Source organism: Ictidomys tridecemlineatus, unplaced genomic scaffold (genome assembly GCF_052094955.1).
Source record: "Ictidomys tridecemlineatus isolate mIctTri1 unplaced genomic scaffold, mIctTri1.hap1 Scaffold_80, whole genome shotgun sequence".
Classification (NCBI taxonomy): Eukaryota; Metazoa; Chordata; class Mammalia; order Rodentia; family Sciuridae; genus Ictidomys; species Ictidomys tridecemlineatus.
This window is the reverse complement of record NW_027525947.1, coordinates 415,627-474,859: the sequence shown is the minus strand read 5'-3', so window position 1 is coordinate 474,859 and position 59,233 is coordinate 415,627. Positions and strand designations below refer to the sequence as shown.

The window sequence follows — 59,233 nt, the reverse complement described above, 5'->3', positions numbered from 1 at the left end:
GCGAGGCTCCGGAGAGGCGAGGCTCCGGCGAGGCTCCGGAGAGGCGAGGCTCCGGCGAGGCTCCGGAGAGGCGAGGCTCCGGAGAGGCGAGGCTCCGGAGAGGCGAGGCTCCGGCGAGGCTCCGGAGAGGCGAGGCTCCGGCGAGGCTGAGGCGAGGCTCCGGCGACGTGAGGCTCCGGCGAGGCTCCGGAGAGGCTCCGGAGAGGCGAGGCGACGTGAGGCTCCGGCGAGGCTGAGGCGAGGCTCCGGCGAGGCTGAGGCGAGGCTCCGGCGAGGCTGAGGCGAGGCTCCGGCGAGGCGAGGCTCCGGCGAGGCGAGGCTCCGGAGAGGCGAGGCTCCGGAGAGGCGAGGCTCCGGAGAGGCGAGGCTCCGGAGAGGCTCCGGCGAGGCTCCGGAGAGGCTCCGGCGAGGCTCCGGAGAGGCGAGGCTCCGGCGAGGCTCCGGAGAGGCGAGGCTCCGGCCAGGCGAGGCGACGTGAGGCTCCGGCGAGGCTGAGGCGAGGCTCCGGCGAGGCTGAGGCGAGGCTCCGGCGAGGCTGAGGCGAGGCTCCGGCGACGTGAGGCTCCGGCGAGGCTCCGGAGAGGCTCCGGAGAGGCGAGGCGACGTGAGGCTCCGGCGAGGCTGAGGCGAGGCTCCGGCGAGGCTGAGGCGAGGCTCCGGCGAGGCTGAGGCGAGGCTGAGGCGAGGCTCCGGCGAGGCGAGGCTCCGGCGAGGCGAGGCTCCGGAGAGGCGAGGCTCCGGAGAGGCGAGGCTCCGGAGAGGCGAGGCTCCGGAGAGGCGAGGCTCCGGAGAGGCTCCGGCGAGGCTCCGGAGAGGCGAGGCTCCGGCGAGGCTCCGGAGAGGCGAGGCTCCGGCGAGGCTCCGGAGAGGCGAGGCTCCGGCCAGGCGAGGCGACGTGAGGCTCCGGCGAGGCTGAGGCGAGGCTCCGGCGAGGCTGAGGCGAGGCTCCGGCGAGGCTGAGGCGAGGCTCCGGCGAGGCTGAGGCGAGGCTCCGGTGACGTGAGGCTCCGGCGAGGCTCCGGAGAGGCTCCGGAGAGGCGAGGCGACGTGAGGCTCCGGCGAGGCTGAGGCGAGGCTCCGGCGAGGCTGAGGCGAGGCTCCGGCGAGGCTGAGGCGAGGCTGAGGCGAGGCTCCGGCGAGGCGAGGCTCCGGCGAGGCGAGGCTCCGGAGAGGCGAGGCTCCGGAGAGGCGAGGCTCCGGAGAGGCGAGGCTCCGGAGAGGCGAGGCTCCGGAGAGGCTCCGGCGAGGCTCCGGAGAGGCGAGGCTCCGGCGAGGCTCCGGAGAGGCGAGGCTCCGGCCAGGCGAGGCGACGTGAGGCTCCGGCGAGGCTGAGGCGAGGCTCCGGCGAGGCTGAGGCGAGGCTCCGGCGAGGCTGAGGCGAGGCTCCGGCGAGGCTGAGGCGAGGCTCCGGCGAGGCGACGCGAGGCGAGGCTCCGGCGAGGCGACGCGAGGCGAGGCTCCGGCGAGGCGACGCGAGGCGAGGCTCCGGCGAGGCGACGCGAGGCGAGGCTCCGGCGAGGCGACGCGAGGCGAGGCTCCGGCGAGGCGACGCGAGGCGAGGCTCCGGCGAGGCTCCGGCGAGGCGAGGCTCCGGCGAGGCGACGCTCCGGCGAGGCGACGCTCCGGCGAGGCGACGCTCCGGCGAGGCGACGCTCCGGCGAGGCTCCGGCGAGGCGAGGCTCCGGCGAGGCGAGGCAAGGCTCCAGCGAGGCGAGGCTCCAGCGAGGCTCCAGCGAGGCGAGGCTCCAGCGAGGCGAGGCTCCGACGAAGCAATCTGGATGGCCTGGCAGCTTCTCTTCGCAGAACAGCCTCCAAGGGGTTTATATAGCACTTGGTCCAATGCTATTGGTCCAAACTTATGCTAATTAGGACTTGAAGGAAGTACCACTGCTATTGGTCCAAACTTATGCTAATTAGGACTTGAAAAAAGTACCAATGCTATTGGTCCAAAGTTATGCTGATTGGGTCGGACACATACTAATGCCATTGGTCAGTCTCTTTTTAATATTCATAGTAGATTCATTCATAGAATCAGCCCCAAATTCCCACGCTGACAATGAATGAATGGCCTGGGAAGCGATCAATGGCAAAGCCGCAAAGTGCTTGCCTCTCATTCCCAAAGCCTTGGGTTGGATCCCTGTTCCAAAAAGAAAAATGAAAAACAAATTACAGATAAATCAACATCAGCAAAAAGGAAATAAACAAACTATCAATACATAAATCTTATTCAAAAACATACCTGCTCTAAATTCTGCAGATCTCTGTCAAGTGTCGCCTTACCCTTTACCTCTTCAAAGCAATTTTTCCCAAAACTTGAGAGTCATGGACCATGTCTTAGTTATCTCTCTTTCGCACCTATGCCAGAGGCGATATGGATGTGTGGGATGTAATCCTGCTGAGGATCAAGGTCTGATTTGGGGTCAGCTTGGGAAGCATTGCTGGTGATATCAAATAATAGCTATTTATTAAAATTCAAATTCATGCATGAAAAAAATGATATAGAACAAAAATATGGTATGATTAAAGGTCAACAAGAAGCAAATAGGGCTGAGGTTGTGACTCAGTGATAGAACCTTTGTCTCCCACGTGTGAGGCACTGGGTTTGACTCTCAGTACCTTCTATGAACAAATGAATAAAATAAAGGTCCAGAGATACCCACCGGAGCTCAGGCCCTTCCCAGATGCACTGGAGCTGCAGTGGGATGGTCAGGCCCAGCCCAGAATGCTTCTACTCACCTGCAGACACCAACCAGAGCTCATGTACAGTCCAGATCTGCCCCCGCTGACCTGGGCAGGAGGCCAGACACAGGGTAGGCCAGTGTCCATCCCTCAACTGGGAGACCTGCACCGAGCTCAAGTCTGGCCCAGGACCACGTCCCCACACTGGAAGACACCTGTTGGAACTCAGGCTCTGCCCAGATCAGCCTCACAAACCTGTATGGAGCCCAGGAAAGGGTAGGTCCAGGTCCATCCCAACACTGGCTGACCCCCCCCAGAGCTGAGCCTTGGGCCGTGACTGCCTCTGCCCACCAGCAGACCACTGCAGGAGCTCAGATCCAGTCCAGAGTCACCATGAGGACCTGTGAGGACAAAACCAGTGTCCAGGGTTGCCCTGTCCTTCCAGTCATCAAGAGGCTTGCATTGGAATTCAGGCTCTGCCCAGGACCTACTCTGCCCACTGACAGACAGCTGCAGAACTTCAGCCCCAACCAAGATCAGCCTCACTGACAGGCACGGGAGCATAGTCCAAGGTAGACCTGGTACCAGCTGAAATAAGCAGGCCCCAAGAAGAGCTCAGACCAGACACGGGACCACCTCCGATCAACAAGTTGAGCTCAAATTCGGCCAAGATTGGCCCGGCTGACCTGCTTGAAGGCAGAGGCAAAGATAGGCCCAATGTCATCTCGCCATATGCAAAACCCCACCAGACCTCCAGCTCTACCCAGATCCAACTCCATGATATGGCAGGAGATGAAGTCCTAGCCCAGGGTAGCCCAAGGCAATACAGTAACCATGAGACTAGCAGTCTCTACCCAAAGGCCTACCATACCAAAAGTCATTTTGGCAGCCACCCAGATCAGCCTTGCTGACAGGTGCAGGAACTTGGCCCAAGGTAGGCCTGGATCCAACTGCCACAAGCAGGCTCTGAGCAGAGATCAGGCCAGAAACAAGACAGTCTCTGCCCAAAGGCCCACCTGTGCCAGAGCTCATCTGTGCCCCAATCCACCTTGCTGATCCACTGAGAAGTCCTGACAGGGTAGATCCTGTTCCCTCCTGCCTGCCAAGGTCTCAGCTTGGCACCAGAATCACGAGCCACCACACACCTTTGTAGGTTCAAACAGCGATTCTTTATTCCCGATCTCACACTGCCTCCACACCGGTACAGGGGCAATCCCCATCTCCCGCACAATTCAAGTCCTAAATACTTTCTCTCCAGGAGAACTCAGCGGGAACTCAGGCAGCAGGCACGCCCTACCCTCAGCAGGAATAATCTTCAACCTCCAACTTCCCTAAAACTCCTATTGTCACGCCCTAAACCCAAGGACAGGGATACTTCCTGCAAAATACACCCTAATCTTGGATCCACCCTGGTGATTGAGCAGGGTCACCTTTCTCAAACACACAAGCAAAGTCGCAGCAAATTTCCAAGGCAAGTCCATTTAACATGGGGTACGCTGGCAAGGATTTCGATGCGTCATTCCTACTTGGTAATGGCCCTCAGCACCTGCCAACAGCTGACACCCTGCTGTATCTTAGCATTCAACCAGTTAACCCTTGCAGATGTGCACAGGAGCCCTGGCACAGGGTAACACTGGGAACATATGGCCATCACCAGACCTCCACCTCTGCTCAGGCTTGGTCCAGGACCGACTCTGCCCACAGGCAAGACACTCTCCAGAGCTCATTCCCAGCCCAGGTCTAGCTGGAGCATCTGCACCAGAGCCAGGGAAAGGTTAGGAATGTTCCATTCCTCTACTTTCTGAGCCCTGCTGGAGCTCAGGCTTGGCCCAGGACCACCACTACCCTCATGCAGTCCCCTGCTGCTCATAAATAGCCCATATTTTCCTTTCTGACCTGCACAAGAGCCCAGGCAAGGGGAGGCTGAGCTCCATCCTGACAGCTGCAGACCCCCACCAAGCTCCAGCTCTGGCCAGATCCAACTCGACAACATGGTAGGAGACAGAGGTAGAGCCTAGGGTAGCCCAAGTCCATCAAGTCACCTTCAGACTGGTACCTGAGCTCAGGCTCCTCCCAGAAATGACTGTCCACTGTCAGACAGTCACCAAAGTTCAGCCCCAGTCCAGATGTCCCTCTGACAGGCAAGCAAGCCTGCCCCAAGTTAGGCCTTAAACCAACTGCCACAAGCAGGCCCCAAGCAGCCCTAAGGCCAGACACAGGACCGTCTCTGCCCACAGGCAGAGCTCAAACATGGCCAAGATTGGCCTTGCTGACCTGTGCAGGATCCTGTGCAAGGGAGGCCCAGTTCCATCCCGCCACTTGCAGAATCCCACCAGAGCTCCAGCTCTAACCAGATCCAACTCAGTGTCCTGGCAGGACACAAAGCCAGAGCCCAGGGTAGCCCAAGTCGATCCAGTCATCATGAGACTGGCACCAAAGCTCAGGCTCTGCTCATGAATGACTCTACCCACTGACAATCAATCACCCAAGTTCAACCCCACCCAGATCAGCAGTGCTGACAGATGTGGGAGCCTAGTCCAAGGTAGGCCTGGGATCAACTGCCACAAGTAGGCCCGTGGTAGAGCTCAGGCCACAAGCTCAACAGCCTCACCCCAAAGGCAGACACTTTCTGGACTCTGGTTCTTCTCCGATCAGCCTAGTCCACCTACTTGGGAGCCTACACATGGATAGACATAGTGCCATCCCACCAGTGTCTGATCCCCGCTGGAGCTTAGACTCGGCCCAATACCACCTCTATCTATGGTCAGATGCACACCAGACTCAGGCCCGGGCCAGGACTGCCTCTGCTCACTTGCTGACTCCTGCTGGAGCTTGGGCTCAGCGCACACTATCCTAGTACACCTGTGGGAGTCCAGTAGTAGGCCTGAGTTCATTTCTCCACTGCTAGATAGCAGGTGGAGCTTAGGCTTGGCTCAGGATTGCCTCTCCAACCTGCACGGGAACCTTGGCAAGTGTAGGACTGGTTCCATCCCACCACCTGCACACCTCACCTGGACCTCAAGCTCTGCCCAGGAGCCAGGCCCCAGGGAAAGCCCTGGTTCTACCTGCCACCACCTGACATCTGTGGTTCTTAGGCTCAGCCCAGGACTTCCTCCACTCATTGCCACACATCTTTGGGAGCTCAGGATCACCCCAGATCTGTGAGGACGACCTGCAGTGGAAGCCTGGGCACAGAATGGCCACAGGTCCATTCCCCCACCAGCCAACCACTGCAGGAGCTTATGCCTAGATCTGATCTGCCTGGCCAAACGAAAAGACAAATGTAGGCTGTTTATAAAATATCACATACCATACACTTGAGATGGCATTTCATGTCAATATAGTAATCCAAAGAATATATAAAGTACATTTGTGTGTGTGCATATCACATAAAAAGAATAAAGAGAATGAGAAAACCTAATGTTGACAGTGTTGGAAAATGGAATTGTCATGCTCTGATAATTGCAATGAAAAATTGTCATAACCCTTCTGCAGAGAAGTTTAAAATATATATCAAAATTTGAAGTGCACACTTTCCTTTAACCCAAGAATTCCAACTCAAATAACTTATGTATAGTTATTATGGCAAATTTTTAAATTTTACCATGAAATTTATCATTGTAATCAAGGTCCCCATTGGCTAGGGATCAGACCTCAGGTCCCTGGGGAAAGTCATTGGGCACCATTGCATTGTTCACACCCATGCCTTTCCTGGGGGTTGCTTACAATCATAAATAGCCCTCCTTCCAGAGATGTCTCTCTCAGCTCTTGGGCCATAGTTTCACTAGATTGGTAACATTTTTTCCCATTAAACTCTAGGACATTCTTATATATTTTGGAAATTCAGACTCAAGTGTTTCCTCACATCTACAGGTTGTCTCCTGCGCTGATTTTTGTCCCCTTCTGTAGTATGGGCAGATGTTGTTCATTATCTATTCTTGCTTTTGTTGTCTGTGCTATAGATGTTGTATCAAGAAAGATAGAAAGAAAGAAAGAAAGAGAGAGAGAGAGAGAGAGAGAGAGAGAGAGAGAAAGGATGGAAGGAAGGAAGGAAGGAAGGAAGGAAGGAAGTAAAAAAGAAAAAAGAAAGAAATCATTGCCAAGACTAATGAGAATGACTGGACAATGAAGGGTTTTTTTCTCCTGTTTTTTTTCTAGGAAATTTGTAGCCATAGGTCTCACACAGGTCCGCCTTGCCGACCTGCACAGGAGATGGTGCCCAGGGTAACACAGGGTCCATTCCTCCACCAACTGACCCCTGCTGGATCTAAGGTTCTGCCTAGATCTACATTGCCAACATGCCCAAGAGCCAGGGGACAGGGTAGCCCGGGTCCATAAAACCTCTGTGAGACCTCCACCAGAGCTCAGGTTTGGTCTGGACAACCTGCACCCACCAGCCAACCATGCTGGAGCTCAGGAACGCCTTCGCCCACTGGAACTCTCTCCAGAACTCAGGCATGGCCCAGGATCTCCTCTGGCCACAGACAGACACCAGCTGGGGCTCAGTACTGGCCCACATCAGCTTCTATGACCTGAATGGGAGCAGGAGCACAGGGTAAGCCCTGGTCTTTCACACTACCTGCAGACCCCAGCAGGAGCTCAGTCTCTGCCCAGATTGACCATGCAGATTTGCAAGGGAGCCTCAGCACAGGTTAGGCCCAAGTTCATCCTGCCAACAGGATACACTGCCTGGAGCTTAGCATCCACCCAGGATCGCCTCTGCCAACAGGAAGACATGTTCTGGAGCTCATACACAGCCCAGGTCCTCCTCAACGACCTGTGCAGGAGCAAGAGTTCAGGGTAGGCCCAGGGTTATCCCACCACCTGCAGAACCCCGCAGGAGCTCTTGCTCCTCCAAGATCTGCCTTGCTGACATGCATGGGAGCCCATTGCACAGGATAGCCCTGGATTTATCCCGCCACCAGGAGATCCCCTATAGGAGCTCAGGACTGGCCCAAATCTTCTTTGCCAACCTGCATGGCTGCCAGGGCTCAGATAAAGTGCAAGTCAATCCCTCCACCAGGAAAGTCCCCAGGAGCTCAACAAGAAACAAATAGCCCAGATAGATAGATAGATAGATAGATAGATAGATGAATCTAGATTATGCATATTCCTGATTTTTTGCATTTCCTGTCAGTAGGACTTCATGGATTGACTCTATTCATTAATTCAAGAGATTTATAGAACCTAATCCTGAATTGGGTGGGCCAAATGTTGTCCATGTAAAAATAAATCATGATTGTGAAATATTGAAATTATCTTCTCTTACTTGTCAACAATATCAACCATATTCACCAGAATATCTTATCTGAAATACTTGATTTCACTCTGGAAACTTATAAGAAGAACCAGAATTTCCAAGCTGGCAAAGAGCTCTATACATGAGGCAAAACTGTTGACAGTTGCTTGAAAACAGTATTTTGGTGATGTTCATGTGGGTGTCTGCACAGCTAACTCACCAGAGGTTAATCATACACTGAGCTCCTATAATTCAAGAAAAAGTAACAAACAGCCTATTAAAAATGGGAAAAGACAAATGTAGGTCATTTATAAAATATGACATACTATAAACTTGAGATGACATTTCATGTTAATATAGCTATCCAAAAAATATATAAAGTATGTGTATGTTCCTACCTAATAAAAGAATAAAGAGAATGAGAAAAATCTGATATTGACAGGGTTGGAAAATGGAATTTTCATGCTCTGATAATTGCAATGCAAAATTGTCAGAGAAGTTTTAGAACATATACCAAAATTTGAAGTGCATGCTTACCTTTTGGCCAAGAATTTCAATTTAAGTAACATATTTATTGTCATTGTGGTAATTCTTAAATTGATCATTGTAACCAAGGTCCGAACCAGCTGGGAATCAGACCTCGAGTTCCTGGGGAAAGTCACTGGACACCATTTCTCTGCTCACACCCATACCTTTCCCAGGGAGGTTGCTTAGGTTAATAAAGACAGGTCCCTTTGCAGAAATGTCTCTTCCAGTCCTTAGCCATGATTTCATTGGATTGGTAACTTTTTTGGCTATTAAACCCTAGGACATTCTTATATATTTTTGAAATCCACAATGTGAAAGCATTTCCTCCCTACTGCAGGTTGTTTTCTGCCCTGACTTTGTTTGTCCCCTTCTGCAGTATGGGAAGATGTTGTCCAATATCTATTCTTTTTTTTTAAAGAGAGAGTGAGAGAGTGAGAGAGGAGAGAGAGAGAGAGATAATTTTTAATATTTATTTTTTAGTTCTCGGCGGACACAACATCTTTGTTGGTATGTGGTGCTGAGGATCGAACCCGGGCCGCACCCATGCCAGACGAGCGTGCTACCGCTTGAGCCACATCCCCAGCCCAATATCTATTCTTGTTTTGTTGTCTGTGCTATAAATGTTGTAACAAAAAACAAAACAAAAAAGAAACAAAAAAGAAATCATTGCTGAGACTAATGAGAATGACTAGACAATGAAGGGTTGTTTTCTCCTGTTTTTTTTTTTTCTAGGAAGTTTACAGCCATAGATCTCACATTTAAGCCTTCCACTCACTTTAAAGTGATTTGCATGTGGCATAAGATAAGCATCTTGTTTCATCTTTTGGCATGCAGGCATATTATTTCTCACTAATTTTTTTTATGGAATTGTTATGGTTTTATATCCATAAGATCACTATATGCAAATAGAGACATTTTTTACTTCTTTTCTGATTGGGGTGTATTTTCTTTCTTTTTCATTCCTAGCTACTCTGGTTAGGGCTTCTAGTACTCTGCTGAACAGAAGTGGTGAGCTTGGGCATTCTTGCCTTGTTCCTGATCATACATAAACAGCTCCCACCGCCACTGAGGATTATATTATGAGGTTTTCATATATGGCCTTTATGGGGTTGAGTTAACTTCTGGCTCTTTCTAGTTTATTGTGTATATTTGTTATGAAGGTGTTGAATTTGATAACCATGTGATCTTCATCCTTGTTTCAGTTGATTTGGTGTGTGACAGATGACTGTTATGAGGTGCTCAGGGAAATGAAAATCAGAACCTCAATTAGACATCACACCACATGCTACAGCTCTGTGTTTTCTTATCAAAAACCCACAAAAGACATCAAGTGCTAGTGGAGACTAGGGGGATTGGAACCCCTCTATTGGTGGGAGTGAAACATGGTGTGGCTGCTATGGAAACTAGTATGGCAGTTCCTCAAAAAAATTGAACTAGAACTCTCAGAAACTGGCCACACCATTTCTGTGTATTTATTTTAAAAAAACTGAAATTGAGTTTTGAAAAAGGTATTAGCACTTCCACCTTCATTCTAGCATTAGTCACAGGAGTTGGGATGTGGAAACAATTCTAGATGTCTATCAAAAGATGTATAGGTTTACAGATTATGGCTGATCACACATGAAGCTTCAAATAAAGAAATAATACCTTCAGTCCAGGACAACACAAGGGAGTCACAGATGACCAAAAGAAGTGGGCCAGTTCCACAACAAACACTGCGGGACTCCACACACATGATGTCTGTAAGATGGTCCAACTCATATACACAGAGAGTAGAAGGGGAGTTGCCAAAGGTGGGGCATAAGGACATGTTAATCACCAGAGATAAAATTTCAGGGATGCAGAGGATGCAAATCTAGAGAGCTGGGCTTGTAGATATCCAGGCCGCACTGTTGTGACCTGGAAGTTAGTGAAGGAGGCTGCTTCCCTCTTCAATATTCTTACCAAATTCTAACAATAAATAAATAAATTGAAGTACATTCACTTCCACAGAGGCCTTGGAATATTTTCTAAAAAGAACCCACTATCTCCTTCAGAAATTAAGTTCCTTCGTGTATCCATTGGTGTCTACATACTTTCCCCAAATTTAACAAAGATGTTTGGTTATAAAAGATTGTTTTTACAAAAGTCACACTATGCATAATTGTAACTGGGACACACATCAGGCTGGGCAAAGCTTTCAACAATGAGAAGATACCCAAGTCTGAGTATTCAGAGTTCAAGGGCTACAGGGAGGGCAAAGATTTGTTTGTGACCTTCCTGCCACACACACCATTGAGGCCATTATGTTCCCAGCCAGGGGAACCAAGGCATGGGACACATAGGAATCTAATTTGGCCTGATTGGCTCAAGTGTCCATATGCAGAGGTTTCTAGAATTTTCTTAATTATTTTCAGTCAGAACCAACATGGACCTGGGATTGGTTATGGCCAGATCCACCCCATCCATCAAGGCATAGGATGTGTCATCATTGTTGGTCACCCAGAATCCAGCAGATCCTCAAGCACAATGTCTCCCATGTGGAGCCACCATGAACAATGGCAGATGTGCATGCCTTTACCATTTTGCATGTTGTTTCCTCCCTGTTTGCTGCTTTTGTGAAAGCAGGGATTGAGTTCAATTCATCTCAAAATCTAAGAGCCTAGAAAATGACCAGCCTGTAAGTGTGGATAAATAGCATTTTTGTTGATTTCTTCCTGAGCAAGACTTCATCAAAGCTCATTCTGAAGAGAAAATATTGTAACATTTGGATGTGCTTTGCTGCAGTTATAGAACATCCAACAAACGGTGTTAGGATTTACAAGATATCTTTTTGTCCTTTATGAACAAGACTCCTGAAGCCCTGAGTTCCTAGGGATGGGGTGGCATCAGTGTGATATCACTGTAGATTCAGGGTCTTTCAGCATTCTGCTCTTGTCTTCATCTCTTGCCTGCATCCTCACGGTCACAACATAGATGCCAAGCTCTCACTCTTCAGTTCCTAGATGGGAGAGTGAGGCCTCCTTAACTCAGCTCAACATGCAGACTGGTCTCAGTAACTTCACCAGTGGAGACCAATCACCTTTCCCATCTGAAAGCACCCCTCATTCACCTGCCACCCTGTTACTATCTACCACAACTCCTGATTATGTCCTTCACCACATAAATCTATCCCAATGTGAAGTTAATCTTTTCAATGTGAAAGAGGTTACTAACCCAAAGGGATCCTCTGTGAAGGTGAGTCTTCAGCCTGTGACCTTTTCATGGAGAGGTGGGTGATCAGAGAGGCCATTGTGCCATATCTTCACAGGCAGAAGTGGAAGGCTGGTGGAAACCAGGCCATACCAGTCCACAAAGTGAAACTATCATCATGAACAAATTTGAACACAGATCTTTGATCCAATTTTAGAAATTCTGAAGTTTGACCATGTTTAGTCCACATACCTGTGCATGGTGGCAATCAGCTGGAGCAGAGTAGCAGATCTGTGTGCTCTCCAGTTTGCCACAGTCCCCACCTGCCTGCTGCCCTGTGTGCCATCTCATCCCTCTGCTCATTCATGTTCCTGGTCTGGCCCTGAAGGTGACTGGGCTTATGTTCCTATTTTGGTGTACAAAGAATGTTTTTCAAATTAATTTTCCTTTACTCTTTTGATCTGGGCATAGTAAGTAGATATAGTTTTCTGATGGGAGCTATGAGGTTAGAGAGGTAGAAACATCCCCAAGGTCAAACAGGTCACTCCCCATCTGCAGGGGTCCTAAGCATGTACTTAAGTTTCCTGAAATTGCAGGCTCCTTCCACCATGTGCAGAGAGACAAGAGTCAGAGCCCAGGTGGAAGACTATTTGGTTTTGCAAAAGGGGCCCAGTGGAAAGGAGCAAGGGACTCACAGGGAAAGATCATGGTCAAAGACAACCAGGAGCAACCAAGGTCAAAGCCAACTTTACCCAACTTCAACAATTCCAAGCAGCTTCTGCTCCAGCTCCTAACACAACTGATCCCTGTTTGTGGCAGTATGTGGGGCCCAGAAAAGTACAGAAACAAGACACATGAAAAGAGAGTGACAGAGACAGAGAGAAGTGCGCAAAGGAAGACAGGCTGAAAGGGACAGAAAAAGAGACTGAGGGTGGGAGGGAAGAGAACACCAAAGAGCAGGGGGAGAGAGATGGAGGTTGGCATGGGACAGAGTTAAAGAGCTTCAGAGAGCTAGGTGAAATTATGCTATTGGGACCGATACTCCAAGACAAGAAGCTGCTTCCATCTCCCAGGAACTCATGGACCTTTTTCCTGGGTTCCCAACCGCTGACTCACAGGACTGAGAGTTTTGTGCACATTGGATACCACAGGCCTATGTCTTCCAAGGGTCCCGTCTGCCCATCCCATCTTTGGCCTCATCTCCAAGGCTGTCAGGGATTCCCTTGCTGTATAGAACAGAAATCCCTTTCTCCTGCACTCTCCCATGGGTAGAGGGAATTCCATGGGCGGTGCTCCCCACAACCCGCGACCATTACACAGGCTCTGGGTCCTGCATTGTGGATTCAGAGCAGATGCTCTGCCTAGGAAATGCAAGGGAACATATGTGCATCTGTGGTCTCCATGGAGAATTGTGAGCAGGGCAACCTCCTGGGTACCTGGGCAGTAAAGCCTTTTTTCTCCTTTTGTAGTAGGGCCTGAAATCAGGGAAACTCAACCATTGAACCACATGCCTAGCCCTGTTTCATATTTTATTTAGAGACAGCTTCTCATTGAGTTTCTCAGCACCTTGCCTTTGCCTAGGGTGGATTTGTATTTGCTATCCTCCTGCCTCAGCCTCCTGAGCCACTGGAATTATAGGTGTGTGCAACAGCAACCAGCTAAGATTTTGTCTTTGCCAAGTCACTTGTTGAATGCAAACACTATAAGTAAATCTGCAGGTGTCCTGAGGGAAAGAAGCTGCCCTCCTGGCCCCATGGAGCCTAATGAGCCAGAACACCCTTTTGGAGCCCTTGATGAAATCTCTGGGAACATTAGGCACAGAATTTGGTTGACTGAGGCTCAGCTCCCGCTGCTGTTTTTAAAATAGGCGAACACCAGCTAGGGTTCTACTATGAAGGCACCACATTTGCCCTGAAGAAAGGAAACAGTCCTGGGTGGCTTGGACAAGAATCAGATAGCATGTTAGGGAGGCAGAGGCAGGAGACTAGGCTGTGGGAGCTTGTTTGTTTATCCAGGAAAACCCAGAGCCTTGCTATGAATCAGCAGTGAACTTCCCACACTGCCTCTCCTCTCACAGCATTCACTGGGCCCTCAGCATGTTATCAAGTAAACAATATGCTTCCAGCCTGGGAGACAAGCCTGTACACTGAGCTCAAGATTCGAAAGGGTATGTGCCATTGGAGCATGCAGAGAGCAAAGATAAAGGCGTGGGGAGCTGAAGACAAGGATGACCAAATTACAGCACAGGGAAGAGTGGCCCAGGAGGGAACAATCAGGGCAAAGGTTCAGATTCCACCTTATGAAGAGTCTAAGGCCTTCAGGATGGTTCCCAACCTCTCAGGATGCTTCTTGGCTTCCAGAAGTTGGAGGACAGCATGAGGTGACCTTGTAACATCTGCTTCCTCTTCCAAAAGCAGGGTGGGTGAGGGGTGCAGAGAACTCCTAAAGGCCCCCCTTGAGATAACTTGTCCACAGCCTGATGACTAGGATCTTTGTGCTTTAAAGCCACAGAGCAGAAGGCTCCATGAAGGTCACTTAGGCCAGTATTTCCCACACATGGGCATCCACCTCTTCCCACAGTTTGTGGTGCTGCTTCCTCCCAGGGCACATCACCTACATTCTCAGCCTTAGGCCTCCTCTCTAGTTAACCTGATCATGACCTTGTTGCCAGTTCTTTTGTTCTGATAGTTAATAAAATAAATGCTGTTGGACAACCCCATGAAACATTCCTGTTTTAGTCAAATCTTTGTTGTTGTGACCAAAATATAGGGCAAGAACAACTTAGAGGAGCAAAAGTTAATTTTGTCTCATGGTTTCAGAAGTTCAGTCTATGGTTAGCCAACTCCATTGCTCTAGGACTTAGGAGAGGCAGAATGTCATGGTGGAAAGATGTGATGGAGGAAAGCCACTCTGGACATGGCAAAAAGGGACATGCATGTCCCTCCATGCACCAGGGACAAAATATGATTGCCAAAGGCACACTCGCATTAACCCACTTCCTCCAGCCACACCATAGCTGCTCAGAGTTAAGGCCCAGTTAATCCATATCAGTGAATTAATTAGTCCACAACTTATAATCCAATCACTTTCCTCTGACAATTCTTGCATTGCTTTACACATGTCCTTTGGGGGAACACCTCATACATAAACTATAACAGTGTCCAGAATGGACCCTTGAAAAACTCTGCCCTGGACCAGTCCCTGAGTTTATGCACAACTGAGGCCCAGAAACAGGAAAGGATTTACACAAACCACATGATTAGTGAGCCACACACTGTCCCAACTTCCCTCTGTCCTCTGGGCTGTATCATTCCATAGGCACTTGACCCTGAGGGTATCCAGTCTTTGTTCTTCAATTCCTCTGTGAAGCTTTCTCCTCCCCTTCATCTCTCCTCTCTGTCCCTCTCTTCCTATAGTCCCCCTCTTCATCCCCCTACCTCTGCCTTGTTCACAGCTTTAAAGTCAAATTGGTTTGGAAGCTTGGTTCTTTCTTATTTCAAACCACTTCCCAGGTCAAAGAACAGCAATCTCACCTTCTGCTTATGAAGGGGAAGAAGATCCTACCTGCTCATGAATGGTTTTAAGCAGCTCATCATGTCAGAAGCCAGGAACTTCACAACCCTCAGAGCCCAAGGCAGGCTGTGTAGGCACTTAAGGACTCTGCAGTTACTCACTAAGGGAGTATATATCAGACCTTATTCAAGTCCCTAGAGAAGAAGTTTGAAGATAACAAACTCGTGTTTGGGTGAGCTGGGATTCCCCTGGAGCAAAAGGATAATTCACAAACAAGCAAATGAAGGCATCACTTACAGCAAAATGAATAGACAAATACTCTTCACAGCTGTTCATGAATGGATTTCTTGTCATGCTTCAGGTCTGGTTTCCCTCTGCTTTCTCCCCGCAGCCCTCCTCAGCTCCTGAACCTGTGATGCTGCATGCTCTGGCCAGTCACTGAGAGCTGCCATGCATGGGTCACCAGCACCTCAGATTCTCCATGGATGAAAACATATGTTTATGTTCAGAAAGAAGCACACTGTGTATGTGTTTCCTGCACTGCTGAGAAGCCAGTGTGTCCTGTGCATGCTGCTGATGGGATATGTGTGTGGTGAAGTGTGTGGTGAAGGACATTGATTTGGGAGTTGAAATTATGTTTTCTTCTCCAGGATAAAGTAGTGATTGAGTGGCACTTTTGTGTGCCTATGCTTCTTGTATGTGTTATGCACGCATTGAAGATGAACATATGTATGCGTTGAAGGGTGTGTATGTGTGGTTTTCTTTTTTTTTTTTTTGCTATGCATGTGTACAAGTCTGTGTGAGCAAGAGAGTATGATTGTGTTGACATTTTTGTAATTAAAGAGGGTTCAGGCTTCTTCTGGCCACACATACCCAGTGTGCCCCCCACCTGGGACCAAGAATGCAGAGCCCCCAGGTCTGGGGTTCCACACGCCTTCACATCTCTTTGCCTTCTTGGTTCGACATCACTGGTGATCTCCTCCTCCTCTTTCACCATAAGATTCCCTAAACCAAAAGAAAAAAAGGAACCAAGTCCATTCCATGCACATCCATCTTCTGCCTCTGCCTTAGTGATGCATGCTCACATGACACTCTGGCAAATCTACTACTATAGCCCTAGTCCCTGCATCCAGCATGGTGTGTGAACATCTTCCTTGCACTCCCCAGGCCTGGATAAACTCCCTGATTCATCCCCTTAACCAGCAGCCTACTAAAAACTAACACAATTTATGTATTATAGGCATAGGGCATCATGCCCAACACATACGTATCATTTTGGAAAAAAAAAGTCAGGGATTTAGCATCAAGAGTAATCTTCACACAGTGAATTGTAAACTCAAAGATGGCAACTGGGAACAGAGTGACAGAACTCAAAAGAGAGATAAGGAAAGACTTGCATAGATAAAACACTTGATAACATCACAAAGGTCACATTTCTATTTTTTGGAGAAAGACATATGATTCCGTAAAAGTTAGTGGGAACATCATGAAGATGCTTAATGATGTAGTTAACAACATGAAATCAAATCCCTATCTCAATATTTCCATCCAAAAAAACTCCAGATGCTCTGATACACTAAATGTATAAATCATCAAAGTCCAGGAACAAAATAAATGAATGTTTACACAATGGAGGAGGATTTCTAAACCTCAATGTGGAAAGCAAGAAGGCAAAGTTGCTTACTAATGCGAGTTTTGTATGTATATGGAGGTGTAGTGTGTGTGGACATGTACAAACATACACCAGCACACATTGCTCTTGTACTTTGGTGGTGTTAAAATAAATATTTGAAATAATCCAATTCATACAGACAGGAAGTAGAACGGTGCTTACAGGGATGAATTACAGGGAAAAGTGGCAAGAGAGTATTTAATGAGGACAGGTTGAATTTGTGAGTAGAAAAGTCCTGGGGATGGACAAATGATAGTGATGGCTGTATCTTAATGACATTCTCTTTGGTGCCATAGAACCATACTCCTTTTTAAAAAGTTAACATGTTAAATATCTCATATTGTGAACATGTATAACTGCAACTGTGTTAATTTTGTTTTCAAAATACCAGGTACAATCTTTTTCTAAAGATTTTTTTTCTTAGCTGTTGTTAGATCTTTATTTTATTTATTTATCAAAAGTGCTCAGAAAGGAAGACAGGGCCTTGGACCTGCCAGGCAAATGTGCTTCAGCTGAGCTCCAGTCCCAGCCCAAGTGGTAACTTACTAAAAAATAGAGTCTGAGATATAATCACACAGGAATATGTTTAAAGATATGTAAAAGTATTTTTAAGAAATAAAACACCAGAGGGGATAGGGTTGTAGCTCAGTGGTAGAGTGCTTGGCTAGCATAGGAGGGGCTCTGGGTCTGATCCTCAGCACCACATCAAAATAAATAAATAAAATAAAGGCATTGGGTCCAAATACATCCCCCACTGTCCCCCACACCCCAAAAAAACCTTTTAAAATATATAAAAATCATATAAAATGATTACAATGGACCACATCAGGGTATAATAAAAAACTTTGCCACAATCACAATGAATGACTTGTTTAAACTGAAATTCTTGGGCTAAAGATAGGCATGCACTTTAAATTTTGGCATATTTTCTGAAACTTCTCTACAGAAGTGTTATGGCAACTTTGCATTTCAGTTCTCAGAAGTTGACAATCCATTTTCCAACACTGTTGAGATTCGATTTTCTCCCTCTCTTTATTCTTTGTATTTGACAGGCAAAAACACACATGTACTTTGTGTTTCCTTTGGATTACTAGATTGTGACGTGGAAAGACCTCTGGATCTTTGGTATGTCATCTTAAAAACAGTCAATATTGGGTGTTCCCATTTTTCTCAGTTATTTGTTTCTCCTCATTGACTTGTATGAGCTAGGTATGTGATGAAGCTCTGGTGAGCTGTGCAGACACCCCAAGGAACATCACCAAAATACTGTTTTCTAGCAACTGGCAACAGTTTTGCCTCTTGCATGGAGCCCTTTGGCAGAGTGAGAATTCTGGTTCTTCTTATCCATTTGCAATGTAAGCCAAGAGTTTTCCAAGGCTCCAGCGGGTGTCTGTCCATGGGCAGAAGTGGTCGTGGGTAGAGCATGGACTCAGGCTGGGTTCCAATGTGGCAGGATGAACCCAGGCCTATACTGGGCCCTGGCTGCATTACAGGTTGGCAAGGCGGATCTTGGCCAAGCCTGAGCTCCTGCAGAGGTGGGCCGGTGGCGGTAGGGACCTGTGGTATCCTGTGCCAGGTTCGTTGTGGAAGATCTGGAAGGGATCCTGAGTTCCTGAGGTTGTCTGGTGATGAGTGGAGGTAGTCCTGGGCCGATCGTAAGGACCTACAGACTTCAGCAGGTGGCAGGTAGAACCTAGGCCTTCCCTGGGGCCCAGCTCTTGGGCAGAGTTTCAGTTGCAGCAGGGGTCGGACAGTGGCTGGATGGAAGGTGGTGTACCCTGGGCATGGTTGCCAGGCAGGTCGGCGAGGCCTTCCTGAGCCAAGCGGAAGCTACAGCGGCAATCTGGCGGGGGCAGGATGAACTCTGACCTACCCTGTGCCCAGGCTCCCTTGCAATTCTGGCAAAGTGAATCTGGCTGGAGTCTCAGCTCTGGCAGGGGTCAGCAGGTGGCTGCATGGATCAAGGCCCCTCTAGAACTCCCGCGCAGGTGGAAGAGGCTGATCAGGGCAGAGCGGTGAGCTGCAGAAGAGGTCAGCCAGTGGTGGGATGGACCCGGGCTTACCCTGAGAACGAGCTCCCTGCAGTTCAGCTGGGCGGATCAGGCCTGGGCCTGACCTGTGCAAGGGTCTGCAGGTGGCCGGATGGAACTTGGCTTACCCTTGCCCAGGCTCCTGAGCAGCTGGCTTGGCTGATCTGGCAGGAGCCTGAGCTCCGGAAGGTATTCCCTGTGGGCAGAGGTGGTCGTGGGTCTGGCTTGATATCATAGTGGGAAAACCAAGTAGAAGCCTCTGAAGCTGCCCTTACCCACCCCAGTCATGTCAGGAAATTAAAAACAGTATCCTATCCCAAAGGGAATGGCAGAAGGTTCCCAGAGAGTTGTGTCCCTTTGCACCACACGGCAATTAGAGGCATGGCCAGTGCTCAGAGATCTTAGAAGAAGCAACTCTCTAACCATTGCCTCTTTGCTTAGAAACCATTGCCAACTGCAAATCTACTTGAAATACTCCAGCACTGTCGTTTTAGAAAGGATAGAATTAGATACAACTACTACAATGCTATCTGTAGGAAATGCGATGTGTAAAACAGTGAACATTAATATATACAGTAATCAGTTTTTTTATCACTGTGAAGAACAATTTAGAGGAGGAAAAGTTTATTTTGGCTCATGGTTTCTGAGGTTCAGTCCACGGTCAGTCAACTCCACAGTTCTTGGAACGAGGTGAGGCAGAACATCGGGGCAGCAGGGTGTGGTGGAGGAAAGCATCTCAGGACTGGGCAACTAGGAAGCAGAGAGTGAGCTTCACTCACCAGGGACAAAATATAAACCCCAAAGCATGCCCACAGTTACCTGCTTCCTCTGGCCACACCTTACCTGCCTACAGTTTCCACCCAGTTAATCCACATCAGTGGATTAATCCACCAATTAGGTTATATGTCTCAAATCTATTTATTTCACCTCTGAAAATTCTTGCATTGCCTCACACAATATACAAATTGGTCTATAATTTTTTTTCTACTCAAAGTCCTAACCATATAGGTAATAATTATGAGCATGATAATTTTGGGTGAGAAAGGTCTAGTTTCAAGTTCAGTTTCTATGGCATGTCAACTTGGGATGCTGGGCATATTTCCTAACCTCTGTGAGCCTCGGTTTCCTCTTCTGGATAAGGGGATCTCACAATGAGTGATAATCTATGTAAATTACTCAACATAGCTTGCCATCCAATGCCCAATCGCTGTCAGTTATGCCCACAAAATATGTAATGTTTATGAAGTAAATGGTGGCTGTTGGAAACTGACAGATCCCACTTAAGAAGTTACTTCTGATTAGTGTGGGCTTTATTCCAGGCAGTATTTCCAACAATGTCGACACAGAAGTTCTTGAAGTGTGAGCTCCCCGCCTTCTCGATTTCTCTGTGTACTGGGAACTTGAACTCAAAGTCTAATGTAGGGACTGCTGACTCCTATGAAGTTTAGGCTCATTACCAATGCTATTATCTAAATTTTTCTGGGGGGAAAAAAGGTGGTGAAATAATAAAACTTCACATTTTTGGCATGTGGAAAACTTAAGGGGCTAGAGGATGTTTTTAGTTCTGAGGATAGAAATCAGAACTCTTTCAAGAGGTTGGTCAGTCTAGCCGATGTAACCAAAAGCTGGGCCTCCTAGTACGTGGACACTGAGATTCCAAAGTCAGGTTGTCCAGGACTGGCCAGGATGGAAATCAGGGGTAACCCATGGGTACAACGGGTTCTGAGGCTCAGAGAGATGGCCTTAGCCAGGGGTGGGGCTCTGGAACATAATGGGAAGGAAGTGGAACACGTTTCCAGCTCCACTACCTGCTAGCTGTATGGTGTTGGGCAAGTCACTCAACTCCTCCGAGTTTCAGTTTTCTTGGTGATAAAATGTGAATTTCTTAACTACATGCCTGGCCCAGAGCAAGCGCATAACAAATATAAATCATTATTATGATTAAGAGGTAACATGGTGAGGCCTGCAGAGAAAAGCTCCAACAAACTAAGGGTCCTCGGATCAACTGGGCTTGGCACAGACAGGTCCTGCGTCCTGAACCAGCACCCAGGGTCCCCATTTTCTTGGTCCCCAAGTCCCAGCCATTCACCACGACTCCTGCCTGATTTTTGAGGTCTCATCATTTCACGCTGGGATCTCCACAGTTTGCTGGCCTTCAACACTCATCCTGCTCTGTTCTGACGCTCCCAGGAGGTATTTCCTACCATGCAAACCTGACCAAGTTGCCAATTTGCTGAAAAACCCTTCAATAAGGTTTTCCTTTCCTTTTTTAATTTTAATTTTAATTTTGCTGGTTCTTTTCAGTTCTGCATGACAGTTGAATCCATTTTGATATGATCATAGAAGCATGGAAGATATCTTATTCTAATTAAGACCCCAGTGTCTCTCCTTCCCATTCCTATTCCCTTCTCTCTATTGATCTTTCTGCCATTTACCCATAGTTCATTTTATTTATTTATTTAAATAATTTCTCGTGGATGTACCCAGTGGTGAGCTTCACTGTGGTGTATTCATGGATACACAGCGAGCTCTAGGCCTGGATCCCCTTGGCATGGCCCATGTGCCTTCTGGGATTGGCAAGTGCTCCTTTCTCTCAGCTCACTGGAACCCACCGTACTCAGGACAGTCCTAGAAGACAAAGAATGGCCAGCTTTACTTTTATTTCCCTGCTTGGGAACAGAGAAAGTACAATGACCTGAGCCTTTATCTCAGATCAGTCATCACCTTTCATTGCACATTGGAACAACCCAGGGGATTTATAAAAACCCACCCAAACCCCACCCCAGACCACCAGTATTGTCACTGGCCGCCGTATTTTGAAGCTGTTGTGGTCATAATGAGATACACTCAGGGTTCTGGATCCCAGCCATACCCTCCTCCTTCATGTCTTTTCAAGAAGGAAAAGAAAAGAATCTCACTTGAAGCCCCAAAGACATCAGCCCCGAGTTGAGTTCTAACATCAACCACCTGCTAATGGTCGCTGGCTTCAGAGGGACGCTGATCAGTTTCAGGAAGAGGGTGGATGTCAGGGAAGTCAGACGCATGATCAATTCAGGAAGTGGGATGTCAGGGAAGTCAGATGCATGATCAATTCAGGAAGTGGGATGTCAGGGAAGTCAGACGCATGATCAATTCAGGAAGTGGGAAGTCAGAGAAGTCAGACAAATGATCAATTCAGGAAGTGGGAGCTCAGCCCAGTCTCCTGCAAAGCCGGCGGTTTCACGAAAACCCTCGTGAATGTCAATGAACACAAGCCCCAGTGGCGTGGACAGCTCCCTGGAGTAGCCTGGCCCCCATTCAGCTCAGCACAGAAGGACCAGCCCAGGGAGGGAGGATGTGACTCAGGGCTGCTCTCTCCCCGACAACAGGACAGAGCTGTAACCTTTTGTAAAAGGACAGGTAAAAATAGCCCCAGTACTTTAGGAAGAACTGGGCATTTTTAGATTCTGAACCATCTGATGATATGACTGGGGGTAAGTGGTCCGGGGAAGGGCCAGGAAGCATTATTTACTGTCTTTCAGTGTTCTGGTCTTCTCCCTTAATCCTCCCAAGGACCCCGTGAGGTTGGCGTCATTATCTCCTTTTTCTACACTGGGAGCCTGCAGCCATGGGGGACATGTGTGCTTGAGTCATCCGCCAAGCAAAGGGCACAACGGGACCCTCCCTGGTGCCTGTGTGACCCACTGCTCACGCTCTGGCCAGAGCCCCTGGATTCACCCCAACAATGACACGGAGGTGGGTGGACATGAACTTCTCCCGGAGCCAGGTATGCGGGGTTGTGTCCCAGTGTTCCCTTGAAGCTGCAGAGAGAGCCAAGAACAGGGCCAGGCATGGGACGCCTTCGCTTCCAGGCTGACAGGACAGGCTCGTATCCTGCTGACAGCAAAAGTTCACTGGAAGTTTCTTAACCGTGGCCCAGCATTTACCACCTGCATTTTGGGAAGATTCACCTGGCAAGGCTACCTCTGATGATCCATGAGGGGCAGGTGCCATCTAGAAAACAAGTTAGAAAGCTCCACAATCTCTAACCACAATACTCACCATCTGTGAATTGTAGTCTCCATCTTTTGCCACCAAAAGGAATCAGACCTCCATAGAAATCATCTATATATACACACACACATACATACACTGGAGGTTGAATTCAGGAGCACTTTACCACTGAGCTCCACCCCCAGCTCCTTGGTTAAATACCTTTGATAGTTACTTAGGTATTAATGTATTATTCTGGAGAATTAACCAATAAAGGAAAAGAATACAGACTGTTCTGTTTTACCTGTACTAACTTTTTCAGGATTAAAAATAGCTGATGAGAAAAAGTTCTTCTTTATAGAGAAATCACAATCAATAATTCATGGAGGAGGAATGTTAGAGTCACCAATTTGAATCGTTATTGAAATAACAGGCGAGGTGTGTCCCTCCAGACCTGGCCAAACCACCTCCCACCAGCTCAATGAATGCGAGTCTACTACTTCTGCCCTACTCTTCACATAGCAGAAAAAGTGGTCGTTGTATATATGCATAAAAGTTTAAGATGTGCAGCATGATATTCTGCTATACAGATCCATGGTGGAATTGTCACTACACATAGCAATTGAACATGACGGCATCTTCCACAGGGTTTTTCATATGGAAAGTGCACGTAAAATCAATCTACTCTCCTAGCGGACTTCCAGTGTACAGTGCAATACAATAGTATTAACGTAGGTTCTCCTGCTGTGCACTCTGACCCTTTCAAAGCACATGTCAGATCACATCACTCCTAAACACTGCCCAAGCCTCCCATTTCCCACCTGTAGAAGCCAGAGTCTTTCCAATGACCACAGGGCTGCTATGATTGGCAGCTCTGACCACGTGGTCTCTCCTCACTCTCTCACCCAACACGGTGGTCGCTCTGGCCCTGTTGCCAACACAGTGGTTGCTCTCACATCTTCCCCTTTATCCACTTGTTTCCCCTGCCTGAAATTTCTTACAATGAGTTCCCTTACCACCTTCAAATCTTTGCCATGAGGTCTACTTTGATTATCCCATTAGAAATCCCAACCCCTGACCCCAGCTCTCCCAATTTTCTTATTTCTGCCCTAGTTTTCCTTTCCTGTCTCAGAGTGCACCACCTTTTATTCCATCTAAAGTTCATTCAGCTTGTTGTCTTCCTCGGTCATTGCTCTCAAAGTCCTAGAATGGAGATTCAGAGAGATCAGAAAATCTGTGTCTTTCATTGTTTTATTGTGATGTATCCCAAGCACTTAGAAGAACACGTAGCACATAGTAGGTGTTTTAATGAATATTTTAAAACTAAACTGATTGATCTCATTATCGAATAGGGTAATTTATAATGATGATATTATATATATCCTTTATAGACTTATTTTTCAAGTTACTTTGTATGTTTGGTATCATGGGGAAACAATGAAAAGAGCTCTTTCCAATAAAACAACAACAACAATAAAACTATCTGTTTTCTCACTTCCAATAAATGCTCTGACCCACTCCAATCTAATTCCTTCCCCATCATGAACTGAACTATCAAGGTCACCAGTGACCTTCGGATTGCTAAATATAATAAGCATCTTAAAGTTATCATCCTAATTAGGCATATTGTTTATAAATACATGGGAGGTACCCGGGATTGAACCCAGGGGTGGTTATCCACTGAGCCACATACCCTGGTCTATTTTATTTTTAATTATGAGTCAGGTTCCTCCAGTGTGAGTGTCCCACCGTCTGGCCCATGCTCTGAGACCAAGGAGGGAGTTTGACACACACACACTACTCCCTCATCTCCATTCCTACCCCAACAGGCCCCTTTTCCCCACTCAACCCAGAATTGCCTCCCCATTCTAATTTTTGCATCTATAAGATTTAAAAACAAAAATAAAACAAAACAAAAAAACCACTTCAACATCTGACCCTATTTTTTTGATTTAAAAGTCTTCAAGGTCTCCCCTTTGGTTTTTGGATTGAGATCGAGATCCCTGATTGGGCCTATAAGGCCTGTGGACTTGGGTCCTAGCGACTCACATCCCCACTCTCACATAGGCCGCCTCTCGCTCACTCCCTGCCCGCCAGGACTCTCGGAGAGCTCCTGGTATTCTGTGCTCCCTGCCTCCTCAGGACTGTGCACCAGCTGTTCCTGCCTCATTCACAGAGTAGCTTCAGGGAGGTTTTTTGGCCAGGAAGAGGTGTTCCACACCCCTACTGTGTGCCCTAACACACACTTATGTCTGGGTGTACTTAGACACATTGGGGCTGTTATTAATGTCCTGCTTGACTTTTTGGCTTCTAAGCCCCCTTCGGACATGAGCCATACATGTTTTGCTGATCACTGTGTTATAGGGCTGGGGCTTTCTGGGAAACTGAGGCAGTGAAAAGACCTTCCCCTTCAAACTCTGATCTTTGCAATCAACATCAATTTATTCTCCCTGGTCCCTTACGTCAGAAGACCAACCATCTTCTTTGGTCTTTGTGATCTTTGCAATTGTGTTAGGAAGATTCCAGACATGTTGCTCAGAAGAATTGGCATGAGTTTATTAGAAGGGATAGGAAAGTGGAAAAAGGGTTCTTTTAGAGAGAACACTCCTGCCCTCCAGTTTTACTAGGATGGGGGGGGATGTCAGGGAAGCTTCCAGAGAGTCCTACAGGACTGCAGGTAAATTGCTTTTAAAAAGTGAAAGCACATGGTGGTCAGCACAGGGGCCCGTTTATAGAATTATCCCCTTAACCTCATGTTCCCACCTCTCAGGTCTACCTGCCCAATTCATTGCATTGCTGGCACTAACCTAGTACATGACCATGTGGGGATGAATAGATATCTCTAAAATAAATAAAGAGAAAGGAAATAAGAAAGGCAGCTGGAGGGCCAGGTACCCTGGCACATGCTGTGATCCCAGAGGCTCAGGAGGCTGAGGCAGGAGGATCGATAATGCAAAGCCAACCTCGGCAAAAGAGAGGCTCTAAGCAACTCAGTGAGAGCCTGTCTCTAAATAAAATTCATAACAGGACTGGGGATGTGGATCAGGGGTTGAGTGCCCCTGAGTTCAATCCCCAGTACAGAAAGAAAGAAAGAAAGAAAGAAAGAAAGAAAGAAAGAAAGAAAGAAAGAAAGAAAGAAAGAAAGAAAGAAAGAAAAGTGGAAAAAGAAGCTGATAATCTCAACCAGTTACTGCGGTGAGTCAGGAGGGGCACAGCAGTATTTCCTTACATCAAATCTTGGGCACTTGATTATCATACTAAATCTAAGTTGTAGGAGTGCAGGACTGACCAGCAGCTGTAGAACGAGATGTGCACACACAGCACGGGAATGATTTAGGCATGGATTTGCTTGAGAAACTGTAACATCCTATTTAGAATTAACTCTATCCTATCCTCCAATGTGTAACAAATGTGCAAATCAAAATATTTAGAGATGCAGCTACCGATTGCTGAATTTAGATAATTTAATCCATCCTAAGCAGAACACTCAAGAATGCAAGAAAAGATCAGCAGTCAAGAAAGACAAAAACGGGGCTGGGGATGTGGCTCAAGCGGTAGCGCGCTCGCCTGGTATGCGTGTGGCCCGGGTTCGATCCTCAGCACCACATACCAACAAAGATGTTGTGTCTGCCGAGAACTAAAAAATAAATAAATATTAAAAATTCTCTCTCTCTCTCTCTCTCTCTCTCTCTCTCTCTCTCTCTCTCTCTCTCCTCTCTCACTCCCTCTTTAAAAAAAAAAAGAAAGACAAAAACTGAGCTTTCCAGAATTCATGTTCTTCCTTTCATCCCACAAAAGAAAATGGTTACACACGTTGATCAGGAGGCGGCTGGGGAGTACACAGGTAGAGCCATGACGTCCATGCTGCAGACTAAATGGGATTCTATTTTCGGGAGAGCTTCCATTTAAAAATTTAAAAATGTAGTCTCCCCACCCAAAAGAAGTAGAATATAATCTCTGTGTGGGCAGGAGGCGAGATGCAGGAACATCTGGTGGAGGAACATTCAGATGAGATTGCTCCCCTAAGTCAGAAGACCAACACGGGTCTCCCTGGCTGGAAACCAAGGTGTCAGCTGGTGGGTCCCTCTTGGTGGCTCTAGGGGAAGTTCCATTTACTGATAATTCAGGTTGCTGGCAGGATCCACGGGCCTGGCACTGGTCAGCTGAGGGCCCTTCCCAGCTTTGAGTGGCCATTTCATCCCGTGGCCGGTGGTCCTTTCCATCACCAAAGCCTACAATGGTGGGTGGAGTCCCTCTCAAGTTCTGAACCTCCCTTCTTCTCTCACATCTTTCTAGCAGCAGCTGAGAAAGATTTTCTACCATTTATGGACATGTGTGATTAGATCGGTCTGCCTGAATAATCTCCCTGTCTCGAGGTCCTTAAACCATCAACAAGTGGTCCCTTTGTCACGTAAGGTATCATATTCCAGGGGTTAGAAGTAGCCACCTGTTATGGTTTAGATATTAGCTGTCCCCAAACGCTCATATGTGAGACAATGCAAGAGCATTCAGTGGTGTGATGATTGGGTTAGAAGAGCGTTAGCCCAATCAGTGAATTAATCCACTGATGGCAATAACTGAGTGGTATCTGAAGGTGTGGCCGGAGGAGGTGGGTCATTGGGGACATGCCTGTGGCAAGTGGAGTCTCTATCCCTGCTGCATGATCATCATGTGAGGTGCCTTCCTACACCGCCACACTCTTCTGCCATGATGTTCTGCCTCACCTCCAGCCCTGAGGAATGAAGCCAGCTGCCTATGGACTGAGACCTCTGAAACTGTGAGCCTTCAAATAAATTTTTCCTCCTCTACAATGGTTCTGATCAGGTCTGTTAGTCACAGCAGTGAAAAAGCTGACTAAAATAGCACCTTTGGGGTGCCATTAATCTGCCTACCCTAAAAATTTCCATTTGATTTAGGTGGGGTGAGGGCTGAAAAGATTTTCTTTAGAATGTTGAATAAGCTCCTCTGTGAACCAAAAAGATGCAAACTATAAAATAAGTCTCTGGATCTGCCGACTTCTGGTATGTCAGAGCTTCAGCGACTGGCATTTCTTGGAGAACTCCTGTAGGTTTTAGTCAACTCTCAGAGACCATTCCCCATTGAGCTTTATGCAGCTCCTCAGTATATTTATCATATTCTTTGTGCTCACTCTCTCTTTTTGTCCTTAGAGTCAATTATAGTGTAGTTTTCACCCCCACTGTCTCTGGACATGCTTGTGTGTGTCCATAATGTCCAAACTTACTGAACAATAGTAAATTCACAAGTTTCATCACTTTCATCAACTTTGATTGACCTAGTGCTTTAGTTTACTTGAAAGCTGTGAGCAGGGCAACCTTAAGTTTTGTTTTTTTAAAAAATTTCATTCCAATCTTAATTATTAATATACATAACTCTCAAGTCACACACATGACTTTAGGTGATGGAATGTCTAAGAAAGGTGATGGAATGTCTAAGAAAGGGTTAACAATGACCATGGGGTTTAAAAAGCCAAATTGAAAACGAAAGCAGAGAGTTGATAGAGAGGCTGAAGAGTCACCACTGGTGGTCAGATTAGATTTACTAACTAACCACAGGGCTTGTTGGGGGCCTGGAACTGTTCAGGGATGGAGCTGTTTAAGGGTCCAGATTGCTGACTTGGCCATTTTCCAACTTGGCCAGTCAAGCAGGGAGATCATGTTGAGCTGAAACTCTGGGGACAAAGTGGCGGGGGGAGTCAGTGCCTGTTATTGCCCATGGACCTCATGAGTCCTGCACCAGATGATCTGAGAAGATGACAGGTCAGCATGTGGTGCCGTATCGCCCTCCCAAGTACCTTTGTGTGTTTCAGGTTTGATGGGGGGGCATCATTTGGTGGTCTGATGTGTCTGATAACCTCACGGGCCTACTTTCCCTGATATGGATTTAATATACCCATACATTCATGTGCATCTGATTAATTTGACGAGTTTAAAGATGGTCATTTTTATTAGCACAGTTCGTTTATTCTGTGCCTAGTGATTTTGTTGTGCATCTGAAAGTTCTTTTTTGGGTGGGTGAGCGAGGGTACTGGGGATTGAACTCAGGGGCTCTCAACCACTGAGCTGCATCGCCAGCCCCATTTTGTATTTTATTTAGGGACAGGGTCTCACAAAGTTGCTTAGCACCTTACTGTTGCTGAGGCTGGCATTGAATCCGTGATCCTCCTACCTTAGCCTCCAGAGCCTCTGGGATTACAGGCATGCACCACTGCCCCCAGCCCTGAATGTTCTTTTTGATGGTTTTTTTTTCAGTAAGTTCGGTATGTCCAACATTTGATGGTTATATATTTGCCCAGAGAAGTCACTAAGTCATTCCACCTTAGCTCTTGTCCTCAAAATGGCACTGCTCATGGTAAACTCCTGCTTTATAACCGGGAGAGGCTCAGAGCAGGGCACAGCCTGCTGTCCACACCTGCCTTTCATTTCACCTGCTTTCTATTTCATTCTGTTTGTATATAGTCCTTGCAATTTCTTCTATGTTGTATTATAAGTATAGCCATCAATTTAGAAAATACCGACCTAGAATAAATGTTTGCCTCTCTACTTCTGGATTCTTGCAGAGTTGAAACAACTAGATCTCTCAAAAAACTGAAGCCACAGGACTTCAAAAGGACTTCATTAACAAACGTAACAATAACCTGATACATTTTTTGGTTGAGTAAGATCCATGTTTTAGGATCTGGCATTAAAAAAATATGATAAATGTATTAATTTAGACAATTAACAAACCTATTTCAGATCATGTGCTCAATTTATCCATATAAATGTACTTTACATTTTAAAAATTCAATAAAGTCTTTCTTTAGAAAGGTCTTTTGAGTATAATTTCTAGTGAAATGCAGTCTACATACAATACAATTATAAATGTGTGTATATATATATATATATATATATATATATATATATATATATATATCCCACAATATCATTTTTATATTGCCAAGTGTAAAATATAAAACGTGTATATACATATATATGCTTATATAGTTTGCATATATGAATGATACTGGATCGAGATGTCAGACTGAACACAATCTGCCACCTTCCCTCTGATTCTGAATCTATTAACATAGAAAAACTATATTTAAAAAATAAATTTAAACAACCAAGGAAAATATGAAACAAAGCCATCATCAAAAGGCCAGAAACGTAGAAGCATTCCTAGAAAGAAGATTAAAAAAATAAATGGGAAGAGATTGATAATAGGCAAGAACAGAAAACTACAGTCCCAGACATACTCAACAGGAGTGACAACCCAGAGGGGCAGCAAGCTGGGAGGGACCATGGGAGGAGAAAAAGCGGGAGACATGGGGCCATCATCCTGGTGACTAATAACAAACTGCATTAAGATAAGAGAATAATTCTGTGATTATCTCCCTGGTCTCCCTGTTCATTCAGCCCACACCCATGTTGAATTCTGGTTAAAATCTGAGAACTACACCTTGCCACAAGAAAACGTCTTTTCCTAGCGAGACGTCCTGGTTAGGGGCCTGGGAGGATAGGAGAGCAGAGCTTGAGAGAACCAGACCCCCATGGCAATCAGGGAGGGATCTTGGGAAAGACAGCCCTATCCGGGAGGGTACTATACAAGGGGCTTCAACACTGATGACTGAAACCTGGTCTTGTCTCAGTGCTGCATTGTCTTGTAGCATCTGTGTTGCCATGCAGAGTGTGAGGCCTATTAATTTCTCTTCAGTTTAGGTAACTGGGTTGGTTTCTTTCCTTTTCTCTCCATTTCTCCCTTTCTTTTTCTTTTTATACATTGCAGTATAATTTATTTTAAGATAATCAAAAATAAATCAAAATAAACACACACACACACACACACACACAATTTCAAGCTGGGTGTAGTGATCCATGCCTCTAAACCCAGCCATTTGGAAGGATCCAAGTTTTAGGCCAGCTTCAGCAACTTAGGGAGACCCTGTCTCAAAATAAAAAATAAATAAATAAAAGGGCTGGGGGTTTTGCTCAGTGGTAAAATACTCCTGGGATCCATCCCAGTATCACAAAAACAAAATAAAGCAACAAAACACATTTCAAAGCCTGTCTATATGCACATTTAATTCTGGGGCCTGGTTGGTGAAGAACTTTGTACAGTAGAATTTTGTGTGGTTTTTAGATAGTTCAAGTCACTGTGTAATTTTTGGCAATAACATTTCAGATCCTAGATGGAAAAATTGAGGCTAGAAAAATACAAATAATAGAGCCTAAATATCAAATGATTTTCTGTGTGACCTTCTAACGAAAGCAATTTTACCTTTCAAAGATTGTGTTGCTTAGTGTTAGAGGCTTGCCTAGCATGGGTGAGGCCCTAGGTTCATCCTCAGCACCATAAATAAATAGATAGATAGATAGATAGATAGATAGATAAATAAATAAATAAATAAATAAATAAATAAATAAATAAATAAATAAATGTATGTTTTAAAATTGTAGAATTATTTTCTCCAGAGACGTCATTGGGGGGTTCTTTCAATCTGACATCTGGGGCTTTTCTTCCGCTGGGAAATTTTTCTTTCATTTCCTCCATTATTTCTCCTCTTCTCTGTGTTTTCTCCTTCTGGAGCTTCCACAGTATGAATATGTGAGCTCCTTGATGAAGTCTCTATGTTTATTAACTTATTAACCAGATTTTTAATTTTACTAGGTATTTGCTCTTCTTTTCTGGATCCTTGCAAGGGTGAGCTCTTCATTTGGTCTTTTTTATGGACGGGATGCTTGTGTTTCAAGATTCATATGTTGAACTAGCTCCCAACGTGATGGTCTTAGGCAGTGTGCACCTTCTGGGAAGTGATCAGGCCATGAAAGTTGAGCCCTCCTGAATGGGACTAGTGCCCTTATAAAAGGGGGCCCTGGGAGACTGAGGCAGGAGGATTGCAAGTTTAAGGTCAGCCTCAGCAACTTAGTGAGGCCTTAAGCAACTTAGTTAAGAATTTTTAAAAAGGGGGAGCTGGGGATGTGGCTAAGAGGTTAAGCACCCCTGGGTTCACTCCCTGGTACTAAAGGAAAAAACAATACCTCCTCCTTCTTCTGCCATGTGAGAACACAGTGAGAAGATGGCTGTCCACACACAGGAATGGGCTCTCACCAGAGTTCAACCATGCTGCTGCATCCTGATCTTGGATTTCCAGTTTCCAAAAATAAAAGAAATAAATTTCTGATCAGTGTTATTTCTGACATCTCAATGATTTCTGGACCTTTTGGGAAAAAATAAAGTGTATAGAATGTGACTTAGGATTGTCCACCCAGAGAAGAGGAGAGCATTTACTGTCACTGTGTCACCTTCTGTTGGTCATAGAGTTAAGATTCTGGCACTTCCAGGATGTACATGGGTGAGCCCTGAGTCAGTTCCTCTAAAGCATCACTCATTTCTTAGGGAATCCCTGAAGTAGAAAGAGATGTTTTATTTTTATTTTTTGGTGGGATGGAGGCAGGGGCTGCTCATTCTAACTGCATAAAGGTGGCCATTGCAGCATTGCTTGAACAAAGGTGGGCTAAGCCACGGAGCAGGGGATGGGAGGTGTGTTCACACCACACAAACACATTTCCAGGGTCCCTCCAAGCCAGCATTGAGTTTAAATTTCCCGAGTTTCACAGTAAACCTACATGTGATTGACACATGATGGAAGTGAAAAAACGAGTTACAATCTCAGTCTTACCCAATACCGGCTGTTTGGTTTTAGTCTCAGCTTTTAAAAGATATAAAGTAATTAAATGCCTATGTTGGGGTCATTTCTAACATCCCTGTCCTTATGTATGATCAATAATCAAGTGAGTTTCTATGTTATCACATGTAATCAGCATAACAGCACAAATGATACGGATACGCCAGCATCTAGTCACGTAGTCAAATCTGAATAATCTCTTTAAGTACAGGTTAGCATTGTGAAGGTAACTTAGAGTGAAAAAATCTCCTTATGTATTTTACATATTGAAGTTCCACTGTCAGTTGATGTGTAAAGTAAAATAATGTATTAGTAATGATTCTTATGGAAACTTAATTTTATATACTAAAACATTTTTCAAAGGCTTTCCAATTAACCAAATCAATGTGCCTACAGACAGCAAGTATTGCTTCACTCATAACTGCTTCAAAGATCCTCCTATCAACTATTTGAGATTAAAGGGGACTAAAGGGCTCAGTGGTAGGTGGGGGAGGGGGAAGGAGAAGTGACAATCATGTGCAATGCAGAATTCCACATTGGATCTTGGCTCTGGGGAAAGGAATGAATGGGGACGATTTGCAAAAGTGGTTTCTCTCTTGTGTTTAGTCTCCTAACCAGAAGTTGTTGGCTTCTTCTTTGCTGGGACCTCCAAGGTGACTATAATTCCTCATTAGAGACTTGCTAATCATGCAAAGGTTTATCACAGAGAAAAAAAACAACAAGGCTAAATTACTGCCCACAGGAGAGGAATCTGGGATGATAGTAATGGTTGACACTGATAAATCACTCTAGAAAGGAAGATCATAAAGTCTAATAGCTCCTAAAAATCAACACATTGTGCATAGAAAAGAATAGGAAAGAGAGATCTGTGCAACGACGCCCCCCTTATCCCCTCCCCTAAGCCGTTTGAATCATCAGAGTCGCCATATTACTAACTGACACCCTGAGGCAGTCCTCCTTGGATGGAAGAGAGCCAAAGCATTCTTAGAAAGCGACATGGGAGGACAGGTGGTGTCACTGCCTTGGTTTGGGTTCAGAGCATTTAGTGTCCATGGACCCTCTGCAGATGTCAAAATCAGAGGGCCCAGGTTCCTTCTATGAAATGGCATGGCGTTGACATAGATGTGTATGTGTTTGCTACACATCTTCCTGTACACTTTGAATCATCTCTAGAGGACCTGCCATACTTCATGCAACGTGCATGATATGTCATTGTAATACAGTGTTTTAAGGGAGTAATGACAGAAAGAAAAGTCTGTACATGTTCAATACAGATGCAAAGTTTTTGATTTTTAAAATATTTTCTGAGATCGATTTAAACTGCAGATGTCAAACCCACAGAGACGGACGGAGGGCTGACGGCGTACTCTTCTCCCCATTCCATGGGACAAAGTGTTAGAGAGAAAAACCTGGAGTGCAGAGAAAAAAAAGATAGCCTTCACATTCAACTCCTTTTAAGACATCCTCCACATGTAGCACGCATGTCTATTCCCTGTTCACAACAGAACACAAAGTTAATTGTTTGCCCCTTCATTCATTCGCTTTCGTCGATGGATATGTTTGGTGATCAGTCAGTCAGTGAATGTCTTCTCTATATGCAGAGATCTGGGCACAGTGTTGTAGATGTGGAAGCCCAGGCCCGAGACGGCCTCTGAGTATAAGAACAATGTTTATGACGTGGATGTGAGTTGTCCCCCAAAAGTTCACACGTGAGACATTGCAAGGTTTAGAAGAGAAATGATGGGGTTATGAGAACCTTAGCCCAATCCGTGAATTAATTCCTTGATGGGAGTAAGTGGGTGGTGAATAAAGGCGGTAGTGGTGGCTGGAGGAGGTGGGTCACTGGGTGCTTGCCTTTGGGGTATATATTTGGTGAGCTGAGCTTAGTCTCTCTGCTACCTGATCATCGTGTAAGCTACTTTCCTCTGTCACACTCTTCTGCCATGATGTTCAGCCTCCCCTCAAACTCCAGCTGACTGTCTCTGGACAGAGACCTCTGAAACCATAAGCCCCTAAATAAACTTTTCCTCCCCAGAAAATGTTCTTTTGGTCAGGTCTTTTAGTCACAGCAACGAAAAAGCTGATTAAAACAACAAACACAAGCCAATGACGGGGATCCACTCACCCATATTTATTGAGAGTCTGCTCTCCATGTTCTAGGAGCTTACAACCTAATTGGTGCACCCAGTTATTAACTAAAGACAAGCTAAAAAGGCTGTTCCACTTATGATTAGTGCTATGAAGAAACTGAGCTAGGTGTTGTGCAGACCTACTATGTGGGAGTCATGGAATGGCTGATATTTGATCAAATAAAGCTTATAACATATCATCTCGTGAACACAGATAGCAAGATTTTAAAGTCAACTTTCAGAATCTATTTCGGTCACCATAGTTGAGTTGTTAAGCTAATTACTAAACTCATTGCGTCTATGGCAAACTTTCTCAACCTTGTCACTACTGACATTTTAGGACAGATAATTGCTTGCACTGCGGATGTTAGCAGTGTCTCTTTCCCAGGGGTAGCAATCAAAAACATCTCCAGACACCAGCAAATATCTCCTGGGGGAAAAATTACCCCTGGTTGAGAAACAATGGTCTATGGGAAAAAATGCTCCAAATCCAAACAGGGCCCAGGAAGCACACATCCCTTCTCTCTTCATCGTCCTTACCCACTAGTCTTGGAGAACTTTTTTCTCTTCCCTGTTTTTACTTTATCCTTTTCTGATCTTAGCCCTGCAGGAAGAGAATTCAAGAGAGCTATATCCTTACCAAGGCTAGTGGACCCCTTAGATGTGAAAATCTGGAGGTACTGTTGTAGACAAAGTTTGCCATTTACTTCAATTTTTAAAAATTCCAGCCTAGGCCCAGCCATGTTCCAAACAGAGCCTGCAGCTGTATTTACTGGGGCAACCACTAATTCATGAGTCCTGCTGCAGGCCATGAGGAAGGTGGCTTGGATTTGTATCAGCTTACTTTCTCTTCTTCTGGATGGACAATTAGCTGCAAGATTTCATGTCTTAAGATAAGGACCCCTTTTCTATTATGTTGTGTACATCTCTTGAAGAGACCTAAGTTTTATTGAGCAGTTGCCCTTCAATATCTTCAGGGATTGGTTCAGCGCCCTGGGGATACCAAAACCCTCAGATGCTTGTATGGCTTCTATAAAATGATGTAGCATTTGCTTAGAACCTATGTACTTCTTCCTGTAGAATTTAAACCATCGCTTGATTATGTAATACCTAATACAGCACAAATGCTATCTCTATAGTTGTTATGCTATATTGTTCAGAGGAAAACGATAAGAAAAATAAGTCTATATATGTTCAGTAGAGATGTGATTCTTTTTTCTTCCGAATATTTTCATGTATGGTTGGTTGAATCGAAGGACATAAAGCCTACAGATACAGAGGACCAAATGCATTGAATTCCGGTACATTACCTGGGAAGCAGCTCTGTGTTTAGGGGTACATTTCTTTTTTGTAGGACTGGAAATGGAACAAGGGTCTAATGTGTGCTAGCCTAGCACTGTACCACTGAGCTACACCCCCAGCCTAGGGGTGAGCTTTGGTTAGAGGAGAATAATCAGCCCAAAGAGAAGGGGTCTCCTTAGCTAATAGGAATGCTATCAGGATCACGTGGATAGGGAGAGAGATCCCAGCCAATGCCACAGCCTAGACAGGGGGCTTTGAAAAAATCTAGACCTGCTTTAGGATGTCTTTGATTATAGGTTTTCTGCAGTGATATGATATATATGCAGAAAACTATGGGTTAAACAGATCTCAATGAGGTTTTTCTTGTAGAAGATTTCAAAATGCAAGGTAATGGTGTCTGCCAAGACTGGGAGCAAAATTCAAAATAAGGCAGGGTGGGGAGGAGAAACAGGGAGGTGGTGAAATTCCATTAAATAAACAGATCAGTGAAGTAGAAGAAAGGAATTGAGGGGGAGGAAGGAGAGACGGGATAAGGGAAAGACAGTGGAATGAATCTGAATTAACTTTCCTCTGTGCACACATGACTGCACTACACTGAATCTCACCATTATGTATATCCACAAGACAACAGTTTTTTTAAAAAAAAAGCTAAATAAATAGTAGAAAGATCAGTAGAGTAGAAGGGGAATGGGGGAAGGTAGAGGAAAGGGAAAGGAACATACTGGGGACTGGGGACTGAATTATAGCAAATTATATTCTATGAATTTACAGTTATTTCAGAATGAATAATAAGGTTATGTATATCTAATATGAACCAATAAACAATTTTTTTTAAATATCCTGGGAGCAAGTAAGCAGCATGTCCCACACTTACTAGACTATGGAAACTTCTCTTGTATTTTCACATTAACTGAGTTTCTTTCTAGGTTACTGTTCCTTTCCAACTGGTGCTGTCAGGAACCTTGGTGAAGAAAGTTGTAATCTGGCTCATCTATTTGGGTATTAACTCTCTGTATTCTGTTTCCTCACCCCAGGTCTTTAGTAACATCTCCTAAAAATGTTCTCGCCTTGTCTGTGCTGTTTAATGAGGGATTAGTGGATGCGTTAGTGGGCTGTACATCCACATTTTAGTGAGGATCAACCCTGGCTCTGTCCCAGAGTCATCTGTGGAATTTTCCAAACTACATTTTCTCAAGTCCTTCTCTTGACCTTTGGATTCTGTAGATTGAATAGAGCTCAGGCCAGGTTCGCCTGTGTTTGAAAAAAACAAAATATTCTCCCAAGAGATTGGGAAGTGTGCAGCCAGGGTTGTTGGCTCCAGGGGGCCAGGGAATCACAGGGAGATGGTACCACCCCCCTCAGGTCTCCTGGCAGTGGTAGAGACAATTCCCAGAAAGGACCCTCGCCAGGATAGTCTTTTGAAATATGGTGCATCTCCTGCCACAGATCATGGGGGGAAAGGAATGGGGGTCCCTCTCATATGGATATTCTCTATTTCCAACTCTGAAGAGTCAGGATTTGATTTGACTTAGCAAAGTAGCAGTTTGATACATATATTATGCCATATTACAGCAAAAATAAAATCACTCATTGGAATGAAATTTATTTAAAAATAACCAACTTAGTACTTTCTAAGATGGTAGGGTTTCCCACGTGTGAATATTAACGTGTAGTAAATATCACCTTATCCTTGACAGTTGTCTGTATTTGTACAGATGACAGCTAGGCAGGGGCTTTGAGCCCATGGGGATTTGATTTGAATGCTATCTGGACTATTCTACTGTAATGGGACATCAGTTTCTGAGGCTGGTTGACTGTGGCTTGGGGCAGTCAGCAGACCCTTGTGGTGATCAGACAGGTACCTTTGGCCCTACCACCAGCTTCCCCCAGAATTCCCACACCTGTAGAGGCTGCCTGTGTAGGACACTGAATCCTCTGGAGGGGACCCAGCATTTGCTACTTAGTGGAGGTAGTCTCCCCTCGTCCTCAGTTTTGCTTTCCATGGTTTCAGTTACATGAGGATATGCCCCAATTCAAAAATATTAAATGAAAAATTCCAGAAATAAGCAATTCTTGAGTTTTACATTGGGTGCCAACCTGAGTAGCATTATCAAATACCTTGCCATCTTGTTCCATTATTCCTGGGACATAATCATTCCTCTGCCCAGTGTATCCACACTCTATATATGTATGCTATCCTCCCATTAGTTACTTACTAGCCATTTTGTTGATTAGGTCACTTGCATGGTACTTGTGTTCAAGTAACATTGATTTTACTTATAAATGGCCCCAAAGTGTGATAATTATGATACTGGAAATTTGAATACAATAAAGAAACAGTAAAGTGCCTCCTTTAAGTGAAAAGGTCCTTGAATTTATCATTGAAATATATGTGTAGGAATATAGTATGTATAGAGTTGAATACTTTCTGTTGTTTCAGACATTCACTGCAGGGTCCAGGAACAAATTTTCCACTACTCTTTACTGTTAAATCCAAGAGGGACCAAGGTATGAACTGAGTGGTGGAGAGAAAACCTGGACTGCTTGGGTAACAATTCAGGCAAGAGAAAGGGGAAAGGTCCAGAGAGAGATGAGGATTTTCAGGAGCCAAAGAACCACATAAAAAGTGCCTGTTCTTACAAGGCCTGGGCCACAGCTTTGCCCAAGGCACCAAAACCTAGAGAACACAACCATGTTAACCAGTGATTTTTTTTTCTTTCTTAAATTGTGTAAATGTTATACGCTGGAAATGAAACAAAACCAGGTAATGTGATAACACCTGTTCGCTGGGGAGCACTCCAGGGGTGGGAAGTTGTCACTCTACAGTGAAAGGTCAGAGAAGGGATCTCTGAAGAGGTGATGTTGAAATTGAAACTAAATGACAAGAAGGGATCTCCCAGACAAAGATGTTTGAGGAGAAGCAGAGGAAATCAAGAACATAAAGGCATTGAGACAGAATAATTTTGGGACATCCAAGGCAGAGAAAGGTCTGGCAGGTGAGGTAAGAGAAGAAGGCAGGTAAGATCAGGCAGGGAGCCTTTTAATTTTTTTTAAGAGAGAGAGAATTTTTTAATATTTATTTTTCAGTTTTCGGTGGACACAACATCTTTATTTTATCTGTATGTGGTGCTGAGGAGGATCGAACCCAGCACCCCGCGCATGCCAGGCAAGCCCACTACTGCTTGAGCCACATCCCCAGCTCCCTGGGAGCCTTTTAATTTTCCCTCTTGGGTTGCCTACAGTTTCTAATTTGTGGACCCTTGGCAACACTGCAAAGATAGTTTTGAAGGGTAAAATACCAATGAGAAAGAAGGGGGAGGCCAAGGAGGGCAGAGTGTCTGCAGCTGGCAGAGAAGGACCTGGCCCTGGAGCACACCTGGGGACACCTGTAAAGAAGAGCTACAGTCGGAACATAGTTTGTCCCCTCCGAAACTGACATTGAGACAATCCCTTTTACATGACATCAAGAGGTGGGACTTTTAAGGGGTGACTAGTGCCCTGCCCTCATGAACGGATTCATTCATTCATGGGATTAATGGACTCATATATTAATGGGCTATCTCAAGAGTGAGTCTTCTAGAAAGGCCGGTTTGGTTAGGTCTCACATTATCCCTGTCTCTTTCTATGTGATGATCTGAACCCCCTTAGTACTCTGTCATCACGACCATTACAAGATGCAGCCCCTCAGTCTTGGACAAGAGCCTTGAGCCACAATAAACCTCTTTAGAGTTCACCCAGTCTATGATATTGTGTTATTAGCAACAGATATGAACTAAGACACAAGGGAAGGATTCATGTATTCTTCATATCTATATTTTTCTTCATATATTCATATATATTCTTCAATATATGAAATACATACACACACTATAAGCTCATTGAAGTCAGAGACTATCTTTCACGAGTCTTGGGATCTCCCACAATGCTTAGCACCTTGTCTATATAAAAGATGTTTACTGAATAAGGAATATTTTAAATCTCTATTACATATGTGCTTTCACATTCTAATACTTTCATTCATGTATTCTTCACATCTAAATATATTCACACATATAAATGAAGAATGCAGATGCACATACACACATGCACATTTTATTTGGTGGCTGTGGATTGAACCCAGGGCCTTGCACATGCTAAGCACATGCCTTCCCACTGAGGTATGCCCCAGCTCCTATTCTTCCTATATTTACAGAGCATCTGCCTTGGGTGAGGCACCATTTTGGGGATCATGACAGAAAAATGGATAAGCACAGAATAGGGTGGACATCATTATGGTTTGCATGTTAAATGTCCCCAAAGGCTCTTATGCTGAAGGCTTAGTAGTCAGCCTGTGTTGCTATTGGAAACTAGTGGAACTTTCAGTAGATCAGGCCTTGTGGAAGGAAGTTAGGTTCCTGAGGTTGTGCCCTTGAAGAGGATATTGGGAACCTGCCCCTCCATCTCTTTTTCACTTTCCAGCCACCGTCAGGTGAGTAGACCTCCTCTGTCATGTGCTCCTGCCATGCTATACTGTGCTTCCACAGGCCCAAAGTGATGGGGCTAAGTGACTATGGACTGAAACCACTGAAATTGTGAATCAAAATAAATCTTCTCTCTTTTTAGATTGTTTGTCTCAGGTATTTTTTCACAGTGTTGGAAAGCCAACCTAGACAGGGAAGGGAGTTTTCTTTCAGGCTGTAAGAGAAGAGATTTCAATATGTTTATAAGCTGAAGGGGAGGAACATGCAGGGTATAAAACAAAAAATGTTAAAGACAATTGAGAAAGATCCAAAAAGCAAGATCCAAAAACCAAATGGAGGACATGAGTTCAAAGTTGTAAGGGCACACGTGTGCATGTGTATGTGCCCATACTTCTGTGTACACTTCTACATGTATTAGGAAGTACATGAGTTAGAGAATATAGAGTTAGCTAAATCTGTGTAAGAAGGGATCCACAAGTACATTTTGGACTTGAATTTATGGAGACTCCTGAAAGAAGATTTGAAGACCAAGCCGTGTTTCTCTGATAACTGTAAAATTGTCCAAGGGCTACTCAGAAATAGGGAAAAAAAATCAGCAGTTGCTGTAAAGAAACCAATGGCAGAAATACAATTTGACCCCCATTCTGTTCAAAAGAGCAGAAAATAGTGCAAAAATCAAAGGCTAAGAATGGTTTCTCAAGAAAACACACTGCTTGGGCTGGGGCTATAGCTCAGTTGGTAGAGTGCTTGCCTGGCATGCACCAGGCCCTGGGTTCAATTTCCAGCAACACACACACACACACACACACACACACACACACACACACACTGCCCAAAGGCTTCTGTGTAAAGGTAGAAGCTGTGCACACTTCACTTAGCAGCTCTGACATCCGGGGCGCTGGGGCTGGTACACAGACACACTCACCACAGCTCCAGCCTAGGGTTGATAGATGTACTTCTCAGGGGCTCTGACGCTCTGGATCCCCTTCCAAGTTGCCTATTTTGAAGAATTTGTGTTTGACGGGAGTTAAATGGACCACTTTGCTTGGGATTTTTCTCTCTGCTTAAGGGAGATCACAATTCACTGCATTTCAGGCGACAGTCAGACAGGGTGACCAGAGGACTGTGAGGGTCCCACAGCCATTTTTCACAGTCACTCGCCGAGGTTTACTGATGGTTCCAAGGAAAGGGAAAGACGGCAGCAGGCCCAGGTGTCTGGGTCAGTGACTGGCTGGAATTAATCACCCCGGCCTGGCACCTGTTCACGGAGAGACTTCCCCAGTGGCACAGTAATGTACCCCAAACCATCTGTGGCCTGGTTGACCCAGGATGGACAAAGAGGCTCTTTCCCCCTCCCCTCTTTACTGGGTTTGGATGACTGTAAGGAGTTTGATGTGGAAGGCAGTAGCGCCTGTGGTCTACCTGGATTTGATCTTTCCTGCACTTCTTCCTTCTTATGACAGACAGCTACAGCAAGTGATTCATTTCAGATAGTCCATGGAGGTAGGACCCACCTCCTTCTGTGCTCTTTGTCATGTACAAAGTTGGAACTGCGACTGCCGTTGGAATCAATCAGGCCTAGGATTTGTCCAGATGATAAGGTGGGTAGCTAACACTAGTCACTGTGATTTATCCAGAGCATAACTACCTGCTGATGGGTTTCATGAATGTATCATCAAGCCATCGATCACTGAAGTGATGAACTTTTCATATCTGGGCAGGCCTGTAACTGTTACGGAACCAAAGAACTTACCAGAATGTCTATTAAATTACTGGAGACCACGGAATGAAAAAGGTCCTATGTGAAGACATTGTGAGACAACAACACAATTTTTTTTCCTTAGAAATTTATCCCATAATGTCCTTTTTCTCTGTACATATCACCCTCCCTATCCTCCCCCCAAGCTGAAACGAAGCCTCCACCTTACCCCAATACACACACAAACAGAGAACCGCCCCCCAGCAGTCCACTCCTAAATGTCATGTCTTCTCTGGATATAATGTATTCTCTCCCTCTGCTACAATGCAGGTTGGGACTTGTATTAGTTTTCTATTCACAGATGTAACAGATAATCACAAACATGGTGGTTTACACAATACTTTTGTTATCTCACTGTCTGTCTGTAGGTCAGAAATCTGACCATTGGTTTCACTGGGCTAAAAGATCACTGGGCCATATTCTTTTTTGAAGACTCCTTTTCCAGTATCTGGAGGCTGCCCAAATTCCTTGACTGGTATCGACTTTCCTCCAACCTCAAAGCCAACAATGCTGGGTGGTCATCACATGACTCCGACCTCCTCTGTCTCCATTTTCCACTTTTAAGAACCACTGTGCTTCTTTTCCCCCAGGAACAATCCAGAATATATCCCTATTTTATTCTCAGTGGATAAGCAGCCTAATTCCTTCCGCATTATTTTAAAAAATTAATTATTTTTATGTTTACAGTTTCTAGGGATTAAATAGGACACAAATATCTTTGTAAGGTCTTTATTCTGCCTATCACAGGATTTAAATTTCTTTATGGTTGTTGTCTTTTTACTTGTGTTAGCTCTCTTTGGGCTCAAAATAGTAACAGAACAAGCAAAGGGAAGTGATGTCTCAGAACAGATTCTTGAAACACATTTGACTCCAATTTCAACTCTCTTTCTTGCCTCCTGCTGATCTTGGGCAAGTTACTATCCTTTCTCTAAAATTCAGTTTCTCATCTGCAAAGTGGGGATAATACAATCCTTTTATAGAGGTTGCCAACACAAGGGGATAGTATTTGCAGAGTTTTAGCAAATACCTAGTATGTTGTAAGTGCTCAGTGGAAGCAAATTTATTGTTATTATTTTATTGTTGTTTATAGGAAGAGTAATTGGGGTGGAAAGAGAGTGGAGAGGGCTCAAAATTTACTGGATCTCAGTTTACTGAATCCCCCCAGAGACGGTTCAATCTTGGCTGCTCACCCTTGCTTGGATCTTGCCTGTAGAAGCTTCTTATTCTTATTGATTAAGGAAAAGAAAGATCCAGCAGTTACTGCTCTAGGCTGCTGTTTTCTTTTCCTGTAATGCCTCCTTCCATCGCTTGCCCTCCTCTGCAGATAGGCCAGGGGATAGCAGCCTCAGCACAGACCCATGGAGCTGGCATGCTGGCAGGCTTCACTGAGTTCTACCTCACCAGCTTTCACTCACAATCCCTAAGCTCCCACATCCATGTCAGCAATGTCAGATTAGTGATGGTTCCAGGAGAACTGTTCCTGCCTTTGAATAAAAGTCACTGATTGGGCTGGGGTTGTGGCTCGGCTGGGGTTGTGGCTCCGTGGTGGAGCACTTGACACATGTAAATAAATAAAATAAAGTTTCATTGACAACTAAAAAGAGAAAAGTATTTTTAAAAAAGTCACTAATTGTGGGGCCCTAGCCACTGCTCTGGGGAGGAGGACTCAAAGTCTAGCCAGACCTTTCCTGCACATTCAGGAGGATACCTTGGTGGCCATCAGAATCCAAAAGGGATCCGTAGAATCCAATGTGAGTCTCAGGAATGGCTGGCCTTCCAGAAAGTGACAAAATTATCTGCTGGGTCGATTAAAAGCAACAACAACAACAACAACAAAATTGTTATCAATGTTGATGAGGGTGTAGGGAAATGGACTCTCTAGATTCTTTGGGAAAGTAATTCAACATCTTTTTAAATTAAAGCACACATACATATAGGTTCTATCCAACAATCCAACTTTGAGAATCTCTATTCTATTGAAGAAAAAAAAACGAGTACAGAGTGGTACAGAATAATGTTTGAACAGGAATATTTATGACAAAATATACGTAGAGCACAAAAAAGGGAAAAAAAAACAAAAAACTTGAAAAACCTATATGCCCATAAGTAGGTGGACGATTAAATTATGGCATTCTAGGAAATATTATATATCTGGTAAAAAAAAAAAAAGTGGTATGTTTAGTTATTGATCTTGAATAACTTGGCCATAAAAAAATATATCCCAATAGAAAAAAAATTCCCACCTCCCATAGGTATATGTCAATATATGTTTACACACACCTGGGGGGAGTTGTGGAAGAATACACATCCACCTATTAACATCTGTTAGTGGAGGAGGATAACCCCCCCATGTATCTTTGAATTGCTTCAATGGTTATAAAACCTTATGTTTTATTTGTAACCTGGGGGAGATGAATATAATATGAACAGTGGTACTAAAGGAGTGGTTGAGAGAAGCCGCAGCAGAACTACAGGAGGAATCCAGTGCTGGGAGAACCCACGGACTTGGGTTGGGATGTGAATGACAGGACTGCAGACCAGGAGCCCATTGGGATGGAGTGGTCTGGGGGCAGTCCTTGTCTAAGGCACTGTGGGAGAAGGTCACAGAACAGGACAGAGCCTGCGTTTTGGCTTTGGGAGGCCACACTAAAGGTGATGTCCTTCCATGGCCCAAATCTGAACTGAATGCTACATTCTCCCCACCCCCACTCTGGGGTGGTTGGTGAGTAAGAGGGGAGAAAGAGCCCTCTCTTTGGTGGGTGGTGCAGTGTGTGGGAGTCTGACCTGGCTGGGCAGAGCTGGGCCTGGATTTCCTCATCTGAGCCATGGATTTGGGTCTGAAGCTCCCCAGCCCTTGACCTTAGGAAAGGGCCCCTGTGGGGCTTCTGGGTGCTGTTCTCTTTGGGGAAGGTATGCAGGTATGTGAGACACAAGCTGCAGCATTCCCAAGTTCCTGAGCTTCCTGGCCTCAGCAGTTGCAGAGACTGGGGGCGGGGACAGAGGGGTAAATGCAGGGTTTCTTTTGAGCCCCTACAAGTTGGCCTCCCGCTCACTTCTCCCTTCCTTCCATCTACCCCCACCACTTTGTTTTCAGGGCCAAGAGGTGGAGGGATGCAGATCAGCACCTGGGATTTCCTTTGGTAGGTGCTCTGGAGGAAGGAAAAGTGGGGCAGTGGTCTTTCCCTGGGGGTCCATGGGCTAAGGAGGTAGGGAGTCACCAAAGACAAACTGGGAGCAGAGCCTACTGTGTGGCAACAGGGGCTGGTGGAGGAGGGCTGAGAGAACAGGGAAGACCCTTACAGAAAGGATTCTACTCGGATTTGAGAGAAAATTCCCAAAGGGAAATTCCTGGATCCATTTCTGCCTGGATCACAGGATGTCCTGAGACTCTGGGCAAGGGCAGCAGGCTTGTGCTGTTGCTCCTGCTAGTGCTGGTGCTGGCTCACCCAGTACAAAGGTACCACGGGTCCTGTGGCCTTGGCCTTGGGGGGGGGTCCTAGCTGCAGAAAGGAAATGTGTGTGTGTGTGTGTGTGTTGGGGTGCGTGGGGTGGGGCGTGGGGGAGTGCCCTTGAGCTTGAGGTCACTGGCTCCTCTGAGAGTCCTGAATGAAAATAAGTCCCTTATTTCTCCTCCACGGATCTATTCTTTCCAACTTTGAGTTTCTGTATCATCTCTGTGTTTCTCTTGATCGCCTTGGGCTCCCTCCTCTGCTAACTCTACTTCTGGGGTCTGTTTCCCCAATCTTTCCCATGGTCTCCTGTTTCCCGTGCCCTTGGCCTTCGCTTTCACTTGCTGTCTCCTTCCCTTTAATCATCCTCCCGGCTCCTAAGGTCTTTGGGGTTCCTATGATGAGGCTGGGACTTGGAACTGACCTCTCTGGTATTTTCACAACTGAGATCATCACACACTACACTGGAGTTTTAACTTCAATGAAAGCGGTCCTTCCCCAGTCCCAACAGCTCCTCCAGTGCTCGAAGCCAGAGCAAGCGGGCCAGGTGGAGAGCCATGGGAGGATGTGAGGTGCAGATGGCTGGAGGGGGTGCTCCCACGCTTGGGGCCAGGCAGAGGTTGGTGTGAGGAGGCCCTCTGGGCTGGACGCCCACTTCCCAGCCCAACTCCAAGTTGGGACATATCTGGTTAGTATCACCTCCCAGAACTGGCAATAAAGCTCACCGTGTTGCTGCCTAAGAACAGTAATGTCAACTAGCATATGGAGATGTCATCATGATTAAACAGCACACTATAGTCGAAGACGGCACGATAATAATCTCAACAATCACCCAGAGAAGGAACTTTCTCTAACGAACCAGACACAGAAGCTGGTGTTTTTGAGACTCGCCCTGCATTCCTGGAGCTCTCTCCAAGCGCTCACGTGAGCGTGGGCCTTGAACAGAGCAAGGCAGCCCCCAAACAAGGCACTAAGCTTTGGAGGATCCTCGGACGACTGGGATGGGTGGGCTGGGGGCGTGGAAGAACTCGGCGTTGGAGCGCTGGAGCGCTCTTCTTCTAGGGCATCCAACCTGGAGAACACCCCTGTTGGGAGAGCAAAGGAGCCGCCCTAGCTCGCATCCCCCCGCCACCCCCCCCCATGGTACCTTCTGTCTCTCCATCAGTCTGGCTTTCTCCAGCTCTCTAGGAAATTGATTTCTAGGTGGGAAGCTTTCTGCGAGAGGATGGGCGTCTCCTCGAGTCACCCGGCTCTCACTTCCCCACAAAACCGTTTATTTCAGCAAGCAAGGGGCTCGGTAGTGCGCACAGGTTGCCCAGGAAAATATAACGATTTGCAAATAGAAAACAAAACTATTATGGCAAAAAAATGATCAGAGAAGACTTTCCCTCTTTCTCTCCCTTTCCCCTCCCCTTCCTTGAATAGATTTATATTTTAAACAGGCTCCCAACCACTTAATTTGAAATCCAGGGGTTGAACTCAGGTTAGTTTGATTCTGTTTATATACATTGAAACGAAACAAACAAAACCCAACTGTTTTCCAAAACAAGGAGCCTTTGGGGTTGAGTGACAGCCCCATGCAGGCGGCAGCGCAGAGGATCTCCTTTGGTTTTTGCCTAAGAACAGGGGATCGATCCAGGAGGGAGCTGGCAGAGAGGTAGCGCGTAAAACTATTCCCGGGAGTGGCCCCCGCACAGCGCGTGCTTGAACGGGAGGCCGTAATAGATGCTGCCATTAAGAATCCGTGCAGCTTGCATTGCTCGGGGCGCAGGGACGCACGTGTTGCTGGAATTCAATCGTGGGGGGGGGTGCAGATTGGGCTGCAACCCACTGGGTTTGATTTATGAACTGTTACACTACCGATTGTTTACACATTGCCTTTCAGAGCCCAGGGTCACCCTCCCTTCGGCGGGCTGCGGGCTCCGCCTGGTGGGAACCTGCTGAGCCGCCCAGCTCTCCCTTCATCCTCCTCCCTTCCCTACACGCCCCCCGCCCCCGCCTCACGCAGCCCCCTTTCCCCTCTACTTTCATCAAGAAATCAGATTTCGATTTCAATGAACCCAGAGACCTGCGTGCAGTTGTCCCTCCCCCAACCTACCCTCTGCCCGCGCCGGACCCCAGACCTGGGTCTCCTCCGTTCTTGTTTACTCTGGAATGTTTACTTCTTCGTAAGGCCATGAGGGGCCTATAAATAGGAAAAAGTGGAAGCATCTCCACTGCCAGATCAATAGGGCTTGTCTCCTCGCCATTTCAACTGAGCTGTCTTATTAATTATGAAAGGATTCACCTGATCCCTGCCAGGGAACAGTCTCTGCCCCTTGACTGGAACCCTTAATGGCGGTTCCTTCGCAAGCTGCCTCTGGCCACCGCAGAGGAAGAGGCGAATCGTGGTTAGGGACCAGCCTGGAAGGATCGTGGTTAGGGCTCAGACCCACCTGAGGTGGGGGCAGCTGGCTGGCCACTTGACATTGCGTCTGCCAGCGCCTCTCCCCCCGGACGCGCAAGCCCAGTTTCTGCACTCCGCACCTAGAAGGGACTTCTGCTTTTGAATGAATACATTTTAAAACAATTTCCCCCCCCCTTTCAAGAATGAGAAATTTTGGGGTCGTGGCAAGGAGTCCTAGCTAAGGAACATCTGCTTGAAGCCTTCAGGTTATCCAGTGACTTTGTGAACACGTGAGTTAATTGATCACCCGGCGTTGTATGTCCCTTGAGGTACCCAGAGAACTTGGTGGAGGAAACAAAACGACACCCTCATTTCAAACAATAACTTTTATTTTATACTTCTCTATACTTTGTAGCAAATCTTTTTTTTTGCTGAATTTAATTTATAATAAACTTTTAAAATTACATCTCTCTCTTTTTTTAAAATCAAGGCTCTATTATGTCAAAATCTTTTTTTAACTATATTTTAGATTAACATTTAACATCCCCCCCTTGTGATCTACACCCCTGGATATTCAGGTATTACTGTATGTGTAACAGCTAAAACGAGAGAGGAGGGAAAATAAAGGCAGTGGATTTGAAAGATGCATCAACAACAGCAGGTAAAGCTAACCCCTCAGTGACCTTAGCAGCATTGCTTCTCATACCTTTTACCATGATGCCAGAGTTGCCACAACCCCTTCCTCTCTCCCTCCTATCCATAAAAAACCTAAAGCCAATAATCTGTCATTTTGCTTTCTGGAGGAGAAATGTGCAGTGGAAATGATCAAAACAAGATACTGTGGAAGAAAGACGTGAGCGTGAATTATTCACCATATGCTTCCCAGGTGGACATCTCTCTTGAATTCATTCCCCTGGCCTTCTCCTCTCCTTGATTTCCTATTAGGAGGATCCCATCATTTTTCATGTGATTAACATGATTAATATAGTAGGTGGCCCAGGGCCGTTCCTGAGATTCTTTTGCCAAAAAAAATAATTAAAAATTAAAAATAAAATGGGGGTGAGTTGCCATTTTCATATTTTTGTGTGAAGACGGACTAAAGCTGAGGTCTGATTTTGGCTGTGCTTGCTCGCTCACTGATTGGTAACATTTGGCAAATTAAAACACAAGAAATCAAACGAAATTAGAAAAAAAAAGAGAGAGAATCAGGATTTCCCACAATCCTATTATGAGTGTTTTTTTCAGCATCACAGAGAATCACAACGTCCCCAAAGAACGAATGGATCTTCCTCTCCATTTCCGGGAGTATGGAGTGAGTGTGGGTGGGCGCGGAGGGGAGCTGGCTTAGAAGGACAGCCAGGTCGCTAAAGCTGCTGAGAGAGACACCAGGAGAACTGGGAGCGTCGGGAGCAGGGGCCCCGCCGCCCCGTTGCCGCTGCCGCAGAGTTCAAATAAGCTGCCTTGGATGTTGAGATTTTGGGATTCTTTTCTCAGTTTATCCTACATATCTTTCGCCCCTTCCTGGCAATCCGTCAGGGCTGTGACCGTGCAGCTGTGGAAATCCTCCCAGTATCTGGCGAGGAACAGAACAAAACAGAAAAAGCAGGATCATTTGGGGGCGCGGGGAGGACCCTGGACCTGCGCCCCGGAGACTCCCCCTCTCACGGCCTCCTCGCCCATCTGCCAGGGCGCGCCCCTTCCTACCTGCTCGCCGCATCCCTGGCTCTAGGGCTGCGCCAGGTCATGACTCGTCGTCGGACCTCGGCCCATGCCAAAAGCGCTGTCAAAGCGGCTCGGGCGCCCCTTCACCTAGGTGGCTCCCCCTCTAGCTCGCCTGTGGCGGATTCGGCAGCCGGGTTGCACTCGCTGCAACTGCGCTGGCACACCTCGGCCTTCGCCAACAGATTGCTCGCCCTCCTTGGGGAAGGCTGGGAAAACAGTGCTAAGCCTTGTAAGCTGCCGCCCATTAATGCCTCTTAGCTTGCAAGATGGGTTACTTGCTCGGGTATGGCCCTCCCCTCTTGGCTTCTCACATTCTGCTCCCCCTCGCCCCTTCTGTCTCCCTCCTCCTCGCTGCCGTACTCTCGCCTTTGCCCTCCATCTCTCCCACTCCCACCCCCACCTCCGCCTTTTGTTTCCCGTTTCTCCTAATTTTCCCTCTCTTCGGTTTCCCCTTCCCTCCGTTTTTCTTCTGTTCGGTCCCCCTACTTCCTCTTTCTCTGCCTCTCCACTTGCTTCCGGTCCTCCGAGGCCCTCCCGCCTGGCCCTCCACAGTCCCGCGGCTCAGATTCCATCCAGAGACTCCTGCCTGCTTCTGCCCTGCCCAGGTCGGTGAGTGGTAGTGCCTGGCACCTGGCGCCTGCTCCAGGGCTTTCTCCCGCTGTGGCAACCCCCAGCGCCCCAGGCCTGCGCGCTGCATGCTTCCCCTTCCAGTCTTTCAGGTGGGCTTAGACCCCAGAGGTCTTCACCCCCACCGCCTTCGGAATGTAACCATGCCCACTGTTGCCAGCCTTCTAGGACCCGGCTCTTTGTCCTCCCCTTCCGGTCATTTTTCCCAGCAGAGATTTTAACAACACTTCCTCCTCCCAGGCTGGGCTGGGCTCCTAGCCCCGCCCCGACAACCTTCATCCAACCTGTCTTTCTTTTTCTTTCTTTCTTTCTTTCTTTTTGTATTGTCAGCCTTTCTTCTGAAAACCCAAAATAGATCCCGAGACTAAATATAATCCCAAGCCGTGATCGATTCCTGGGGCGCTGTCTCCTTTCGGAGCTGGGTCGATCTGTGTGTCTCGGTAACTCCAGGCTAGCTCCCACTTCACCCTGGCCCTGGGAGTCAGAGAAAACAGCAGCAGCCCTCCAGGCAGTTTGGTTATATGTACTCCTCTCTCCCTCTTCTGTGGCCCGCCTGGACGGTAAGCATGTTGAAGGCAACCATAGTGTTTGATTTATCCTTATTTGCACTCCCACCCCATCTTCTGGCTAATAGGGAAGATATAAATGTTTGTTGGGTTTCCTTGGTTCAGACTGTCTTCTCATGACCCCTGTTGAGTCTCTAGTTTATGAGGACTAAGGAGGGCAGGGTGTAGGACTTTCAGGATTGTAATACATAGCAAGATTTTGGCACACCAAGAAGCCCAGGGACAGCTCTCCTGTGGAGCTCCTGTGTAATTGCACCTCCCAAAGGATTTCTAAATTACTGCTTTCTTTATGTACCCCAAGATGGGGATAGGGCCTTCCTAGAAGAGAAACACTCCTAGAGATAAAAAAAAAATATTCACTTGGGGCTGGGAGAGGTGCACTTTATCCTGTGGAACAATTAGCACCACCAAGTGACTGAGGCCTGGGCCTAACTATGGCCTGCAACCTCAGGGAGGGGCCTTCTCACTCCAGGTTTTCCAGGACCAAAGTCCTGCTAAAATATTTAAATAGCTTGAAAGTTCCAGAAAATGGCAGAGGCATTGGTAATTCCTTTATATGTAACCTTGGCATGCCTTAGGAGATACATTCTTACTTTTAACCAGACATTTGGAATTAAGTATTTGTTCCTACTCTGATAAGAAGGTAGCAGCCACTTAGCTGCTGTGGCTCCAGGTGGGCAATAGGGTATTCAGGGAAGTATGTAGCATGATTGACCTTCATTCAGTTGTAATTGAAATAAACTCTTCCCAGTTAGGGAGAGAAGATTTCTTCACAGTATAAAAAAAAAAAGCCTGGAAAATGGTCATTTCAACGTCTGGGAATAAGGGATACCTCTTGCCTTGACTGTATGGGGAGGGTCATTATTAGAGGTGGCAGAAAGCAGCTGGTTTTGAAAAAAATAAAGGCAGTGTCTGTTGCAGAGTTTGGGGAAATTTCTAAGGTCTGCAGCAAATTTCTAATGTCCCAGGTCCGCTGCAACAGTGCTGTGCTGGTTACCTCATTTGCTAGTGGGAGCAGACTTTCTAGCTAATCTCTGAGAAAACACCTCTGGGCCTGGCCATGAAGTCTCTCTCCCCTTCCTTTGGACCTGCACCTTCTGCAATCTGAGGAGACAGTGCAGATAGGGAAAGGGGTGGGAAAAGCATGGAGGATGGCTACCTCTAGCATAGGAAAGGACTACAAACTTAGCACAGTCACCAGACAGCCCAGACATTCTCCTCTTGGGCAGTCATTGCTACACAATAAAATATTATTTCAGCCCTTCTCCCAGAAACTGGAAGCCAGGGCCTCCTTGCTTGCACTGCATTTTCTTGGTGTGTTTTGAAAGGGCCATATATCAATGAAAGTGGAGATAATAGGCCAGTGACTATAGCCTCTAGGTAAATCTAGAATTACCCCCCAAAGGTCCTCAAACCCAAACCAACTGTTCAGGGTATTCAGCAGGTCACTTATCCTTGAGAGAGGTAATAATTAAAGTTTGCCTCAAAGCAGAGATTCTGCGGAATGAGGAACTGGTAGCAGGGTTCCTTGCCCCAGGCCTTCTCTCAGGTGGACTGGGTGCATGCACCTCATGTGAGCCTGTGAGGCTGCTGGGAGCTGGGATCAGGCCACTGTGGGGTTCTTTCTCTAGTCCACCCCAGGCTCTGGAGTTTCCTAAACCAGAGGACTGGGCCTAGGGACCAGAGGGCTTGTCCGCAGGTCTGGGCCTGGGGGTGAGAGCCAGAAGGCGAGAGTGTGCAGATTTACTCTGGCACTGTATGCTGAGCTCAGGCGGGAGGTGCGGCACTCTGACCTCAGCAGCGCCCCCAGAAGAGAACCCCAGCGGACCAGAGAGGACACTTACGTGCACAAGGTCTTGATGTTCGTCTTGTTTTGTCCAAGCCCTGCGGGTAGTTGGCCATACTGTCGCCCAGCTTGAGCAAACAGTCCGAAAAGCCCTTAAAGACTGCATCACACTTGCCCGCTGCTCTCACAGCCTGCACCAGGTACGCTTCGGGGGAGGAGGGTACACTGGTCAGCAGTGCCTTGACCCTGCCCTGATGCCCCAAGGCCCTCCCGGGTGTCCCCGACTTCTTGCTGCCTTGCCCCATGGAGCTGTGTCTCTCATGGCCCAGCCTCGGGAAGCACCGATGTCAAAGGTGACCTAAAGACTTGGCCTGGGGATGGCCGGCCGATATCCACTCAACACGACTCTGGTGCGCACCGTCTGTGCGTGAAGGAATGTGGGTTGAGTGGGAGAGAGGAAAGTCCATTCCTTCCAGCTCCCTCCTGAATCGAGCTCTGTATCTTTTTCTGTTTCTATCGGCCCCCCCTTTCTCACCTCCCTCATCTCTTTTATTTCTCTGTCTCCTCACTCCCTCCTTCGTCTCCCAACACTCCCCCAGCAAGCCCCGTCACGTCTCTAGCAGTGTAATCCTCCATTTCTGAGGACAGAGAGAGGGTCTGGACAACAGAGTGCAGGGGCGAGGCTAGCCTAGGAAGGCTGACGGACTTGGGGGCAAGCATTGTAACCGAGGCCACCTCCCGCCAATAGCCCTTGGGCGAGCCGTCCTCGGTGGGTGCTCAGAATGAATGGATGAATAAAGTCTCTGGAAGCCACTGGAGGTCACCGAAATGGATTGTTTCATTATAAAACCGATGCCTACCGTGGAATCTGTTCCGCGAGAGACCCTTGGATGCACTCGCTTTTGCCCCACAGAAAAAGGCAGTTTACATTTCTCAAGACCCAATGGGCTTGATTTGTCCCGGCAGTCAGGGCCACAAGCCAGGCCGGGGAACGGATGTGTCTGCGCAGGTGGCCCCAGGTCACCTACACTATCTCGGGTTCCCTGCTTCCTTCCACCGCTTCTGTCCGCCACTCACCTCCCCACACACCCTTCACATCCCGGGAAAGGCCCGCCACCACTCGGGACAGCAGCAGCGGAATTAGACCTTTCCTCTCCAGGTCCCAGACAGGCTCCTGAACGCCCAGCTCGCGGTCTCCTGGGACTCGCGGCCTCTAGCTCCAAGTTGCGTCAGAGGGTGGGGGGACGGGATGCAAGATGGGGCGGCTGGAGAACAGGAGGAGAAAACCCGGGCGGCAGAGTTCCTTGCTCCTGGACTCAAGTCCACCAAACCCCGAGGCTCCGGACCAGAAACAGGCTCCAGGCCTGCGGGCGCTGCGGTGGCCATTTCTTTCCACCCTAAGGCCAAGGAAACCAGCCTGAGACTGGATACCTAACGGCCAGGAGCACTTGGGGCTCCTGGAAAGCGCTAGAGAAGCCCAAATCTGCGCGGTTGGGGCGGGGAGAATGTAGGGTGGCTCGGCCTCTAGCTCCCAGGATTCGGTGCGCAAGCCTCCTCCGCAGTGTCCTGGCCGCTGCCACTCGCGTGTGAATGTGTCCTGGGAAGACCGTGCACCTCTCCCCCAGCGCACACACTTCCCCACGCATCGACTTGTCCCCTAGCGCTAGGCCAGACGCAGACCAGGAGGAAGGTGATGGAACCCACAGCAACCTCCGAGAGCTCACGGTGTACAAATTGCTGCAGGAAGAGCGAGGCAGGCGGGTCTTGCGTTTTATAATCCGGAACGGGAAACGCTGGGGAAGGGACCAGGGTTAACTTCGACCTCAGCTGGAGCAGATGCGTAAACCTTCAGAAACCTCCACAAAAATTAAATGCCCTTCCTTGCGACTACAATAATAGCAAATGGAACACTGACAGTATCTGATGAACTAATGAATATTTGTGATAATAAAACTCAAAGTGGAATCAACCCTATGCATCATCCTCTTCTACGTTACGCACAGCGTTGCAGAGAAGAAACAAATACAGACCACTCTCCTGCTCTGTCCCAGGTCTCTCCTCACCCCTTACCTCCACCCCTAAAAATTCGGTTTCGAAAAAGAGGCCCCTAAGACGCACTGACAATTTTTAAAAGGGGAATTGGGGCTCGCTGGGGGCGGGAAGCGTTCTGTCACGTTATCTTTCTAGGCGCTGCTATAGAGAAGACCCTGCAAACCGCACATGTGTGAGTGTGTACATGTGTAAAATAAGAAGTCGTGAAATTTTCTGTGTTTTGCAACTTTGACTCCTTGGGCTCTAGCCTGCACCAGAAGGCCAGAGCCTGTGCACAGGGACAGATTTTGCAGGTGCACGCGACCCTAGTAGGTCGCAGCCCGTGTCCCTTGCAGTCCTTTCTGAACCCGGTTTCTGCAAGTTTGGGCAGGCGACTCTGGCTCCTTCTCTGTCCTCCTATGCGTCCCTGTCTTGTGCGGGTTTCCATTCGATCATTCATTCGTTCGACCTCTCATTCATTCCAAACTTCCTCCCACCGCATCTTCATTCGTTCACCACTCTCTCCTCTTCTCCGCCCCTCCCCAACCCCCACTTTTCTTGCGAAATGTCAGTGATTTGGGACAGCTCCCAGGCATGAATTAATAAAGACTGAGGCTCTGGTGCAGGAAAGGGCAGACATTTGGGAAAAAATACGTTCAACTTCAACTCCATAGCCTACAAGCGGTCATTTTCAGTCTGAGGGTCATGTGTTCAAAACACATCCCTCGGGCTGGGGATGTGGCTCAAGCGGTAGCGCTCTCGCCTGGCATGCGTGCGGCCCGGGTTCGATCCTCAGCACCACATGCAAACAAAGGTGTTGGGTCTGCCGAGAACTAAAAAATAAATATTAAAAATTCTCTCTCTCTCTCTCTCTCTCTCTCTCTCTCTCTCTCCCACTCTCTCTTTAAAAAATTTTAAAAAAAAACACATCCCTCATGCACAACTACTTTTTAAATTTTTTTTTTAATCCTCAAAGTAAGGTTATTTCCCACTGAGAAAACAGCACAAACCTTCTCAGATTAAAACCCCTGTCTCAAAAACAATTACCTCTCCTGTTCCCTAAAAATTCTCTGGCTAATTGCAAAATGCCACATGCAATTATTTGCAACATTTAAGGGATTTGCTGCCTTTAGAAATGTTCTTTATTTATTGCAGCTCTTTGAACTAATGTCAAATATTCAAATCAACCAGACTGGAAGCATTAAGTCATTCCTTAGAATTAAAGGAAAACAGCAACATCCTGCATACACACACACTAACATCCTATAATGTTCTTGGGGAATAAAAACAAAACAACCAGATCCCTCAAAATCATGTTAAGTGCATAAAATCCCATTGCAAAGAATCAATTTTAATGTCCAGAGAACCCCAAATCCTGTGTTCTCCACATTTCTCATACAGAAAAATTGTTTTGTATTCTTTCTCTTGCCCCAAACCAATTCCCTAAAGCAGCCCCCACCAAAATACTGCAAGGATTTGTCTGCAAAGAAGAATGCTACAGCCTGAAATCATAGGAGATAACAATTCCCTCCATCTCCAAAAAGACCCGTTTGAAGAGTTTCTTTTTTTTCTCTTGTACATTCTATTAATAACCTGCTTCACTTTCACTTTTAGGCCATGTTAATTAATGTTCTGAACCAGCATCAAAAAAGGAATTTTTCTAATGCCTGCTCCCATAATGTTTTCTGCATTCTGGATGGAAAAAAAATGTAAACTTTAAAAAGCCCCATGGCAGTGTAACTACCAACTCAACATTCCTTAACATAAAATGGTGACTCAATAAATCCGTCCACAATCAACCCCAAACAAACAAAAATAACAAACACCCGACATGACATATTGCAAACACTTAACCATTTCCTATGTACAAAATGCAGACAGTGTTGGATAAAGTAACAGGCAAACGTGTCTCAAAAAGTATATTCACGTATATTTGGCTCAATTTACCCTCCTCAATGGTAAGCATAATAAAATATGTGATCTAGAGTTCCTGGTCGTTCTCGATTTGCTTCTGAATCGAGTCTGCGGTGCCCGGTGTACATGCTGCAGCTAGGATATGGGGGGAGGGGCGGGAGAATGACAAAGTTCTAAATGCAGCAGTTTGAACGGAGCCCTGGAATATCTTCGCTTTCTTTACATAAAACTTTCCAGTCCTATCTGGCTAGCCATCTTTTTCCTGAATTCACCTTTCGATCCTTCAAAAATAGTATCTTGCAGTATCACAGGGGCCCGATGCATTGCCCCAGAGCGCACCGAACCGGGTCTAACCCCAGATAGGAAAGCAAAAATGGATGGGCGCTTTGGAGGAAAACTGCGAGGGGGACGGTGGATCTCCTCTGGAAAAACCACCAGCCGGCCGGCCGCACAATTTTCCTGGAGAACGTTTGGAGTCTCTTTTTCTTTAGAAAAATTCAACCCGGGACGCCCAAGTCCTCGGGAGCCAACGCCACCCCCTCGGGGTTCTGCAGGTTTCTCTGCACCCCGGGGTGGCTGCAGGCCCAGCTGGTCCGCGTGTCCGCCCCTCTGGCCCGGACTGGTTGTCTCCGGCCGCCTGCCGAGAGAGCCAGTCCGGGCGGCCACTTACCTATTTGCACCGCGAGGATCAGTGAAATGTATCTGCGGTTCAACTTAAGTCCCATCCTATGTTTAGTCAAACCATTTGCGACCGCAGACCTTTAAATAATTAGTTTAGAGAACGCGGGGGGGGGAGCGGGGGAAGCTGGAAAATAGGCATTGCCAACAAGTTCCGACGGAGACTTTATGCACGGGGAAGGCAGAGGGAGGAGAGAAAGAGAGAAAGAGAAGGAGCGAGGAAGGGACCGAAGAGAGGTGGAGAGAGAGAGAGAGAGAGAGAGAGAGAGAGAGAGAGAGAGAGAGAGAGAGGGGTAGGTAGAGCTGGGAATGGTTCACTCCATTAGGAGGGGGTGGAGGAAGTACAGCCTCACGCCCACTAGCAGGCCTGACGTGGGGGATGACACGGAATGATTTTTTTTTTTTAATATAGACACCTTTGTAGAGAATCGCCATTTATAGTCATCAGAAGCTCAAATTAATCAGATATCTCCAATTAATGTGCGATCCGAACGAAATCTTGTCTCCTGGGGGTGACCGCTTCCCCCATCCCAGCGACCGCCCCCGCCTCCTCCTGGTTTGCTGAGTCCCTCCAACCCCGCCCCCTCCCTGTGCAGAATGAGGGCTCCCTCTCCCCTTCCCGCCTGGAGCCGGGGAGTCCTGGCGCGCCCACTCGATTGTTCCAACCTGCTCCCCCTCCTGCAGCAGCTACAGTGAATCCAGCCCCCTTCCTACGAAGCAGCAGCGAGGTTTAAAGGAGCTCAAGCCGGAGAGGGAAAAGCGGATAAGCCAACTCCATCAATTCAAAAGCCCCCAATCGGCCTCCCGCCCCCCCGCCTCCCCTCAGCACTTGCCTACCCTCTTTTTTCTCCAACCCTGCAGCTGAGCTCTGGGCGCAGCTTGGAGCGCGTGAGCACACAGCTCGGCCCCGGCACGAGCATACACTCACACACATACGCCCACACACACTACACACAAGCTCGAGCAAACGCCCAGGCCCCAGGGGTTTGGGCCGCACACGTGGGACCCCCAAAATATACACAGCGTACTCTCTGTGGATTTCACCACTCACAAGACCCGCCTGGGCCAAAGGCTGCTTCACAAGACACCGAGGACACCTATATTGGGGGTGGGGGCGGGCAGAGCACCGGGAGAGAGCCTCTGCTGACAATTTTTCGGATACTAGTGATTTACAAACTCTAAGCGCTTTAGGAAATTTCCAAGGCAAGCGCCAGTGTGCATTCCTGTTCCTGATCTTGATGCGTTTCTTGGGGTTGGGTCCCACTCACACGTACACACACGCACACATGTGCATCACGTATGCACACGCACAACCGGACCCATATACACCTGCACTGTCTTTTGAAGATCCCGCACAGACTCTGTGCAGATGCAGCCTACTTAATCTGCAACGAAATGGTTCTGCAGTTGCATTTGTGCAAAATGCTGCAGAAGACACTCATTCGAGAATGAAAAATAGTTATTTCCTTTCAAAACGCTGTTAAGCTTTGGGTTTCTTTTTACTTCTTTTTCTACGCTGTCTCCCACTCCCAATTCCTTCACCAAAGCTTAAAATTCTATTTCTTTGATGAAATACTACAGAAGGCATCGAATACCTTTTCCCCTAAGCCTGGGCATGGGGGGGGGGAGAAAAACGATTCTCCCACATTTTGCATATGAGAGAATGTCAAGCTATGAAATAAGGTAGAAAGGCAAACGGATTAAGGGGATATGGCATGAAATTTGTCTCTCCAGTCAGTGTGCCACTTGCATGCCCATCTTGGCTTCCCCACACACAGTCATTTGGAGATGCACAGACAGAGAAAGGGAGAAAAAGGTGCAAAATAAGAGAGGGGGGCGGTGGGACAGGCTGTGAAGGGTGAGGGGCTGACGCTAGAGCCGCAGGGAGTCTGATTGCAGCACTTGTTCAGCCAAGCGCCTGCTCTGGTAGGCGGC

At 46.8% G+C, this 59,233-nt stretch overlaps 2 long non-coding RNA genes across 2 annotated transcripts; both read right to left on the bottom strand.

Moving 5' to 3' along the window:
* Positions 1-19,439: 19,439 nt before the first annotated feature.
* On the bottom strand, positions 19,440-57,524 carry LOC144374642 (uncharacterized). The gene is made up of 3 exons (XR_013433988.1): positions 57,291-57,524; positions 21,316-21,460; positions 19,440-19,582 (listed from the first exon to the last, which is right to left on the bottom strand). It is a non-coding gene; the product is annotated as an uncharacterized LOC144374642 (long non-coding RNA).
* LOC144364789 (uncharacterized) lies at positions 48,763-50,413 on the bottom strand. The gene is made up of 2 exons (XR_013433989.1): positions 49,679-50,413; positions 48,763-49,547 (listed from the first exon to the last, which is right to left on the bottom strand). It is a non-coding gene; the product is annotated as an uncharacterized LOC144364789 (long non-coding RNA).
* Positions 57,525-59,233: the final 1,709 nt, after the last annotated feature.